Here is a 61,495-nt window from a genome sequence, read left to right on the forward strand (position 1 = left end):
AAAAGTTTTTTTTTTTTTTTTCACAAAAAAAGAAAAGTAAAAAAAAAAAAAGCTTAATTCACGGTTCAGAAGCTTTTTTCACGCTTCTTCGTTTCAGAATTTTAGTCAAGGCTTCAAGGCTACCAAAAAAAATAATTCTGGAAAGATAATTAGTGATTTAACTTTCTGGGATTTTCAATAACTGGTTCATCGGACCGGTACCGCTAATAATACCGATAGCTATAAATAAAATTTACTGCATTTTAAAGAAGGGGCGAACTGGGTCCCCCAAGAGGGCGCCAACAGGCACGTAGCTAGAACTTTGTTAGGGGGGCGGGTCCAAGGTTGCACGAACTTCAAAAGAGGAAGCATGCTAAAGCAGAATTAGTAGCTCATGTTTACGTTAAAAAATTAATCCAATTAAAACTAATTATGAAAATATGATAATTAACTAAAATTAATTAAATAATTGAAATTGATAGAGCAATTAGTTAGAATTAGTTAACAAAAATTTTATGTTAAGCGGCAAAGCAATTATTGTCAGTTTAGAAAATTAACATTAAACTAAAAGTTATCCCACACTAAGTTTCCAAACATGGATAGAAAAATTCCATCACATAAGCTTCCTCTGTTCTGATGCTTTGAAAATAAGTGATATAATTCCTATTAATAAAAAGTTCACAATAAAAGAAAATCGGAAAACGGAAACTGTTCCAGGGATTACTTGGAAAATGCAGGTGATAACTTAATAAAATATTAAAACTTTGTAATATATTTCAACAAAATATGTACAAGCCATTTTATTTGAAAAAATAAAGAAATCTATATCTATCGAGTCGTATGAATGCTATATACTATAATTCCGCCACCCTGTTCGATTTGAACAAGATTTCTAGCAAAATTCAACCACCCTCTCGACGAAAATATTAGCAAGGTTTCATTTACAAAACGTGAACTAGTTCTTTATTTATTTACGTTTATAACATTCTCTTGATAATACGAAATTGAATGAAATTTCTAATTTTATCCGTTTTCTAATTATAATTTCTAACCATCATTTAAAAGCTTGAACAAACTATTAACTCTTTGAGGGACGGAGACTTCCATTGCTGCAATCATTTTTTTTTAAAGGCGAATTGCCGGTTTTTTTTTTTTTTTTTGTCGTTATTATTTTTTTGCAACGAATTGGTAAAATAAGCAATCTTAGGATCCGTTATGGTATTTTTTCCCCCTTTCTAATGGGGCTTCGTTATTGGCTTTAGCCTTTTCGGACCTAGTGCGAACCACTGATATAGATGGCATCTAGTCTTTCATATGCTACTATTAAGGCGCGGGATGTGACTGGCACAGGAAATTTTCACGCCGAGTTTCCACCAGATCGAGACACTTGAGCTCTCTGCGATGCGAAACTGCACTAGGGGTTTAATTTTGTCAAGCCAAACGAATAACTGAGAGATCTTTTACCTGGCGAGTAATGGAAAGTATAATGAATGAAATTAAGCATCTATGTATTTTTATTTTAACAACATTTTGGAAAAAATGTAAATGATTGCTTTTTATAAATGTTTTTTCTTTTTATCAGATCATGAATGATGTGAACATTATTGCCAATTTTCCTCTGATGTTTTCAATTTGATGCTTCATTTAAAAGATCAAGAGGAGGCATTGCACCTACCCATCTTACCACCAAACTCGAGTTCTGTTTATTCTGCTGATACAAAACAACTTCTGTACAAATGAGTATTTTTTAGATTAAAAAAACAACTTTAAACAACTGCAGGGAAAATGGCAATAGGCTCTGTTACGAATTATCGTGACAATATTTGATTATAACCTGGTTACTTTACTGTCTTTATTAGTAGTAAGCAAGTGTTAGACTCGAAAATTTCATAATTTGGAGTCAAATGTCAAATTCTGATCATTAAGGTAGTCTTCGTCCCGTTTGCGATAATACAGCAGCAGCAAATTAGATACATTTTCAACAATATGTATGCATAAAGCTAGCAAATTTTTGGAAACAAAACTTATAGGTTTCTTATAGTCTCAGTTTGCAAATTTTTTGCTCCTCAGTCATCTGATGTTCCAAAGTCTAAAGACAATCTTTTGTAAAACTCTTAGAATAATTGTGGTAATCCAGTAATGATTTAAATCAATCTTCCAAAATTAATATAACAATAATTACACTTCTGATTCTTTCATTTACAAATTGGTTTAACTTCCATTCTAGGAGCAATTTTGTAATCATCCTGTATTCTCGAAAGCATATCATATTTTATAACGTAGGTATTGACTTTTTTTTTCTTTCTTTTATGGTGATGTTAGTAAAACATATTCTAGTGCAAGAAATAGTAATTAAGTTTAACTTGAAGAAATTAAGAGTAAAAATAATAATAATAATAATAATAATAATATAGAAGTGAAAAACACAAGAAAATTCACCTCGCATTCACCTTTTTTTAATTATTTGTTTGTAAAGCAGTAATCAGCAGAAACTTTTACCTGGTAATCTATAGTTAAATGCACATGTCCTTTTTTTACGTTTAATGCTACCTTCGCAATTTATTAATGATGGATGCATAGATGCTTACTAAATAATTCCTCAGTACAAAGGCGGTAAATAACAATCAGAAAATTTATTCCAATGAAGCAAATGCAAATATGATTTACTTGAAAAACGGAACAACATCGAAGAACGATTTTTTTCTTCAGTTAAAAATGACTAACAGCTCTTCTCTTTGGACCATACACTCACAATTCAGTAAGATTTAAATGTACGAATTTCAAATAATTACTTTTAAATTACATGTGTTAATATGGCCTAACTTGCAATTTCATAAACTGATCACAGTAAAATATTCGAGTAATTTTCAATTTCATTCTTCGTTTTATAAAATTTTGATACAGCGAAAAGTAATTTCGTTGCATCAACTTCAAATTTTATTTATTCACTTATTTTACCTTCAAACAAATTCTTTTTGGGCATTTAATATGTTTCATGATCATGTTTAAATATTGTGTGGAAAAACATCCGTAGAAAATCTAGTTTGTTTGTTTCTCAGAAGAAAGGAGAGAGAAGTTTCTCAATGTTATCTTGAACTAAAAATAAGACACAAATGTTAAAAAAAAAAAAAGAAAAAAGAAAAAGAAGAAAAAAAACGAACTTTTATTAGGATTACAGTTTAAAAGTTGTAAGCTTCTGAGGACATAAGTAATCTATTATTGTTAAAAATAAACTAAAAGTTTAAATAAGATTATTAATCAAAATATAAAATGAATCTGAAATGAATCATCCCAAAAATATAAAGAGCAAAAATAAATAAATTAATAATGTTCATTTTTTCTCATTCTCAAGCACACGAAATGTAAAATTGCTCGTATTGTTAAGAAAACTTTGAAAGGAAACTACAACTTACCTAGTTTGTGTAAACTTAATTTTTTTTCTGATTACAAATTTGTTCTAGATATGTTTCCTATAAGTGTGGTAGAAAAATACTGTGTGTTAAAACAGAAAATAATAGGAATTTCAATTACTGATTCACCAGGGATGCACCCCACTCTGGCTGTCCTTCGTGCAGCATGTGTCTAGGAAATCAAGTCCAAACGGGAAAATAGTCAAAAGAAGAAAGAAAACCACGCCAATGAGACTGGGGGTACGGCAAAAGTGACAGTAAATGTTTATTTTCAATTACTTTGCCGATGGCAATCTAGTGGATCAAGGGATAGGGGCCGAATTTCAACGTCACAACCCAGCTAAGTTGAAAGAAGAAACGGGAACTCGTCATTTTCGAACGGAGAACGCGACACAGCAAAAGAAAGGTGGCCAGAGAGAACTGCAGTTTCACGAGGCTCTCGTGTTCTGAATTGACTCGGATGCGGGAAAATTGCTGATCGATGGGAATATTTAAGGGAAAAATACCGGGTTTCATAAAATTTTTCTCTTTTGAAAAACTTTTGTGAGGTGCAACAACTGACAAAAAGCTGACAGTGGTCCTTCGGGAAGGGGGGATGCGGACCCCATGGACCCCCCCCCCTTGGCTACGTCCTTGGCGCCAACCTTGACTACCAAAGGGCGAAAAAAAAAAAAAAAAAAAACGGAAGTCGCACAGGTTTGAGGACGAGGCTTCACGCCCTCGAATATTCAATAAGATAAAATGAAATTTAAAAAACAGGTTCGAGGGTGCATGAAAATGAGAAAAGGAGTACAAGTTCGAGGGCAAAAAAAAAAAAAAAAAACACGAAGATGACGCACAAGTTACAGGATAAAAAAAATGAAGAGAAGAAAGAGAGGGGAAAAAAACTGACGGCGCACACGTTCTAGGGTGCAAATAAAATAAAATGCAGAAAAAAAAATAAAAAAGTTCAGTGGTGGGGAAAAAAAAAAGACGCATCGGTTTGAGGGCGTAAAAAACAAAAAAAAAAAGAAGATGCACAGGTTCAGTGTAAAAAAATGAAAGAAAAAAAAATTAAGTTTATAATTAATTTGAATTCTGAAATTTTGAATTCAAATTATGTTTTTCGCAATCACGAGTTGCGACAGGACACTACCCCACTTGCTTGTTTTTAGAAACGGTTCCTGTCCTTCCTCTTGGGCGGTTACGTGCGTACAGTTGTGTATGTGTAGGCTTGTTTGTGTGCGATGTGCGTAGACCTGTGTGTATACACGTTGGCATGTGTGTATGTGTGTAAAGGTGCGTGTGCCGTGCGTATGTGTGTGAGTGTGTATGTGTGTGAGCGTGCGTGTGTGTAGGACATGGACGCCACCGATCACCGGAAGGAGTGGCGCCTGCAGAGGGCAGTGGGGTTGAAAAAGGAACCAAACATCAAAGACGGTCAAGTAAAACCAGTAAGCAATCGTGATTGCTCAGAAAAAAAAAAAAAGAAACGCAGTCACACAAATTTGAGGGAGTAAAAATAAATAAAAAAATACATTTAAAAAATTCTAATTAAATAAAATAAAAAAAAACAATAACAACAAAACGAAGAGGCAAACAGTGGGCGTTCGAGGGCGCACAGGCGGAAGGGCGCATCGACCCTCGGGCCAGTCCGCTCCTGCTCAAAGACGTGTCCACGATAATTTTGAACAAAAATGCTTATTAAAACTTATAAAAATGTATCATACATACTCTAATTATTTTTAAAAAATGAAGGAATTAATAGAAATAATAACTTCGATGACAATTTTAATGGTGATTTTCTGATTGCTTTTTAGTTTTTTGTTTTTTTTTCTTAAAGGTTTTCTTAATTACGCATAATAATTGCAGTAATTGATCTTTACATTTAAATATCATTACTATTAAATAAATTACTTCTTTCTTAATTGCTCTTTCTTTCTTTATTTGTTTTATTAAATACAAACAAAAAAATTTTTACCGAGCCGCGAATATTTTTCCGATCCGCGGGTAAAACTGTTGACAAACGCAGATTTAAATTGTTAAATATTTAGCTATTAATTTCTCATATCTTCGATAGATGGCAGTAGCGAAGGTATTTACAAGTCATTAGAGTTCACTAGGAACTCGGAAATACGCAAATCTGATTGGCTACTTCATGATCACGTGCAAACACATTTTGCTCTATGTTAAAAGCTAGAAGTTAATAGGCATTTAGTATTTAGGGGGCGTTGCTTACGGTGGGATCCGATGCTGCTGGCTTCCGTATTGGCGACCTATTGCCTTTACGACATCCTCAACGCGCTTTTCACCAAAATTGTCTCGCCAATCTTTTCATGCCTGAATGTTGGCTTTTTGTCATACCGGTTACATCTTTCCTCTCTGGGGCACTGGGGAAAGTTAACATTCTGTGTTTAACAGTAAATGAAGATTTGCTATACACAAGCGCATCAGTCCGTCAGTTCTCAGTTGTTTTTTGTTTATATTACCCTTGTAGGAAGGGGAATATATTTGAACGCTGAAATAATGATCATAGTTTAAAATTAAATCTGGTGAAAATGTCAATTTTATTTGTGCCAAAATCAGTCAATTTTATCCTACATTTTAACGTAATCGTATTTTTGATATTTATAATTTCCATTCAATACCATGTTGTCAACTGTTTGTCTGACTCTGATGGGGACACTAAGTTACTGCCAACCATTATGATTGCTTTGTTGGCACGAAACAAAGCGCACACTTTGCCAAATTTCTTTGCTTATTTAGAAAGGCTCGATTATCCTCGTGATCGGATTTCATTATGGTTAGTTCACAAATATTTTTATGTTAATATTTAACCTCTCCCTCTCCTAACAAATTTTGTAGCATATACTGTATTTTTATTAATACTCTCATGAATTTGCCAGATCTTTTCCAAATCTGCTATCATTTAATGCAGAAATTCATTCTAGTTTAGGGCCACAGTTTGGGTGGGGACCCGGGGCCCGGAGCTTTGGAGGGTTCGCAAGTTCATGTCAACTGTTTTTCCAATAATTTGATCCATTTCCTTGCACTGTCGAGGACTATTGAAAGCGCTCAATCGTTTGTGTGAAGAACTTACTTTAAAATTAACCGAGAAGGCATTCAGTGAACCATAAACATTAAAAAATATTTCAATTCTTTTGAAAGCATGCTTATGTCATTTTGGTTATGTATCGAGGAACGTAAAATGATTATTCAAACGTGTGAAATTTCACTGGATGTGAGCTTAATTTTCCAAATGATATCCAAAAAGACCTTCAAAAGTTAAGGATGGTTGGCCTGCAATTTTCAAGAAACAAAATTAGTTTCTGAAAATGTACTTCAGAGTTTAGTTTAGTGCAATGCCTGTTAATGGCTTTTTGGCCATTCGACCTAGAGCCTCCTTATACAAGGTTTTGGCAGGTGAATAAATGAACTGAAAGATCAAACTTCCAAATTCAAAAAAAAAAAAAAAGAGAAAAACATTTTTTGATGAAGGAGCAGAAGTCCAAGAAGAAGCAATGTACGTCAAAGTACTGAACTCATACCCAGTGAACCTATTTTGAACAGAAATAATTTAAAAACGGTTTTGGACTTTATTATTAGTGATATAAACACATATTTTGAAGAAATTAAGGGAACTTGTTCCCTATTCATGTCAATACTCAAATATATGTCTTTTGATGTTGAAGAAGTGCAAAATATGTCTGATTGTCTTTTATCAAAGTATGCAACAATAATCTACTTGGATATGAGATTATTCACTTTAGAAAGATTCATTTGTCAATCTTCAATGTTTAGTTAAGTAACTGAACTTTCTCCCCTAGCACTTTTGAATGAGATATATACATAACAGGAAACTTCACACGATATTTCCTAACATGTGTAATCCTAATCTTTTTCTAACTTGTCCCTTTGCAAATTTTTCACTCTCCCCTCTTGATTGTCGCCCAAGTCGAAAGGGCATTTAGTAAATTAGGAAATCAAATGAAAACATAAAATCAGGAACTGGACAAAACAGACTAAATTCTCTGGCTATTCTTAGCATTGAGCATCAACTCACATTACGACTGGATTTTAACTCAGTCTTGCACAAGTTTGCGACAAAGAAGGTACGTAGAATGAAAATACATGCTAGTGAATGTTCGACAAAAAAGAACTAAATGCCCATTTTGTAGTCCAGATAGGTATACCTGTATTCATTGGATGTTAAAGCAATGGAAATGTACGGAAATTAATTTAAATATATATTGAAAAACCGATTTTCGGGGAGATTATATGATGTATGTATTATTCTTGATTATTAATTTATAATTACCCTAGAAACTCGATAATTCCTCCTGGCTGTTGATTATCGAAGTCAAGTGTAATATGCATGTGTGGTAATAATTTCAACACTTAATTCAATAATATTTGGACTTTTTTAAGCATGCCAGTACCACTGTTCTGCTTTAATTTTTACATACTGAACTTTTTATTTCAAAATTCAAACATTTTCCTTGGTCCTTTTGGCTTCGCCTTACTGAAAATTCATAGTACATCATGTTATCTCAGACATGACAAATTACCTAATTTTTACTACTGTTTTTGAAAATATATTTTTATACAAACTTCAAATTAAAGTTTTTAAATCTACATTAAAATTTAAAAATTCAAAAGCAACTACACAATGCAACATCACATGTGATGTTGTGTGCTAATGCAGTTTTAAACTGTTCATTTTGAAGTATGTGAGTGAGAAGAAATAAAGCGACAATATAAAAATATGCAATGGTGGGAATTGAAATTGGTATCAGGTTCCATTGCTGGTAGCAGCGGCCCTCTTCTAGTTACACCATGCATGAATCTGTAATCTGGATACTTAAATCTGAAAACACCACATCCATCAGATTTTAGACGTGGATGAACTCCTTTTGCATGTATCTCCTTCTGTTTTCAGTGGTGGATTTACCATATCAAAAGTGCAAGGGGGCTCCCACAACTACCCCCAAGATGGATTTAAAAATGCATATTTTAAAGTGTTATGTGACATACAAAAGGGAACCAAACAGAGCCGTGTCCAAGGGGAGGGTTTTAGGGGTTAAACCCCTCCCATTGAAAAAAAATAAAAAAAAATCAATGAATCATTAAACGATTTTCCAAAACGTATTTTAAGTTTTAATTAATTTTAGAGTTAAACTCTGATACAGTATTCACCCTCTTTAATATTTCCCCAACTTTAACAATTAACATTTTCCTCAATTGTAGAATTCCCAAGCACCTTCGCTTCTAAGTGCTTGAAAAAATGGAATGGTTGGAGAGTCCGGCAATGCTGTAAGCATGCAGGGGAAAATTATTTAAAAGAATATTAGACAATGACGTAGCCCCCCCCCCCCCAAAAAAAAAACTTAGGGGCAGGGAAAATGGTTACTTTGCTTTTTGTTTTTTTATAGTACGTCTTTAGTGTTGGATGAATTAGTCGTTTCACACAGTAGAAAAATGTTTCTGTGCGAAACAGCAATTTCTTTTTTTTAAAAATAACATTTTTATTTTCATTCAATTCCTGTTCAATGTTATTTGATGGAAAAACAAAAGAAAAAAAGAAGGAAAATGAGGAGGCATAAAAGAAATATGTGTGCTTTTACAAAATGTTAAACTGTACAAATAAGATTTGTACAGAAAAAAAATGCAAAACGTATAAAAAAAAGCCTAGTTATCGAACCAAAATGAACTATTCAACACGCGTAGTTAGTTTTCCTTTGACAACGGAAGTTACAAAGGGAAAAGGTTTCAACCCCTCCCTTTATGAAATCCTGGACACGGGCCTGGAACCAAAAATAAGTTGGGATGGATCTTCCAAACCTGTAAATCCGCCACTGCCTGTTTTCAAAAATATTTACAGAATGTCCTAAAATATTTTTTAAACTTATATGTATATACATTTACAGTAGGGTCTCGAAAATCCGAGTCTCGTAAGTTCAAGGTTCCGTTTAATCCGAGGTGCTTCATTTACATTTTAAGTTAATTTTTGTAGTTGCTAAAAATGATTTTCATTATAATCTGAAAATGGAACTTTCTCGCTACTGTAAACTTATTTAATTACGTACCTAAATATTAATAAAAAGGCAATGAGAGGTTGGTGTCAATGACACTCCCTAAATGGAGTGAAATATTCATTGACCGCAAAATATGGATTAAGAGATGCGTCGAAGACAATAACTTGATACGGTAAAAGTATCATTGGTTTACCACAAAGAAAGTGTAAACATGCTTTTTTGACAATAGCAGTCAAAAAAGTAGGTTCACAACCTGACGCTGTACGAATAGTAGTACGCAAGAAATTTAAGCCCTATCAACTAACCTTTTATGTGTTAGGCCGGATACATACATTATATACTCGTGTAAGAGCATAGATACAGACGTTAAGACAAAACTCGATATTGATTCCGGCATAGTCGAAATACATATTAGGTTGCACACAAATTTGCACGCAAAAAATACGGAACAATAGTGTGAAAAAGAAGTCAAAATTCTTTTATTAAAAGTGAAATTTGTGCGAAATTTTTTTCGTGAAAACAATAGTTCTTTTTCTTTATATAAGAAAGTAAAAGATCTTCCTCCTTGTGTCTTCTGAATAGTGTAAATTTTTAGTGTGAAAGGATTTTATGGATAATCCGAATTTCCAGTAATCCGAGGTGAGGTGAGCATAATGCATAAATATTTTGTATTAGTTTGGCTTAATACATTTGTATGTTCCTTTTCCCCTTATATCTAACTTGTTTTATGATTTCAAACACTTGTAATTTGAAAATTCACATTGAGAAAGTTCCAGTTTTTTAGCCAACTTCAACTGTTACAATTTTCATTAACAGCTTGAAACAGCCAAAATAAATTGTCTTTTAAAGGATAACTTATTGCTCATTCTATCTAGAGTTAATTCAATGATTTATTTTTATGGTCAATCTGTTATTTTTTTCTTCTGAGACTGGTCACCTTTTCTTTATTAAGTAGAAAAAACTTCCTAGCCTTCCCAAACACAATAGTTCTTTCAGAGAATCGAATCATTAAGAATTAAAAAAAAAAGGCTTTTGCTCTTTTCTTGTATATCATTTCCATTGTATCACTGATAAGCAAATTGATCAATTACTTATCAGTCGACAATTATTGATCAGAAGGATTTTTGATATTATAATTTCTCTATTCCTGTTCTTTTATTCATAGTAAAATTTCATTCACTGTCTGAAAGCAAATGTTCATACTGTTTATGAAGTTACCATAGGCGGCTTGGGCTTGTATCGGGGGGGGAGGGGGCGGATGCAGAAATAATTTTTGGAGGGGGCCCTAGAAATTGGAAAGCTCACATCCCTCTCAATTTCAATTTTTCATGGCTTTATTTTCAAATGTGTTTTTTTTTCTTTCTTTTTTTTTCAGGATCCCTTAACTGATATGTTCTTAAAAATATAAACACTACATGCCTTATATTTTGGTTTTGCCAAGAAACTATCACATGATTTATTTCATTTTACATTTTTTATGTTCTGAAAAAAAAATTATTTCGCAAATAGCTTCCTGGATTGAAATAACTTTTCTAGGCACATTTTCATACATTAAATTAAAAAAAATCTGATAATTATTGATTCCGTCCAAAGAAGAATTAATAGACGAATGGCGGTGTTACGTTCCTTTCAGTTCAAAACCAGTAAGTTAAATTGTTGCTCTGATCTCTGACTCTTTTGCCGCTCTAGAAGAAATCTGGCAGAAATTCATGTAAGATTTGTGTCCTTTGTGTTATTTTTAAATTATTCTAAAACATTTCTTCATGTTATATAAGTCAATTTCAAAAAATGAAATAGTTAAATTAATTTTTTCTCTTGGGGGGGCGGAGGGCTTGTACAGGGGCTTACACCTTTCAAAAATAAAGGGGCTTTGCCTTTCCTCCTTTCCAAGTTCAAAATTAATGACGGATCGGAAAATGAAAAATTTGGTTGATTCATGCATTTAAAGAAAGAAGAATTGACTTAATAAGTGTGTTTGATATTTTTCTCATGTTATTAATTTTATAAAAAATAAAATGGCACTTTGTATTTTAAGGAGGGAGTCTACTGTGGACGTCTGTCTGAATTTTTGAGGCTATGTCCTGAAATGTTTTAGAGAATGTCATTGAATCAATAATACTATTAAAATTATATTTCCCCCTTTTTTTAAAGTCTGTTTTAGAGGCACCGTCTACCTAACCTGTCCACCTCGCACCTCCTTTGACCCCCACTGTTTTGGTGCATTAGCCGCCTATGAAAGTTATTTTGTTAACTTGACCATGGTTGTCTAACCTATGTTCTGCTGGCCACAACTGGCCGGTGAACAGATTTTGTCCGGCCCGTGGGATTCTTACAAACTGAACAAAAACTTTTTTTGTTTCATAGTATTTCCTTTTAGGTATTTTTATCATTAAATATGAATACAGTACCAATCTCTACTATTCTAATCTCAACAAGTTTACATAATGTTATATTAGAACTTTATGACACAAATACATATTTATAGTTATTAAAATGATCATTTAAATTTCAAAAGAAAATAGGTAAAAATCAGTAAACATTTTCCTATTTATAGTGCATTATTTTGCTCACAACTTGATCTCAACAAGCAAAAAATATAAATTAAGTTTGCAAACAACAAGGTATAAGGTAATCTGAACTGAAGTGCAGTTAACTTCCAATTATGTGCAAGCGTCTCTGGACAAAAAATACTGTTGATAATTTACTGAAAAATTAAACAATTGCAGGTAAAGCAATAGGGAAAAGAGAAGAGTAAAGCTAAAGTGAGGACGAGCTCAATGCACTAGCGTAAGTTACTCATGAAACAACTTTATAACATGTTGACAAACTACTATAATATTTACAGAGGCAAGATGGGGCACAGTTGGCTGAAAAACTGATGCTAAAATTGTGCAGTCAAGAATTTAGAAAATCTGTTTTTGCTGTAATAAACCAAAACAAATGACTTTTTTTCCCCAAAATTCAAAAATTTTAAAGTTTGTAGCTTTTGTTTTAAATTTTCTATTGAAGAGTGAGATATAATTTAGGGAATATATCAGTTTACCCGAGTGTAAGTACTATTTTTTATTGCTTTCATGTGCTTTGGTACGCAAAATACAATTAATTTTGAATGTATGTACTGACTATACTTTCATTGTACTGCATCAGGTTTTATGTTCAATACAATCATGTTTTATCAATGCCTCCTGGGGTGGATATAAACTAATTTTTTTTGTGGGGGGGGGACATAAACGGGAAAAGCATAAAGAGTTTTGGGTACAAAAAATTTCTAGAACTGTGTGGGTGTTAATAAAAATTGCCAAATAGGCCAGGAATAAGGTGCCTTTCAAATATTTACTTAAACAAATAATTAATAAATTAAAAAAGATTAAGGCAAACTTACATTTCATTCATTAAGTGTTTGAACACAATGTGTAATAACATATTTGCAGGATATTCTACATCAATCCATTTTGTGTGCAATTATTAAATTAGGATCACATACAGTAATGATAGATGCATAATAATGTCAATGGTTTAGGAGGGTTATGACCCCCATTACCCTTCCCTTGTATCCATTCCTGAGAGCTTCTTATCATCAAGTTGAAATCTCAAATGTTGATTTTAGTTAATAATGGATTTTAAGTCCACAGATTTGAAAGAGTTAACTGTATTTTTTTTCTTCTAGGATCAGAAGTGACCACAACATAGATGATACTGTTAATGTTATTAAAACATGGTTGGACTATCACAGGAAAGAATATCATTCTGTAGATTCCATTCTTGATGATTCTCCAGAAGAATTCGCTGATGGAAAAGGAGTATTTGAGTGGTCTCCAATGCATTTTAAGCATATAATACATCTAAAAGAAAATGCTATGCAAGCTGCCCGAAACATGTGGGCTGACTATATAATGGTATGTAGTATGCATATACAGTCAGTCGCGTCCATTTATTGTGCTTTCATACGTAGAAAACAGTTGGTTAATTTAAATCAGATTGATTTAAATCATTATTAAAATCGTGATTGAAATCAAGTGATTTTTTTTTAAAATCATTGATTTAAATCAAGTAGTTTTTAAACAAAATCATTAATTAAAATCAGTTGATTTTATTTTTATAAATTAATATAACATTTGAATGTATTGCTCTAAATTTAACTACACTGCATTAAAATCTTTACAAATTCTCAAGTAATGGCAGTACCAGCACTACTTCTTAACCAAACTTTCTGAGCAAGGAGCCACTTCATGTTCCTGTGGTGACAGCTTCTTTGTTTTAGCAGATGCTGATGTACTTTTATCAGTGTCTTCTTTGGTTTGAAACATATTTTAAACTAACTAATAAGCTAAATTTTATTATTGCAAACCGTTATATGAACATTTAGGTAAATTTATGCCAATGTTTAAATTTAGCAACTAAATTAAAAATTCTTTATTTTTAAAAATTAGTTCTAAGGTAGGTGACGAGACATTTGTGAACAACATGTAGGGGCACATATAAACAGTTCCCATATTCTCTCCACAATTTAAATATTAGTGTAAGTTTATTATAAGTGTTCAAAGGGATGTAAAGATTTAAAATTATTATTTTGCTGCAATCAGTTTGTAAATTTATTGTTAATTATTATTACATAGTTATTCATTATTTATTTTGTTGTTTTTTGAAATTCTTTAATTACTAAATACAGTCGAACCCGCTTAATGGAATAACCATTTTGCCAAGAAAAAGTATTCTAATAAGCGGGATATTCCATTAATCGGGATTAAAATAACACATTACATTGGTTTGGTGCATTAAAGATGTATTATATTAAGCAGGATATTCTTTTAACCAATATTCTAATAAGTGCGCTCGACTGTAGTTGACGAAAAATTTAGTGGCATACAATATTTGCAAGGAAAACTATTTATACAGTCGGATCCCGCTACAACACGATCCGACTTAGGCAAAATGGCTATAACGCGAGTTTTTCGTAAGTTATTAATTTTTTATTGCAGACACAAATTGCTCGTCTGTAACATGAAACTTTTTTCGGAAAGGAGCGGTGGAGGGTTGACACTAAATATTAGGTTTGTGAATGAACTTTCATCCCTTTAGCATCACTGGAAGCGCAAGTTCACTCAATGCATTAGTCTAAACAACGCTTTGCTTTAGCTTAAAGTTTAAACAAATAACTGCTCTGAGTCTTAACTTTTTTTTCATTTTACATATGAACGTTGATAAAATAGAATAGTTCCCAAATGCACCTTTTCATCTAAAGTTGGCGAAAATGGAAAGAAAAAGAGAAAGTTTCTGACCATCAAGGAAAAGGTTGAGATTCTCAATACGCTTGAAAAATTAAAATATATTTCAAAAGTAGCACAACAATTCAGTATGAGTGAATCTTCGATACATATAGTTAAAAGAAGAAAAGGAAATCCGTAGACTTTCAAAACTTAGTTTTAATACTGAAGCTCGCAGAGTTGTGCATAAGCAAAATACAAACATCATGAAAATGGAAGCGCCTCTTTCATTGTGAAAAGAGGTTAGAAAGAGGGGTGTTCCCACACTGCATAAGCCATGAATCATCTTCATCATTTTAAAAATTATAATTAAGTTTGCGATATCTACTGTTCAGTGCAGGCTTGGAGTTGATTACGAGAAAATGTAATCGATTACGATTATGATTACCAGCTCGAAAAATAGGAGATTACAATTATGATTACGATTATAATCCTCTGCCAAAACGTAATTACGATTGCAGCAACGATTAGATTATGTCAAAAATGTAATCGATTACAATTACGATGTGCCGATTACGATTTTGATTACGATTACAGACTCGTGAGAGGAAAATACATGCACACATATACTATATTATTCTTATTATTATTTTGCGGCAACAATGTCATAGTTAAAAAATTATGATTTTTGATTGTGCTTTTAAATGCTACATAACTATTTTGACCATATATCCTGCACAGGTAATTAGGTGTCCCATATCCAAATGACTTGCCACATTATAATGCATTTTGTACATGATTTAAATTTTCATTATTATTTTTCATACAACCAATAGTTTCTAAAATTTATGTATTATATTTCTGCATTCTATTCTCTACAATTTGCTATAATATTATTTAATTCAACTTATTTTTTGAAAAAAAAAAACCCTATGTATTTAATTTTGCAAAACATGCATAGTATTAAAATATATCCAAATAGTATAAATAAATGATAGGAAAATAAATGTTCAAAATAAATACTGCAATCAAGACAATTTTTTATTGCATTTTAATAATACCAATGCTTTAAATGTATCATGTTTCATCCTCATTCTCTGTGAGGTATAAAACTTTCAAGCAATACTGAATAACCGCTCAACAGGTGCAGATGATGCACAAATTGACAAGTACTTGGGAGCAATTTTGCTCAGTAATGGGTATACATGAATAGAATATTGGATCCCCAGTACTCTAGGGGATCAATATTATGCCCACTTGGTACGCTAGTTTCATACGCATTTATTTCGCTTCCGATTTTCTCCTGTATTAAGGAATTATTATTTTTGTAAGTGCTGGCTGGTTTTTCTAAAAATGCGAACAATTTCCCTTTTTTTTTTTGCAGGATGTTTTGGTGACACATCTTTTGTGTCCTTATCTTCTGATTCAGTGCAAATGTTATGACAGTCTTTGTTAGACATTATTTCTTCCTCGATAATTTCTTTTATTTTATTTTTTGTGCTTGAATCGTACCAGTTGTATTTGAGCCTTGGGTCTAAAAATGAAGCCACTTGAAATGCTTCCAATTCTTCATAGTGACTCATTCTAGAAGTTAGTGCTGACAACAGTTTTTTTGCTGTCGTATTAGAGTATTGCAAATTTTTGGTCAGGAGGTCCTCAAGATAGTGCTTGAACACTCTTAAAGCAATATAATTGGAAAGCACTTTAAAAAGTAAAAATGAGTATAATAAGTTTTGCTATGATTTCCAGGCATTATTTTTTCCCCCACATGCATAAGCATTTTATAATGATATTTTTTTATCTCAGTTTCAAAAACAAATGTTTTTACAAAGGTTAAAACAAATGTTTTTAAAATCTTTAAATGCAAACTTTTTTCTCTTATATACCTATTAAAAAGTATCAGCATTGAAATATAAAGCATAAATTTAAGATTAAATTAGATGTGAAAATATTTTGAAAAATCACTTACCAGAGTGATGTCATTACAAAAATCAAAGAACCGCTAAGATAGTGCGTGTGAATGAGCACTGAAATGCAAATCCAAATTCGCTCTTCTTTTGACAAAATTAATCCTCTTCCGCCAGTGAAAGTAAAAAAAAAAACCCACCAAAGGCATAAAACTGTTTTTTTAGAACTTTGTCGAAACGAAAACATGTGTTCGTACAGCACTGTTGATATTGTTCTCTTTCTGAGGCGGTAGCTCCGCTTGTTTGTCTGTCATTCACAGATGAAAAGGAAAATTGATGACCAATCCAACTTGGGGACGCGTTCTGTCAATGACACCTACAGGGTACAAAACCCACTAAGATGCGGCATGTTTATGACCCTTGGCCAACGAGCCCTTTTAGCAGCAGGGCCTAAAGGCTCTGCTGTCTAGTCCTTTGTACGTTTCTATTGAAGTCTTATCTTTTCCTCAGTCCAGATCCCATCGTCTGCATAGCATTGTAGAAACGCAACTTGAAAGTTTTCACTTTCAGGAAGTTGGGATTACACGATTATGGAACAAAATTACGATTATCTAAACTTAGATTACAATTACGATTATGCAAGAAACACTTGATTAAAATTACGATTACAAGATTACGAGTGTCCCATTGACAGATTATGATTATGATTACAATTACACAAAAATGTAATCGATTACGCAGATTACGATTACGTAATCGGCGATTACTCCAATATTATAATGCAGTATTGTACTTAATGTAAGTACCGTACTGTGTTAATTCGTGTCTCTCGTTGATCATTGATTTTGTGCTTCATAATAGTAATTTATGGAAACGCTTTTTCTAAAATGCAGTAAAACGTCAGTTCTTTATGAAAGAAATGTTAATATATAGTTAAGAAATGGTTTGAAACAATTTGAGGGGTGTTAACACATGTTTGAAATAATCGGGTATGCTAATAAAATATTTCTAAACATAAGTTGTTTCACAATGCGAAATTTCAACTTGCACAAAGGGTCTCGGAATGCATCCCTCGCCTAAGTCGGGAACTGACTGTAATTAAAAAATTTTTTCCTTTAACTAAAAACTGAAGTTTAGAATAATTTTAAAATTCATCACCATATTCTGTATGAAACTTAAACGCACTATAAAACAAGAATAAACTTTACACAGTAAAATATTCTTTGTATTGTTTAGTCTTATAAGATTTTTTTTTGTTGATCCAGTGATTAGAACATGAAACTTTAAGATTTGACAGTGTGTGTGTTATTGCACAATTCAAACTGACACAGTATAGGTTACAAACCTTTGAATATAATTGATATATGGGTCATTCTCCAGAAAGTGTAACTTTTGAACAAAAATATTTTTCAATTTCAAAATCTTTTGTTCTCTCTCTTTTTTTTTAAATTCTTACATGAAAGTGTTACCTACTAGAAGTGACCATAAACAATGACACAGCTGAATTCCAATTATTTTACTCTTAAATAAAAAAAATGCCTTGTTCATGGAGGTAAAAAAAAAAGAAGAAAAAACGTTTAGTGTTTTAAAATCGAGGCCAATTTAATATCAAAGTAATAATTTTGTTAATTGCGCAAACAATGAGCTATTTTAATGATTAGTGTGAATCTAATATTAAACTCTCTTAATTAAAGTATGGCTTAATCTTTAGTTATCCTTTTAGTTCAAATGTGTGTTAAACAAAAGTTTAATATTAACATGCAGTGAAGCACCATTTATACGTTTCTCTTTTATACATTTTTATCAATTATATGTTTTTTAAATTGGTCCCTGCAGAGTATAATACACATTAACCTATACCTACTATACGTTTTTTTCATTTGTACGCTTTTTTCATACAGTCCTTTCAAAAATGTATAAACGGTGCTTCACTGTATTACCAAATTAGTAAATTTCAGAATAAAGTGATAATTTATAATTTTGGTAGAATGCCTAAAAGTAATGTATTTCCCCTCCATCATTTATTTTAACATCAAAAATAATGACATTAATAAGATGTCACAGAGGTGAGGAATTTTTCATTAATTTAGGCCTAATGGATACATTTTTCAGGGAAATAATTTTTTTCTTCGTTGCTACAATCTGCACATGTTAAGCATATAAAAAACATGTACACTTCTTTTTTTACATTAATTTACATCCCTGAAATTCAAGTTCACGTAGGTGAGAATTCACAATAACCACACTTAGTTTTTAAAATAAAATCTATCTTCTTGTTTTTCGACAAAAATTTCACAACTTCTTTATGACTGAAAATGAACAAGGGGGCTTCCCTTGTATCATGGGGAAAAAATTGATGTCATTTCTGCCATCTGTTGATGAGAATTGGCATTTTTAGGTTTAGGTAACGGAAGTGAGAATTTTTAGTGTGAAATAATTTCTTAACCTTCTGAAACGAACTAAAACACAATATTAAAAAAATTAATATGCTTAAACAATTAGTATTTGAGACACTTGTGAAAGGAATAATAAATAAGTGTAGTTGAACTTGGTTAATACGAAATGCCAAAAATTCGAGAACTTGTTTGTATTAACTGTTATTCGTACCAACCATGTATAAGTAAAATGGGAGGAAAATAAAAAATTCATATGTAAACTTAAAACAGAATTGCTTTGAAACTCATTGACAATATCTATCTTTTCACGAATTGATAGTGCTTTTCTTTTTAAGCTCGCCATCTTTAACTTTTAATGGGCTACCAAATAAAGCAACATTTAGTTTATAGGAAATGTTGGACTGCCAAGCAGGATATATACTGCAGAATTTTTTCTTGCAGTAACCGGAAAAAGCTAAGCTTATTTACATCATGAAATAACTTGCTTTATCGATATTCTAGGAGAGACTAAATAGAAGGGTCGGAAATAGTCGGACAGTAATTTTTATTGTGTAAAATTTTTTTAGCGATAACTGAAGAACCAATTCAAAGAAAAGTGATAATGGGGGGACAGGTGGTAATACCAAAATGAAAAGATAGTTTTTTCCCCAAGCAGACTGATCTGTCCAAATGTAAACAGGTGTAATGAGCTTTAGCTCTATCAGAATAGCTGAGGCCTTATCTACCCACAATAGCTCAATGCAGTCGAGAATATTTTCCACCCCCTTGAGAGCAAACTACTTAGGGCGTGTGTTCAAGATTCAGAGGCAGGTGATGTAAAGGACTATTGGGGGATAATGCCTGTGTTGACAGCTGTTTCACTTTCCCTTAAAATGTTCAGTACCACCTGTAAACTTAGATCATTGAGCCTTTTAAAGGTAGAAGAGCTGTCACTACTTGATGACTAAAAGAAAAGGGTTGGAAGTTACTCACAAAATTAAGGAATACATGGAGAGCTTTATATAGTGATACAAAATTGCTGAAAAAGAAAACTGAAGCACTCAATAGCGATTTTTTTTCCAGGAAGAAGTCAGACGTTTTGTTTATCTTAACCGAAACTTTAATTTTGATCTGTGTAATATCCATAACATGTTTAATGTTATTAAATAGTAAACCAAACTTAATTAACGAAGTGTTCACTTTAACCTTGATTTGTATTAACTGTGGTCGTATTAACAGAGTTCAACTGTATATACTTTTAATTAAACAAGTTATTAAGCAACATAAAGTCACACCAGGTGTGTAACAAGGCACAGAGGTGAGAATTCACATGCTGTGAACCAAAAATATATTAGAATAAAAATTACAATTAAAAAAATGTTGGCAGGTTTAAATAGATATATTTGTGCTGAAAATAAAAAGCATTGTTAAATGAATTTTTCTCTTGAAGTTTTTACTGTAAAAGGCGTGTGACAGAAAAGTTACACTTTTTGAAGAATGACCCATATACATATAATGCTTCATTATAACGAGTTTTCATTGAAATATGATGCTTGCCCTTTTTTTCAATCATGTTCACATGTTCCCCCCCCCCCCCCCATAGGGGAACATGTGAACAATTGAAGAAATTTTTTAAAAACTCCATACGTAAAGGAATAATATTTTTAAAAAATCTGAAAAAATTCCGTGGCACAAAGTAAAGGCTGTTCAATCATGGGGAGCCTTTTTCTGTGAGAAATTGATATTTTCTGAGAAATTAAGAAATGAAAAATATTGTTCACGTATGTGTGGGCTCCCTTTTCCCCTATGATTCTGGCTTCAGGAGTGTAAAAATCAACTTGTTGTAAACTTGTACGTAATTGTTTTTGTGCATGATAAATGGTAATGTCTTTTATTTGAATGGTACTACGTTTCATTTTTACATTGAAAGTTCAACCTTATATTTAAAGTGAAAGATAAGAGCTAGGTATATTTGCTAATGCTTTTTCATGTAAATGATCCTACATGATTTTTATTCACAAGGTTTTGTAAACACCTAGAATGATGCTGTGCTCAAATGTTTGCTTTTATCTGTCTGATTACATTTGAAAAAGATAATTCTAATGCAGTTATTTTTTCTTGGTCATTTGGAAGAGTAGTCATTGTAGTTTCTAAAATTGCAGGTAGAGTGAAACTTCTCTAGAGTGACCACTCTCCGTTCCTAAAAAGTGGTATTAATGGAGGTTGGTCGCTTTCATAGGTTGTTTATGAAAATGCAAAAATTAACCAACATAAATAGCACCAACAGAAATATTCGTTTAAGTTCTGCTTACAGTATAGCATTAAAATTATGTTAAGAATATATATAAATAGAGAAACTAAAAGTTTTCTTTTCTAAAACGTATTTCTTACATTATTTTTCCATTTAGGAATTGATTCGATTTGAAATGTGAGAAAAGATTTGTCTGCTTCAAATTTTTTGTTTCTTCTGAACCAACTTTTGTTTCTTGTTCAGCTTCTGGCCCCAAAAAGTGTAATGTCATTATTATTAGTGCAATCTGAGTGCAACATTAGACTGTCTACTATTTATAACCTATTCAAATGAAATAAAAGATTTTAATCACTAAAATGACCTACGAATGAACTTGTTCTATTCACAAGCAACAACCAAATTTCAAGTACGACTGTGAAAATTTTCACAGTCGTTTCATTTCACCCCACTTTCATTTTTTGGTGTTGAGTTTTGAAATTGCTGGTCGTTATCAGAGGTTTCAATGGTCTCTCCCAGAGGATTTTTAACATTGAGCAGATAGGGAGGAAAATGCCTTAGAGTATTGGTCATTAATAAAGGTGGTCGTTTATAGAAGTTTCTCTGTATTTATTTTCAAGTTTATGTTGATCAAAATAAATAAGGTTTTTATATTTTATTTTCTTTTAGGTTTTAGATGTAGATGTTTTTCTGGTCAACAATCAAACTTTGAAGCAACTTGTTTCAGAAGAAAAGTGAGTTTCTAGTTTTCTTTATATAATTTTTGATTAGCAATTATAGTTTTACATCACTTTCTTCATGCCCATTATTTTAAATTTTCATGTGGGAAGGGGAGTGGATTACTTAATACATATTTCATCATAAAGCTACTGAAGCATTGACCAGTAGACCATGGCCACACTACAAAAACAGTGTTTCTATGCGAAACAGCAATTTCTTTTTTTTTTAAATAAAATTTTTATTTTCATTCAATTCCTGTTCAATGTTATTTGATGGAAAAACAAAAGAAAAAAAAAGAAGGAAAATGAGGTGGCATAAAAGAAATATGTGTGCTTTTACAAAATGTTAAACTGTACAAATAAGATTTGTACAGAAAAAAAAAAGCAAAACATATAAAAAAAAGCCTAGTTATCGAACCAAAATGAACTATTCAACATGCGTAGTTAGTTTTCCTTTGACAACGAAAGTTACAAGGGGAAAAGGTTTCAACCCCTCCCTTTATGAAATCCTGGACACGGGCCTGGAACCAAAAATAAGTTGGGATGGATCTCCCAAACCTGTAAATCCGTCACTGCCTGTTTTCAAAAATATTTACAGAATGTCCTAAAATATTTTTTAAACTTATATGTATATACATTTACAGTAGGGTCTCGAAAATCCGAGTCTCGTAAGTTCAAGGTTCCGTTTAATCCGAGGTGCTTCATTTACATTTTAAGTTAATTTTTGTAGTTGCTAAGAATGATTTTCATTATAATCTGAAAATGGAACTTTCTCGCTACTGTAAACTTATTTAATTACGTACGTAAATATTAATAAAAAGGCAATGAGAGGTTGAGGTCAATGACAATCCCTAAATGGAGTGAAATATTCATTGACCGCAAAATATGGATTAAGAGATGCGTCAAAGACAATAACTTGATACGGTAAAAGTATCATTGGTTTACCACAAAGAAAGTGTAAACATGCTTTTTTGACAATAGCAGTCAAAAAAGTAGGTTCACAACCTGACGCTGTACGAATAGTAGTACGTAAGAAATTTAAGCCCAATCAACTAACCTTTTATGTGTTAGGCCGGATACATACATTACATACTCGCGTAAGAGCATAGATACAGACGTTAAGACAAAACTCGATATTGATTCCGGCATAGTCGAAATACATATTAGGTTGCACACAAATTTGCACGCAAAAAATATGGACCAATATGGTGAAAAAGAAGTCAAAATTCTTTTATTAAAAGTGAAATTTGTGCGAAATTTTTTTCGTGAAAACAATAGTTCTTTTTCTTTATATAAGAAAGTAAAAGATCTTCCTCCTTGTGCCTTCTGAATAGTGTAAATTTTTAGTGTGAAAGGATTTTCTGGATAATCCGAATTTCCAGTAATCCGAGGTGAGGTGAGCATAATGCATAAATATTTTGTATTAGTTTGGCTTAATACATTTGTATGTTCCTTTTCCCCTTATATCTAACTTGTTTTATGATTTCAAACACTTGTAATTTGAAAATTCACATTGAGAAAGTTCCAGTTTTTTAGCCAACTTCAACTGTGACAATTTTCATTAACAGCTTGAAACAGCCAAAATAAATTGTCTTTTAAAGGATAACTTATTGCTCATTCTATCTAGAGTTAATTCAATGATTTATTTTTATGGTCAGTCTGTTATTTTTTTCTTCTGAGACTGGTCACCTTTTCTTTATTAAGTAGAAAAAACTTCCTAGCCTTCCCAAACACAATAGTTCTTTCAGAGAATCGAATCATTAAGAATTTAAAAAAAAAAGGCTTTTGCTCTTTTCTTGTATATCATTTCCATTGTATCACTGATAAGCAAATTGATCAATTACTTATCAGTCGACAATTATTGATCAGAAGGATTTTTGATATTATAATTTCTCTATTCCTGTTCTTTTATTCATAGTAAAATTTCGTTCATTGTCTGAAAGCAAATGTTCATACTGTATATGAAGTTACCATAGGCGGCTTGGGCTTGTATTGGGGGGAGGGGGGCGGATACAGAAATAATTTTTGGAGGGGGCCCTAGAAATTGAAAAGCTCACCTCCCTCTCAATTTCAATTTTTCATGGCTTTATTTTCAAATGTGTTTTTTTTCTTTCTTTTTTTTCAGGATCCCTTAAAGGTGTTAAAAACTTGTAAAAAAATTTCTAGGGCCAGTGAGGTTTTTTTTTTTTTTCATTTTGCAAGATACATAAATAAATAAAACTTTACTTGTTAGTAAAGAACTGACACAGAAAATATTTAAATGGAAAAATAGGTTATTACTGTATTTTCAGAAGGATACACCACACCCGTCACAAGCGCTGCATTGTAATATTTATTACAGAAAGAAAAGAATCTGGTGGGGGAGAGTGGTCATACATCAAATAAAAAGCTATATATTTGAAATAAATAAAAGAATGAGAGTAAATTTTTCATTTTGGATTGTAACAATTAGGAATTAAGTTTTAAAACTGCAAATTTTAATGCTGACAATACTTTATTTTGTAAAACAAGTCATTTTGTTTACTTATGAAACATTTTAGAATCTAAACACCTCTTTTAACTTTTTTTTTGGAACATTTTGTTTATTAAATTTTTAGCAGATTGGTTGTTCAGCAAGGACAGATCAAGAAATTTTTCAAGAGAGGGGTGATTGATTTTTATTACTTACTTTTTACTACGTATACTGATTTTAAAATATTGATCACAAAGGTTTTGGACTTTAATTCAGAAACAGTTCTGAGATAGGGTCATAAACCAGAACTTCCTTTCTTCTTTCAACGATGAAACTCGTCTAAATTTGCGTTTTTGAACTTCATTTTCTAAAAATTACCAGTGTAGAGTCCCTCAAGGTAGGGGTGATTGCCCCTCCCTTTATCCATCCCTGTTGTTCAGACAGCTTCCAGGATGTCTCAGGAACAGGTCTGCAGGGTCGCCGAGACAGGGGGGGGGGGCAGCAGGGGCAAAATCCTTAGGACCCGGCCCGAGAGGGAACCTGGTCACCTTCTCAAAAAGGATTTTTTTCCAGAGTATATGCTGCTAACTGAACTTCTTTTCGGTGTTGGGAAAGCAAAAACATCTCTCAGTCAACATTTGAGCCCAACATGCAACATCTGCATGTTCACAGCATCGAGTGCTTATGTGTCTATTTTGCAGAGACATTTCTATTGGGTAGGAAAATGACCAGTAGCAGGAACACCGTGACAAACAGCGCCCACTTCTTTCGTCGCACGCTTTCCTCCTTTTACGGACCTCGACCACGGTTGAGTGACATCACGCTAGGGGTTTCCAACCTGTAAGTCATGTCATTATACCTACATTTAAATATATATCACTGCATAGTTTAAAAATTAAAATACATAGGATAATCCAGTCATATTAGACATTAAAATCGCAAAGTGAGATGTAGTTCTGATTTTTTAATATGATGTTTGGGTCAGTTTGGTAGTGTAAATCTAAGTTCGCAGTTTTCAAAAACCTGTGCTCGCTGCTTTAATTCGCAAAAAACTGTGAAATTTTTTTAGTTTTTCCTTTATAACTCCTAAACTATCCAACTTTTGATGTTAAATGTGGATATCCATTTTAAAGCGCATTAAATTTTGAACAATTTAAGCTCAAGTGGCGTTCTGTGCGACCAATAGTTTAGGAGATATCATACTTCAAAAATTGGCCATTTTCGGCGAAAAAACAAAATACTTCAATCACATTCCATGCCAAATATGGACATGAATTCCAACTCTAATTGAAAAAAACTGGGCATACTGTTACAGTACATTTAATTGGTTTTCATTTAAGCCAAAAACAAAGTCTGTAGATTCAATAGTTCTTTCACAATTGCAAAACAGATAAATAATCGGAAAATTCGATTTTTGATGAAAGGAGACAAAACACTTCTCAAGAATATATGGAAGATCCTAGTCTAAAGAAAGGGGCATAGAATGATATAATACAACTTCAATTTGTGTTTATATAAGTTATGTGTGCTGACAAAACATGCCGGTTATAGAAAACTTAAATATAGGTTAATGATTAACAGCCCTATGCAAGTAATGCAAACATTCCTTCCCTACGTATCTATGCCTTTAACATTGATGAATTTTTGGCCGTATTTCATTTTTTGACTGGAAAGTTATCTACCAAGTTTGATTTTGAATAAATAATATTTTTGAACGAAAGTCTTTCAGTGCAAAACACAAGAGAGATATGTACAAGAGAAAAAAAAAACAGAATGATTTCAAAAGGTTGAAACTGTATTTACATGTTCGTTTTATCTTAAAAATTAATTACACTTAATGTCTTGGTTTTTATGGTGTATTTGATGAATACGATCATACTCCCGAACTGAAAAAATAAGGTAGGTTGATTTTATTTTCATTTTATTGTATTTCTTTTTTTAATTTTTGTCAATTAGAATGGCAAAGTTGTTGTGGTCAGTCTTTTTAAATGGCAGAATGCACAAAGCTGAGCAGCTAAGATCAGTTCTGCAACAACAGCATACTCCCATATATTTCTTCTTGCAGTAAAATGAGAGAAATCTGAAAAGGATGGGTGAGGCTGGATCGTTTAATGTAATAATTTGTGATAAACCAATCTCAAAATTTATGTTGGTCTTCGACCAACTCCGCTCTGAGGCATCCTTCTCCTCTGCCTACCATTTGTTTACTTGTCGGTACTTGCAATACGAATGGAATGAAGCTACTCTTTTGGTTGAAGACTAGCAAAGAAGGTTCACAGTTGCATTACATGCTTCTTTGAGGAACAGGTGGAACTGAATACTGTCACAGAATATTGGGCGGATGCCTCATTTCCATACAGAGCAACTAGCTTCATCTCTACAACTTTGACTGAAGCTTCAGGACTCACTTCAGGAAGGAAAGCTATGATGGCCTGGTCAACCTTATATCAGTTCATTTGAAAAACACTGCACAGTTTTGTTTTTCTTACCCAGACATGGGAAGATTTGGTATCACATTCACTAACTGCGCGAAGAAAAAGTACAAATCTAAGAGGTATTCCATTTTTCCTCTGTTAAAAAACAAAATTTTAATAAAGCTGAATACAAATTAACTGGAATTTGGCACTTTTCTGCAAAGAAATATTTTGAATGTTTGAGACAAAAACGGCAAAAAAAAAGCAGATCCACATCCTCTTCATCATTGATCACGATCTGTTGAGATGTCCTTTTTTTTGATGGCGGTTCGGTTAATGTTTGAATCAGTTTCTCTAGTGGTTTTTTTTCTCCAATGTCCTCAAGTCCCAACCTAGAGAGCAACTCGTCATTGAGGTGTCGTTTATTACATGATTTGGAAAAGCGTTTCTTAAGGAGCACTCTGATGTTGAGAAGTCAAATAAATCATATTGCGCTAGCGCGCAGTCGTTCTGATGTATCCGAAGACAGTAAAAGCATCTCAGAGTCATTCCAGTTCTCCAATAAAGTTAAGCATGAACATAATTCATTAAATTCACCAAAAAAACACACAGCTGAACTGTTTAATATGTTACACTAGGGATTAGTTCTTTTAGGATCTCCTTTAGTTTCATTAAAACCTGTTCAAGTGTGCTCACAAACTAGGCAAAAATTTATTGATTTGTAAAACCATGAAGTTTCTTTTAGTGTAGGGAAAACCGGGGCAAGATGACGAATGCCTTATTTTTTCCGTTTTCCCCTAGTTAACAGCATCTATTGCATACTACTGGTTCTTCTATCTGCTGTTGGTTCAGCAATAGTATAGAGACGCTGAAATTGCCATATTTGTGTTAGTTCTGAAGTTCTGATTGTTTACCATTGCCACGGCCTAACTTTTATGCATTTGTAAATAAGCTCTGCTACAAATATAGTTAAGTTATATCGTGTCTCTTTAGTATTTATGAGTAACTTAGTTTAAATACTACCTATTACCATGAATAAATGTCAATTAATCGCCTTCTCTTATGGTAATGGAAAATAATCCGTTCAAACAGGCAGTTTGTGGCAAGATGACAGACCGAAACGCAGGGCGAGATGACGAGCTTGTCATCTCGTCCCGTGTTTCGAAATTTATTAAACTAGCTATGTTGTCCATTTCATTAAATCCTGTAAACGCTTATTTGTTTGTTCACCACGACCTTGTGCTTATAAATGCCCTCTGGGGTTAAAGGATGCATTGAATCAAAGGAGGTGTTGTTCGAAAGCCAGTGACCAGAGGCTATTTATAAACTAATTGACCAAATGATTAGTTGATTGAATTAAATCAAGCAAAGAATCTCCTGCTCTGTTGGTAATTGACAATCATAAATCTCACATAACTTTGCAGGCTGTCTTATATTGCAGTGAAAAAACATTATCATGGTTGGGTTGCCACCCCACACATAGCATCGCCTCTAGCTCCTGATGCGTCATTTTTCTGCCCATTAAAAACCTACTATAGCCAAGTATGTGACAACTTAATGGTCATTCATCTGAGAAAAACTATCACAGACAAAAATATTAGTAAGCTTTTGAGCACCACTTACTTCAAAGCAGCTGCAGTTGGAAATGCCGATAAAGGGTTTAAAGAATGAGAGATAGACTAATAATTCCCTTGTTTTTAGCGGACTAGGATGTTGTTGCCGATTAAACTGAGAATAATAATGCTAATCTTCAGACCTTGGAGTAGGAAACCAACATATAAACTCTCCAGACGAAGCAGAAGTTATAGCAAATGCTGATTCCGATGCACCGAAGAAGCCTGTTAGTGTTTCTGATTTAAATGCATAGCCTAATGCAACACAATGTGAGAAAACAAAAAGGAAAAGCAGAAAACTGAGCTCAAACATTCTTACAAGCACACCCATCAAAGAAATGTCAGAACAAGGAGCAAAGCGGAAGGAAAAAAGGATTATGTAAAAAAACAGGGAAAATAAGCTCGTGAAGGTAAAAAGAGGGAGCAAAAAAGAACTCAAACTAAGTTCCTTTGGGTCCAAGTCTATTCAATTCATGCCATGCAATTCAGTTGCATCAACTTCAAAGATGGTGTTATAAGATGCTCCGCTTGTAAAGAGGAATATTGTGACCCTCCAACAGAAGAATGGACCCAGTGCTGTAAAAGTCAAGAGCATGAGGCATGTTCCAGTTATGAAAATGGCATTTTTATTTGTGTCTATTGTTAGCTGCACAACTTAACACTTCAACATTAGGCTTAATTTGAAACTTTGTAAAATGTGAAAACACAGTTATCATTTTAAAAACTAGGAAACACATTCAAAAAATAAAAAGTGTTCAACCTTTTTCAACGCTGTCATCTTGCCCCTAGGTCAAAGTCATCTTGCTCCAGTACTGGGGCAAGATGACGATTTGTTAAGGTCATGAAAAAATAAAAATATCCTTCTTTATTTTTATTTGAAAAATTAAATGGTAATATATTTAGTACCACAAAGGACTACTCTAAAAGTTCATGTGAAATTAATTTTACTATCCTTAAAAATAAATTAATAAACAACAAAAATTGTTAACATAGTCATCATGCCCCAGTCTTCCCTACATAAAAATCCTTTGAATTCATTCCATTTTTCACATCTCGTGTAAATAAAGGCGAGCATTTTTTGTGTAGCAATCAAGACCTGCTAAGTGAAAAATTTAAAGCATTTTGGTTAATGTTTCTAGATGCATCCCTATTTTCCATACTTTCTGCTTAAATGATTTTTCAATAAGTGTAAACATTCCATAATATTGCGCTTAAAATGTACAGGGGGTACATTTTACATTCTAGGTTTCCAGCTGAAGCTTTTCATTTGATATGATGAACCTGGACAGTTTCATTTGCTTTTGCAAAAAGAATGAGTGAACTTTCATTTTTATTCTTTGTTTCTCTGCTCGTCCGTCTTTGGATAATTGAAACACATTACAAATTTGTCTGATACTAAAATTATACTCTATTCAAAATAAAACTTGGTAGGTAACTTTCCAGTCAAAAAATGAAATCCGGCCGCAAATGCATCAATGTTAAAGGCATAGATACGTAGGGGAAGGAATGTTTGCTTTATCTGCATAGGACTGTCAACTACTGGCCTATTTCATATTTTTATAACTGCTCTGTTATGCCAGCACACAAAACTTATATAAACACAGATTAGAGTCTTATTACATCATTCTTTGCCTCTTTTTTTTAGTACGTCCATATTGTCTTGAAAAGTGTTTTGTCAAATTTCATCAAAAATCGAATTTTCCAATTATTTGTCTGTTTTGCAATTGTTAAAGTACTACTGAATCTACAGACTTCGTTTTTAGCTTAAAGTGAAAGCCAATTAAATGTATTGTAACAGTATGTCCAGTTTTTTTCAATTAGAGTGGGAATTCATGTTCATATTTGGCGTGAAATGTGATCGAAGCGTAATTTTTTTATTTTACGCCAGAAAGGGCCAATTTTTGAAGTACGATATCTCCTAAACTATTGGTCGCACAGAACGCCACTTGAGCTTAAATTGTTCAAAATTTAATGCGCTTTAAAATGGGTATCCACATTTAAAATCAAAAGTTGGATAATTTAGGAGTTATAAAGGAAAAACGAAAAGAAGAGTCCAAAAATTTCGCAGTTTTTCGCGAATTACGCAGCGAGCACAAGTTTTTGAAAACTGCTAACTTAGATTTACACTACTCTAACTAACCCAAATAACATATTAAAAAATCAGAACTACATTGTGTTTTGCGATTTTACCCTTTTTTTGTATGGTATGACTGGACTAGGAGGAGGAGCATCAGTTTAGAGTATAGTATCAATACTTGAGTGCAGTGGCGAATCCAGGAGAAAGGGCAGCACCCTCCCCCCCCCTTGTACCACAGTACCTGATGCCACATCTTCCTCTAAGATTATATTTCATTTTGATTTAGGGACTTACATACCTCAAATTTCAACGAAAGAATCCCGGATTTACATCCCTCTATCATCATCTAAAATCGTCTTAAATTTCGTTTTTGGAACTTTAATTTTGAATTACTTCTGTTAGTGATTCTCTAAACCCCGCCCTTATCCTGAAAGATGTCCTGCAATTGTGTTTTTAGGACCTAATTTTGGGAATGTTCCGGGAAGAGTCTTGAAGCCTATCCTGTATCTTAACTTCAAGAGTATCTAACCCAAGAAATGGGTTTTTAGGATTTTAAGATCAAAAAACAATTTCAGAGTTGTGCCTACTGTCTTCTTCACATAATTAAAGATCGTATGAAATTTCGTTTTTAGTACTTAAATTTCAAAGAAAATTCCTGGTGAAGGTTCTCTGAATATTTTTCCTTGTTATCAAAGATAATCTACTATTCTCTTTTTGAGACTTAAATTTCCAAAAAAATCCTTGAGAGTTTCCGCAACTCTCATCCACATCATAAAAACTCGTCTAGAACTTTTTTTTTTTGGATTTTCAATTCCGAAAAAGTTCCGGCGGAGAGGCTCTGAATCCAAACTTTTCCCCTAACATTTACAAAGGGGGCTTATAATTGCGTTTTTAGAACCCCAAATTAAAAATTTTTCCTGGGAAAGGTTGCCCGAACCTCTTCTGTTTCTAAAACTTCAACAAAGACAATCTACGTGAGGTCGTTTTTAAGTTCCCGGAATAGAGGACAAGGATAGTAAATTCAAATGTGATTATATTCTTCTTTTTCAATCTATTCACTTGCAACTCAAAAACACTTCTCAGATCTATCAATAAATTTGTTTATACCTGCATAAAAAAATATTGACTATTTCACAGAAAAATACGCTGAAAAAATGCTTATTTCACTTCCTCATCAGGGCCGATCCTAGCAGGTGTTCAGAGTGTGCGCCGCACAAGGGCGGCCAAAGAAAGGGGCGGCCGCAGGCCGCATCACATAGTTCTTATAATCAAGCAAAATTCCTCAAGAATTTCTCACAAGATAACTTATAATCAGGAGAATAAATATGCAGATTTTTAAATGTTCAATTGTCAAAGTATGTCGATTTCTACATTCTTATGTGTCTTTCTTCGTAGCATACAAAGTTAAAAAAAAATAGAATGTTAGGGAACATTGTGTTGGTTTATTGTCCATTAATATCTACTCTTAACACACATGCTTCATTTGGTTGCTAAGTCTGTGACAGAGCTGGTAATTAGGCATGGATACAGGGGAGGGGAAAGTCCCCCTTCTAATGCATGAAATGGTGCCGTCTAAAAGGAGCACCGTTGGCGGCCACTAATGTCTACCCCCCCCCCCCCCCCCCACGCTATAGACCTAAACAATGAGGACACATTTTATTTATTAAAAAAAAGCTATACTGATTAGATACTCTTGCAAGCATTTCAAACAACAAAATGTAACAAACTCTGTGTTTAACAATCGTGGATGCTTGGAGAGAAAGCGGAAAATTACGACTCCCTTGAGAGTAACATATATGAATGACGAACTAAAATGTTGTACTTTTCCCCCCTTTACGACAATTTTTCTAAATTAAAATCTTGAATGAACTGCCCAGTTTCAGATCAGGTAGGAGGACAGGGCCCTTGACCCGGGAAGCAAATTTAAATGTGACTCCAAAACGAAGATCCAAAAGGATGCCATGACCTCCTTGACGAAACTAAAGAAGGCTTAAAATTGCGTTTCTAGGACTTTACTTTCGGAAAATTTCGCTGGTTGAACCTATGATCTTAAGGACCCAATTAAGTCTGTGATTCACCTCTTCTACCTTAACTCAACCAAACATAGCCTAAAAATGTTGGTTCCAAAATTTAAAACGTGTTTTCAGACGACAGCCCTTCCTATCATCAAACATTACATAAAATTGCTTTGACATTTTTCGAAATTTTTGCAGTGGAGGACCCCGAAATCCATTCGCAAACATTACTACCAAAGACAGTCCCAATTAGCGTCTTTAAAGAAGCCCCTAATTCTACCCCCTCTCACTTAACGTATTGAAAAACAAACTAAAATTGCGTTTTTGAAACATCAGTTTCAAGAACTTTTGGGGAAAGACCCCGGATCCCCCTTTTCTTCAACGCAATCACTATATCTGAAAATTTAGTTTTTAGACGGTTCCGTGGAGTCATAGCTTCCTGCCTAAACTAGCCTGAAATTCACTTTAGTTTCAAAAACACAGTTTGTAAGGGCACACTGAACCTCCTCCGCTCTTAGTCCCATCGTTATCAAACAATGCTTAAATTACGATTTTGGGACTTATATTTCTAAAGAATTCCGGAGGAGAACTGCCAGGCTTATGTAACTTTTTACGGCGCTAGGGCATATCCATCAATCCTCGACGTGAGGTGGACAAAAGTCTATAGTTATATTTTTCAGATATTAATGTTGAAAAATATCCGAAAGATCCGTAGAAGCTTCCCAGTTTTGTTAACGTCACCAAAGATAATGTAAAATTGCGATTTTAGAAATATCCGCTTAAGAGCTCCAAAATCCTTCCTTCCCAAAAATAGCCTATAATGGATTTCAGTTCCGAAAAATATTTTGGTTCGGAATATTTTCACGTTTCCCCTATTGTTTTCAAATCTAGCCAAAAACGGGTTTTTGGAAAAATAGTGCCGATAAATTACTGGAGGATGGCCGCCAGATCCCCTACCGTCCCCAAAGACGGCTTAAATTTGCGTTTTAAAATTATATTTCGAAATCTTTCGATGTGAGACGATTGAATCTCCCTCCCTCTTGCAACGTCAACAAAGGTAACCCAAAATTGCGGGATTAAAATTTCAGTTTCGGAGTGTTTTCGGGAAGAACGCCGATACTTCCTAAGCTACGGTCTTAAAAAATAGCTCCAAATTGATTTCAATTTTGAAATTATTTTAGGAAAGAACTGCGACATTACTTTCACCTAAAGTCTCGAAAAAAGTTCCTAAAATTGCGATATTTGGCGTCAATTTCGAAAGTTTCTCCATGCTCCTTGAATATACTTGACTCTTTTGTCCTTGCAACCAAACACAACTAAAGATTAACTAAAAATATTTTTCATACGCCAATTTCGATAATTTTCTTGGAACAATCCTCCTCCCCTGAACCCCTAACACCTCCCCCTACGCTTCCCCTTCCTCCGTCCCTTCTCTGATGTCACCGAAGAAAGACTATAAAATGCGTTTTTATGACTAGTAAATATTGGTATCTATTACTTTCTTCAAAGATATGAATTGTACCTAAAGAAGTTCTTACTATAAAAAATTTCTTTCTTTTTATAAGATAATTCTTCTGTCCCCCTTCCTTTTTAATTTCAAACGTGGCACAAAAATTTACATAAAGATTTATATAGACGTTAAAGATTAGTCAAAATATGCAAATTACTCGTGAGGGGCGGCACATTAGGTCTTTGCACACGGGCGGCCGACACCCTAGGATCGGCCCTGTTCCTCATCCCCTGTAAATTTCTTCTCACAAGTTTTTTTTTTTTCATTTTGAGGAAGAGGTAGTATTCACTTGGGACCAGAACTGGACTATTGGATGGATGATTCTTAATATCAAAGCCTACTTTGTGCAGGGCAGCCAATGCAAGATGACTCTTGTGAACTGAAGCGTTGTCATGCAGGAGCATCACAACTTTGGTCAATTTTTCCTCTTCTTTTTCTTCAACTGCTTCTTAAAACTGTTCTAATATTGAAGCATAATATTCTCCCGTTATACAGACACCTTTATCTTTATAATCGATCAATAATACTCCTTCTGAATTCCAAAAGATCGCCACCATGTAGTTTCCAGCTGATTGTGTCACCTTTAACTTCTTGGGCGGTGCTGTCCCTTTTTTTATGCCACTGTATGGAGTCTTTCTTAGACTCAGGTTTATAAGGAAAAACCCAAGTTTCATCCCCGTTAACAATGTGAGCCAATACACAATCTATATCCTCTCTACAGAGGTCTTCATGTTTTCAGTTTTCTTCCCGATTGAGTTTCTTGATTGGTCATTGTTCAAAGTCTAATGATGCAGTTAAGATAAAATTTGGTTATTTATGCTAATGAAGAGTCACAGAACGCCTGACGGCTAAAAATATCCCAACCACTTATTCCCATCCTCGCCATTCCGAAAAATTAAAAACACACCCTCGTACAACTGAGCATTTTTAGGATATTTCATTTCCATTTCTGAAAAATTAGGGAGCATTCCCGTTCCTTGTCTCTCTCTTCCCCCCCCCCCTCTCTTTAAAAATCATCTAAAACTTTATTTTTAGAACTTAAATTTCAAGAAATTTCAAAGGCAGAGTCTACGAGCTTTAACACTACATAAAAGTCCCTGAACCTCTCCTCCTTCTTACATTACCAGTGTTTGTGTAAACTGCAATTTTCGAACTATAGTTACGAACATTTTTTGGGGGAAAAGGACCTTCGCGAATGTTACACTTATAACTGTAGGTCCATATGCTTATTTCTCTTTCCCCACTTAACGCAATTCTCTAAATTTGATTGTGCGATGCTAGAAATGACAATCCCTCCCCCCCCCCCCTTTCAAGCAAAAATCTCGACTCTCTCTCTTGTTATATATAAGTTTGAAAAAATATTTAGTGGATTCAAGAATTTTGAAAGTGTCAAAATGTTTGTTCAACATTATAATGATTAGCTTTTTTTCTTTATATTTAACCAGTTTTTTTAATATTTTTTACGAAGAAAAACTACCAAATACGATTCTGTTTTTCTGTTGTCCACCAACTCATGGTATGATGTTTAGGATTACTATGAGGCAGATGTAGCTCTACAGAAGGCGCAATTAAGATTACTGAAATGTAAATAAGGGTGAGGGTAGTCAACAGGATTTTTTTTGGGGGGTTGGAGGGGGCCTGTAAGTCAGTATTTTTACCCCGGGGCCCAGTTGAGCTCTCGGCGGCCCTGCACGTCTGCGTCAACTGCTAAGCTAGATTAATTTTATATAATATTTAAGAACAACTTACATAAGATGGGATAAAGTGTTCATAAGTTAGGCTTAACATGTATTGTGTCCAGAGGAAATAAAAAGAAAGAAAATGTTGTTTACTGTTGTTAAACAAGCTGACAAAATTGAGAAATAACAAATAAATCTGGGACAAATGAAGCTTCAATATAACCTACTTATGTTTATGATATCCCAAATATGCAAGCCTCAGTAATCGATGTTGACCTCAAATGATTGTGCAGAAAAATTACTTCATCTGTATCTCAAATTTTCTGGCTATGAACGCTTATTTTAATTAATGTGCTTTGTGCTACATAATTTTATTAATTCATAAAATTTAGCATAATAGTTTTGAAAAGTAATTACAAATGTACTAACTTTGTAAAATGACATAATTTTTCAAGCATTTCTTTTTGTAAAATTTTTTTAGAACAATAATTTCGCCTATGTTGGAAACTTTGAGTGCCTACTCTAATTTCTGGTGTGGGATGACGGAACAGGTAATATTGATTTAAAATACTTTTTCAAAAGAAAATTTGTTTTAAATAATTGAGTCTGTATTTTAGCAGTTAAATTTTAAGTGAAATTAGTGTCTTATTTATAATTAAAAGGTTATTTTTAAAAATCCATTTGTATTAAAAATAAGATAAATATAGTATATAATCGAATTATGAGTTATATTTTAATTTATTTCTGTCGGAATATTGGAAAATAATAACTCCAATGTTTAGGGTTCTTAGTATATTCATTTTTATTTTCCTCTTTGAAAAAAACTCCTTCTGTTATTTTATTATTTTTTTAAAACTCTGATATCATTTTTTTCTTTTTTTTTTCCACAAAATATTTAACTGATTGTTGTTTAACCATTTAACTGTGACACATATTTCAGAAAAATGGACCAAACATGGGGATTTTTTTTTTGGCTGATTAATTTTTTTTCCTAATATTATTATAAAAGTTATAAAATGGTATTTCATTACAAAAATACAATTTTAAATGCTCTAACTATTATATTTACAATACATACACATAAAAAAGTAACAGATTCCTTATGTTTCTTATTAAATTAGAGCTAATTAAGCAAAATATTTAAGTTAAAATAGAATATAACTAGTAAAATATAATGTAAAAACACAGCAATATGATTTTCAATACATAAGGTTTACAGGTGTTTTACTGTATTTATAAGTTTTACATAACATAGAAAGTAATGTATTTCATGCACATCTTATTCAATTAGAGCAAATGAAACAAAGTTTTTAAGCTCAATATAATATAACAAGTATAATATAATGTAAAAACACAATAAGATAATCTTCAATATATAAAGTTTACAAATCTTCTACAGTATGGTATGTCCCAAAACACAGTACTATGCACAAGCCCATATTGCTCACTTAAGTCGTAGTGGGTGAAAAACTAGGACCATTCTTTACATCTGTTAGGAAAAGAATGAATTAAATATCCTAAAGTCAAAACAAACTCAGCACAGGCTTCACAAAATAGAAGCGTTAATTTTTCATTTGCCCGAATTAGGTTCGGATGGCACAGACAAGGGGTTAAAAACTATGTTTCCTTTTATAAGATGGAGATAAACAACTGGACTCGAATGCAAGCTTACTTGACAATGGAGAAATAAGCTGAAGCCAAGCAAAGGAAATAGTTCCTAAGACCTTGTCCGATATTCGGGTAAAATTTCGCTCTTCACTTTAGAAATTAGATTATTTAGTTGAACTCAGGCATACGTAACCTTTTTCTGTCATAATTTCCGTCAACCGTCAAATATTTTCAATTTACCAGCAAAGCAGCGTGGAACATTTTATGCATTGAATCAAATGTGCCAACCAATAGCAGCTCATAGACAGGTGCTGATCTCGTCTTGTTCACAAAGTAGGTTGGGTATGTAGCTAGTAAGTGTGATGTTTTATCTATTAACTTGTTTCTTCTTCTGCGCGTAGTGAGGTCATTGTCAACTTAAGTAGCAAGCAACTATAACATATGGAGGAGAAAAAATTTCAAGATTGTTGTTTATTTGTTATGACTCATCTATTTGATTTCATGTTTTCCATGACCATCTTTTGAGCACAAATAAGTATTAATGTTAAAACTTTTACTTGTGAATAATGAAATGCAATTGATAATTTATTTTGTGTTTTAAACTGTATTACCAGCTATATCTTGACTTCTATATGAAAATGCTTAAAAATATAGGAATAAATGAATGTAGTTGTAATATATTAATGTAGTGTGTCATTTGCAATGTATTTTTAATGAGTGATTTTCTTGTATTTTAGGGTTATTACAAACGGACTGATGATTATTTGCCAATATTAGAAAGGGAAAAAATAGGGATCTTTGATGTTCCAATGGTGCACTCAGCAGTATTAATTGATCTAAGACGCAAGGAGTCCCTGAATTTAACCTTTGATTTTAATAAGTTAGTGGGATATTCAGGTCCAATTGATGATATTATTTTATTTTCGTATTCAGCCAGGACATCTGGTATGTAACATTATTTCTTTATTTATTGTTTCAACATAATAAAATTGTTTTCTTGTTTCTTAGCAAGATGTAATTTTCAATTTTAAAGCAGAATTGCAAAAAAAAAAAACCAGTCATTTTTATTTTTAAATTTCAAATGGCAAGAGAAAAAGACAAACATCTCATTACAAAAGAAAAAATGAGAAGAAAAGTCAATGTCTCTATAACAGGCTCCAGGCACTCTGAACTTCGGACCCACCACTCAGTGCCAAGCACTTCTTGTGATGTTGTCTGTCATTTATTTTGTTTTTCTGACAGAGTTGGCAAAATGTGCTGTCTTAATGGTGATAATGGCCAATGTGATTTAAGTGACACTCCAGACAGTTGTGTCCAACTGCACGTCTGAACTTCACAATAGCCTTTTCATGAAGTTTTCCATTTAATTTTTTGTTCAAGGATGTCTTTCCAACTCGTTGAGGGACAACAGAGACTAAGTTCTGTTTTCCATTTCAATCTGAAGTGATATTTTATGTTACGTTTTGTAGAGTGATAAAAGTTGTCCGTGTTTATCTGCCGTGTTATCGCCTTTATTTGCCAAAATATCTGCTTGCTCATTAACGAATTTTCTGCAGTGTCCAGGGATTCACTGGAAGACGATATGCCATTCTTGTGTTCTCAGTTATTTCAGAAGAATTTGGCATTCTGAAATATCTCTTGAAATAGGAACGTCATTTGATCCAATAACCTGGATAGCAGCTTTAACAATATGGCTAATTTATTGTTAGGATATAAGTTGGAAAATAAGTATTAGTCAGTTGGGAAGCAAGTATAAAAATTTTATTTAAAAAAGAAATCTTCGTAATGCATATAATTTCTCTTTTTGTTAAAAATTAAATATATTTTTTTTCCAAAAAATAGAAGATTCGTTCACAGAAACGTAGACTTCTTTCTGTGAACTTCAGTTCACAGAAACTTTTTTATTGTGCATGTGAAAATTTATTATAACTTAAATTTCGCCAACAATTCATTTTTTTAACTTACTTTTTTGTTCAAAAAAATCAAGAACAACTAATTTTAAACACTCCCTGATGTTGCATTGTCTGACAATGACAGTGCAACATCAGTTGCTATGAGTTTCCTTCAGTACTTAATTTATCATACTAAATTCCTCATGCAAATATACAGTTTACCTTGTTTTCTGCTGTTGTTGTATCAATTGTTTCATTGTGTTACACAATTTTGTTGTATGAAAACAAAGCCTTAAAAATTTTCAAATTGCTCAAAATTGTATGTACTAAACTGAGTCATCATTAATATTAATTGATCGAATAATTTTTTAAGCATCATTGCTTTTTTGTTTACTCCATCATTTTTCGAGACTGCTGAATGTATTTTTGATTTCTTCAGCTGGCATGTTTTTTTGCTCTTGGTCAATACAATTATGCTCAGGGCTTAGTTGGCATAGGAGCTCACAGGAGCTGAGCTCCCCCCACCCCATATTTCTTTTCAATTTTATGCCTCCAATCTACATTTTCTTAGATACTTTTAAAAACTTTAATAATAGCTGTTAAGATACCAAAAATTCCTTTAGGACAGTCTGGAATGAAATAATATGGTAATATATGGTGGTAATAATGGTACATTTCTTCTTTTTTCATGGCCTTGGAAAATTGAAACAATGTGCAACCACCTAGAAAGTTCTTGATTTTCTCATCCACATGAGTCAAGAACTGAAATATCTGCTTTGATAAAATATGCTAATTAACTTTTATCCCAAGCCAAACCAAGAAACTTTTCACTTTTTGTAAATTTTAACAGCTTTCGAAAAATTGCTGTAGAAAATCAAGAGAAATTGCTCAGTTTTGAAAATAATAATAATCATCATAAAAAGTGTAGCTAAAAATACTAAAAAAAAAAAGAAAAAAAAAGATTTATTATTGATATCTGAAAATTTTTTAAGATTAAGAAGTTCAATTTTAAACTAGTATTAACTTTAATATGTTTTCAATTCAATGTGCTGATTTACAAATATTAAATGTAATTTAAGTTTTACTTGTTTGTAGCTTACTTTTCTCCCACAAATCTGTTTTACTTCTAAAACTAAAAAATGGATTATATATAACTAAGGTTTCAGACATGTTTTTCAAATTCACAATCGCAAGATTTTTTTACTGTATTGAATATCAAATTAATTCATTACAGCTATAGTACTGTACATTAAATAGTTTTAAATACTTTTTTTTTTTTTTATTTGTGATGTAACTTATTTTTAATTCGGTTTGATTGATTTCATTGAAATGACATTCTTGAGTTTTGCTACGAAGAGTCTTAGAAAGTGCTTGATTTTTACTCTGCAAATGATGTAAGCACCTTGATATCCTCAAATGAACACAGTATCCCAATTTAGAAGCAAATCTTTTGAACTCAAACTGCAATTAATTTAGACTAAGAACAGAACATCATAAATCTTTTGCTTATATTGTAACATTTGAACATAAATCAGTTAAAAGAAGCATTACGTAAAACCTTCATTGTCTCCTAACTTGCTCTTTTTTGAGATATGCTGCTATTGTTGTTGGTGTGTGATATTCTTAAATGCCTTTTGCATTTATTATTTTTTTTCTTTCCTGCAGGTGTAAAAATGTTCATATCCAACAAAGAGCCATATGGATATATGCTTGCACCCTTAGAAAAAGAAAACACCCTTGAAGATGATAGAGAACAACTTATCAACTTAAAAGTGGAAATCATGCTGGATTATCCTGTCATTCAGGTTCCAAAAGAATTGGCACATTTTAATCCAGCTAAAATGTCAGATACATTAGGATTTGATAAAGTAAGCATCATTAATTGTTGGTATAATATTAGAAGTAGGCTCTGAGTTTATTTATATTTATGGTTAGAAAATTACAATAATTTTTAAAACTCACACACAGGTATATCTGATAAGTTTAGCACGAAGGCCGAATAAAAGGCAAAGAATGCTAAACACACTCTCTGTATTGGGAATTTCAGCTCAGTTATTTGATGCTTTTGATGGCCAGTAAGTTTCCATACTGCTTTCAAGCAATATTTTGTCCTATTCGCTAATTTGTTTTGCATGTAAAGATGTGAATTTTGAAATACTTGTAGCAAAAGATACTTCAGATAGCCTTAGAATTTGTTGCATTTAAATTATTTTAATGATTCTATTGCAAGGCATTCCCTTGCTTTATTAGTAGCAATATTATGATTCTTTTATTCTAATTTCTCTAAAAAAAGTCTCTTTTTTAATCCAATTTGTTTTATATTGTTTTTACGTATGCATTTTTTCAAACATTAAGCTGTAAATTTGTTACAGAATTTCATTGAAAGTTATTGATTTTGCATAATATTACAGAGCACTGAATGAGACATTCATAAAGCAAATGGGAATAAAAATGCTTCCAGAGTATGCAGATCCATATCATAAACGACCTTTGACCAAAGGAGAAATTGGATGCTTTTTGTCCCATTACAACATTTGGCGAGATGTAAGATATCTCTATTTTTAAAATTTGCAATTATATTTTAAGTGTATTTTAATATATTATGTCATGTTATATGTTGTTATTGTAAACTATTATTGAAAAACTGTTAGGCTCCATTTGTTATACTAGGGTGAGTTGTAAATTTTGCAATATTTGACTTTTGTAATTTTTTGCTATGCTCTCTTAGCATGTGCAAGTGCATGTGCTTGAAGTACAGAAGATAACCAATAAAGAGCTGGTTAGGCTCTTTTATCACACAATGCCATTGAGCTCTGATATGAGGTCTGTGAAGTGGAAGCATTAAAAATGAGCAGCCAAACCATCCTAATTAGATAACTTTTTGTTTAACTTGGTTAATCTTTTAAAATTCTGAGATGTTATTATATTTATACACTCAAACCTGTTTTTGTATGGTCTTTTTTTGTGCAATTTTTTTTTTCTGTGGTATATGAACATTATTTATAAAATGTGGGAAATTATTTATAAAACGAGTGCAAGGTATTATCTTCAAGTGACGACAGGGGCATCCCGATGAGAAGTCACTGTGACCTCAGAAAAATTTCCTTATTTGGGAAATTTTTCAGGAGTCGACAAAATTATAATCACTTGGTTTGTTTTGATTTCTTTTAAATGTAACTGTTTGCGTTATTTTCTATGTGAGACTTTTTTTATGCGGTCCCTATCCACCACATAAAAAAATCTTTTTTAACTGTGTTGCGAAAACAACTTTTTATAGCTTCTCGTGAAGTTTCGAACAATTTTTTTAATGCGATTTTTTTTTTATGTCGTCCCTATCCACCGCATAAAAACAGGTTTGGGTGTATTTTAAATTAGTGTATTTTGAACTACCTGCTCTATATGGTTGTTGGAGCAGGAAAGAAAAAAAAAACGTATTCTTCCGCAGTTCACACTCACAGCATTCATTGAAAACAATCCTCTTCATTGGTTAACATGCTCACAATCATACAAATGGATTAACTCATTTACCAAACATGGAAGTAGATGACTGAGTGAGGTTATCTAGTTCTATGACATATAGCCTTTGGAGCATCACAGACTTGTGGAGGGAGGAAATCATTTCCAGTTTGTCTGTGCCACTTCCAGTTGGAAAGATATGAGATTCATTGTCACTCCCTTTTTTAAACTTGCGCCCACTCTTTGAGTTTGAAATTCCTATCAATAATCTTATAGCTAACTTGTTTTGTAATAACATTCTTCTGCTCATCCTTGAGGATATCAGATCAGTAGATTATCTTGCTCTGTGGGAGATGCATCTTTTGTGAAGTCTGGTTTTAAAATGCATATTACCTTCAATTCTGCAGACGAATGCACAATGGAGAAAGAAAGTTGAAAAAGTATTCTTCAAGAAGTGATTTCATTATAATGAAAAAGGGATTTTTTTTTCTTATTTTTTGGTAGTAGTGTAATTGGGTTCAAGCAAAACTCGTTTGCATTGGGCTCAGATAATAGACAGTCTACTGTATATACATATGTGTGTGTATGAATACTAATGTATGTACAATTACTCACCTGAAAATTTTAGTTAGTGCATTTATTTAATTTTTTCAGTTGTTTTCCTAAGAGTTATTAAAAATATGGTTTATTTTGTAAAAATCTTTGTGACAGACACACACAATCCTTGATATTTATTTTAATGTAAATGAATATGTGTCATCAATTGATTTGTGCAAAATATATTTTATACCATTTTCATAATTTATTTTCAGATTATTGAAAATCATCATCGAACAGCTTTGGTGTTTGAAGATGATATACGATTTGAACCGTATTTTAAACAGAAAGTGCACAAAATTTTGAAGGAAATTCAAAAAATTGGCCTAGTATGGGATTTAATGTAAGTATTCTTAAATTATTTTCATTTTAGTTGGCATTTACATGGCAAAATGTTATATTCTATGGCAAGAGGACAGCAATAACTGACAAAAACACTTAACTTTGGGAAATTACTTTTGAAAATCAAAGAATCATTCAGCATAATGTGAAAGTTTGAAAATGATCTTTTATAAGTTCCAACAAATGTACTTTTATATGCTTAATTATTCGAAAAGTGGTCTAACTTTTGTTTCTCTCTTTCATTTGAGTGTTTTTCTCTTTGTTTTCATGTCATTATACTTAAAATAAAGAAAACATTTTTTTTTCTCTTGGTAAAAGTTAAGTGGGATCAATAGTTTTGAAAATTTAAAGCATCTAATTTAATTCTAGAATTAGCCAAGATACAATGAAAAAAAATCATTCAGAAAACATTGCAACATTTAAAAAACTAGAGATTCTGAGGCTGCGATTCAAGCAATTAGTTCGTCAGGAAATCCCTTTTCAGTTGAAATACTTCAGTATTGTAAACTCATCGCTCTCCTGGAACAGAAAACTTAAGAGTAGTTCTCCAGTGTAACCAAGCCATTGTGGTTATTCATCGCAATGAGCAGACCAATTACCTGGCTTGTAAGTACCCAGTTATTCCAATCAAATTGCTCTGGCCTGTCATATGAGTAATGATGTTTCAAAGTTTGTTATATCTATTTAAACAAATTTGGAAAAGACTAGCTTTGTTTTGGCGGGGGTTTTCTTTTTTGGCAGATTTTACTACCTGTCTACAAATTGGCATGCGTGGCAACTATTGAAGCAATGACTTTGGTCTGGTTCATCTCTTTTGTGTTTTGTTCACTCCTTTGTATAATTTCATGTTTATGTTCATTTGGTTTTTGTCTGTATTTGTTTATTTGCCTCGCCATTGAAATAAATAAATAAAAAATCACAATTATTTGGACTAGTCTTTGAGCTGAAATGACATGAAAACTGGATTTCATTAGTAAATGGTACTAATAGAAAATTACTAAATGTGATTCAAGTGTAAGTTGTTTTTAATTATGTAATGGAAATAAAAAATAAAAAAATATAAATATGCTTTTATTGCTTTCAATTTAAATTTCTCTTGAAAATTTTGTATCCTGCTTTCCATTAAAAGAAAAAGAAAGAAGAAAGCATAACACAGAGCTTAATGCCTCATAATATCGCCGATAGCATGAAAAATACTTGAAAGTTGTGTTAGAAAATTAGGAATTAATTTTTTTCAATTTGGTGATTTTTTCATACTTTTTGAGATGTATCAATTTAAACTACTCCAAGTATAATTATGAAATTATTTCTCACTGTGTAGGAATTTTTGTCCTGAGCCTGGTCTTTGATTTAGGAGTGTTATTAAAATATAGCTGTAGAGTAAAATGCATGAAATTTAATCTCTCAGGTCATGAAATTTTCTTCATGTTTTGGAAGGTGATATTTTAACAGTTCTACTATTGATGAAGTTGTTAAATTTTTACCTATTAGTTGTACCTAAAGGAAGCAACCAGATATTGTATTTTTGATTGGAATACTATTTATGAAACTGAAATTGGTACCATATTGTGGGAGAAATATCGCGGATTGATATTTCAATTATCAGACTATTTTCTCCCGAATCTTGAAAAAAGTCTCAGAGCCCAGGAGCAGGTTCTTATGCATCTCATTCTGAAAGCCAAGTTTTAAAGATTCCTCCAAAAAAGAGCACATTGGAACCAAATTCAAATGGGAAGGAGAATTGCTGCAGAGTGATAAATTATTCCATACTTAGATTTAAAGTATATTAAATTTGCAGGTCCTTAAAATGAAATAAAAGTAACCTTTACGCTACATAATAACAAAATAAGGTGTTTGTTTGTGGTGATTATTTCAATAATACTGTACATCTTTAAAATATTGCATTTAGTATACAGATTCAGTGTTTGCTGAATATATCTCACAGAGTTAGACCCCCTCCCCCCCCAAAAGAACATTTTTTTTTTTTTTGTTTAAACCAGGTTTATTTGGTTTTAAACACTATTTGTAAAAAGAACAATTTTATTTTTCGAGATTCATGACTATTTAATGATTTAATTGTTAATGAATGTTTAATATTCACATTTATAATTGATTACTTGAAGACTTATTAAATAATTAAAAGTAATATCTTGTAATTTCATTTCCTCATAAGTAGCGCTATCTATAGGAGAGATATTATTTGAAAATCTTTAACTTCTAAAAAATGCCATAAATTTAATAAATAGACCTTGGCACAGATGAATAATCAAAGAAATAATTTAGGTTCGGTTGGGGTAAGTGGGACTCCTTTTGAGAGCAGTTTGCTTTTGAAAGTTTGTACAAAAGTTTTGAAACAAAAAATTGAAACTTATTGCCTTATTTTATCTTGGACATTATTAATGAACTAAAGTTCATCATTATTTTCTAAAAATATGCTTAAATATTCTTAATGATTATATTAAAATAAAATCAGATGGGTGTTCCACTTACCCCATAATAAGGGATAAGTGGGTCACCTCCTTTTATTTAAATTTGAATTAAGTATATCCTAAAAAGGGTATGGTGGTTTTACTTGGTACAGTATGTAAATTTTTAGTTTGAATTATTTTTTTGTAAGCGCATCTATTTACGAGATATTTACTGTCTTGTAAATCTGTATGACAAAATTTTGTATAACAAAAAACAAAACAATTTCATATGTGAAATTTATTGAAAGCCTATAGATACATATTTTACTTTTAACAAATAAAGGTGTGTTGAATAAATGTCATGCAGTTAATTCAAGTCAATTTCGGTAAATTAGCCAAAGCTATCAGCTAAAAAAGAAATTGGAAACATTAAATGGTTGCATCTGTTTAAAGTGTGAGAAGTAAGAACTATTATCATAATGGACTTCATTCTCAATAATAATTCCCCATCATCCTCTGCACCAGCCAATAAAAACTTACCATTTCAAAGCATAATCACTAGCTTTAGCAGTTTTTGTTACTGAATACTAGGTCATCGTAGTTTTCCTGTATTTCACTAATACAAATATTTAATCAGAATTGCTTTTGATTTTGAAATACTCATTATCAAAGGACCCAGTTACCCCATAGCAAGGGGACCTACTTACCCCATAGCAAGGGGACCTACTTACCCCTACTAGCAAAAACTTATGGGGATAGTGGGACCCCTCCTCTTAACACTTATTAATATTTTATACAAAAATTCTTGTTGTAGTATGAGGGGGGGGGGGGAGTGACCCACTTCCCCCAACCAACCCTACTGTGAAAGTTAAGACATAGTTATAAATAACCAAGAATAAAATCTTGTAAATAAGTTTCCTCATAATTATAGCTTTCTAGATAAATTTATTAATAAAAGAAAAATTAAAATCAAGTATTCTAAGCATAGAAAGTATTTTGCAGAACCTACAAATGAATCACAAGTCTGATGTGCAATGTACATTACACAATTTTAAAAATCAAAAGATTAACAAACATTTTGTTCAAAGATAAAAAGGAAAGTTACAGGTCATGTAATAATTTACATAAATGAATCATTGAAAAGACATACAAATAGGACACATATACACATAGGCTTTAAAAAAATCATTGTTTTTCATTGCAGACATTATTTCTCCTGGTTTAATGCATTTAGGAATACAATTTCTTAAAAAAAAATAAAAAAAAAAAAAAAAAAAAAACATTTCAGCTAAAACCCTCAAATAAAAAGACTAGTTCTGAAGTTTTTTTCCAATCCTGATTTCTTCCGTATTTTTTACAATACAAATCCAAATAACGGAACTGTACTTTTAACACATTTCAATAATGAAGACATTTTACTATTGAAAATTAATGTTAACTTATTCTTCTACTATTCATACATCATCCTTTTATTATATTGGGATTAAAAATGTTTTTAAGAAGTGGGGGAAAACTCGACATTAAATTTTGTTATAAGAGCACAGAGTTGCAGAAATACTTTCTGCTTTCAAAATTTTATAAATATTTCTTTTTTCTTGCTCAAACTGCATCATCTATTGTGAATGTCAAAAAGTGTGCAAAGATTTTTTTTTTCCTTTTTCATTTAAATACATAGTTAAGATTTATATACACTACAGATTGCTTAAATAATTCTCAATTTATCTTTAGAACTTTTAAGCAATTAAGCAAATTAGCTAGTAAAATGAAATTTTGGCTAGGCTATTTTAAAATGTAAAAGAAAAATGAAAGAAAAATAAATGAATAGATAAAGAGACAATAAACTACTAGGATTTGTTCCCTATCTAATTTTAGAAAAACATAGTTGGTCAGCCATATATTAATTTCCTAATAAGAAAAGTTGCATTGATTTAAGAAAAAAAAAAAAAAAAAAAAAAAAAAAACTAGGTAGCAAATTTGCATTACATTAAAAAAAAAGTTTGCAAATTTATTATTATGTAATTTATCTCTAAAGCTTTGCTGGTTACTTTGCATTAATTGGATTTTACATCTGCCAATCACATGTAAAATTCAAGTAAACATTTGGGGAAAATTGATTCAGTTTTTCAAAAAAAATAAATAAATAAATAAATAAATAAATAAATAATAAAAATAAAAAACATTTGGTTTCAACTGTGGTTTAAACCAAACAACCCTGGTATTTCAAGCTCTAACTTTCAATAAATTTATTTAAAAAAAAACTTTTTTTATGCTATTTTGAGTATTTTTTACCCTGTGACCTAAGTTTGTCATAGCAATATGGTTTAACCCAATTGAGGGGGGGAGGGGGTAGAAAATCCAATTTTAAACATGCTAGGGACAAAGAAAGGAGTTGGAGCAATTGATTCCTAGACAAAGTTGATGACAAATTAAAAAATATCTCACCTAGTTGTCAGCAAGTCCTTACATGATCGCTAAAATCGAAGGTGGTCCTATTTAATAATATGCAGAGAGACTGTAATTTCCTAATAAGCCTACTATCTGCAAGAGCATATGGTGATTACCTAGCCTTCAAAATTGGCTTGTAGAAAGTAAATGAAACCAACAAACTGCAGCCCGTCAAGTCATTTCATGAAGTTAGTCTAGAACCTGAGTATCCGTGGTAGAAACTTATTATTACTTTTTTTTGTGTGTGGGACACCTAAAATAGCACTTTTTTCTTTTTCCTGAGCAATTCGAATTTGATTTGGCCCTACGAAAAAGTTTGTTAGATCGATTCAGAAACTTTGTTCAAGAAATGCTCATTAATTTTGGTGTAGCAGTGTGTGAGAAATATAATGAAATCCCGTTACAACTAATACTGATGCAACGAAATATTGGTCACAATGAAGAAAACGTGCGGTCCCGTTTTAGAACCCATTAAGATAATGTATAAAAAATTTGTTTTAACAAAGAGATTTTTTTCAAAAATTCATTACAACAAAATGTTTTTCTCACTTTCAGTTGGAATATTTTTTCTTAATGCTGATTTAGAAAACTAAAAAACTACTTTCACAAGTCTTAATGTAAAAACTCCATTTTTACTTTTGAAACAGAGCCATTCAAGCTGGAAATCTGTTCATGCTGAAACCTAAGTTGATGTGTGACAACGCAAGTCAGTGTGTAGCCAAACACAGTCAATTTTTGCACACTAAATATAAAGCACCTAACAAATTCGAAAGGGGATCAGCACGTTTTCAACTTTTCATGTGGTGCAAGTGCTGTTAACAAATTAGAATCTTCTATAATGTCCTCTGGGACCAAATCTCTCATACATAATAACACTTTTTCTGAAAATTAGCCAATGAATAAAAGTTCAGTGCTCAATATTTTTCTCTTTGTTTTTTCAGAATAATGTGTTTACATTTTATTTAGATCGTAAGTAACGGTAAATGTTGTAGATCAAATTTTATTAGAGAGTGCAAATTGGCAAAATTGATACTTTTATAAAAATAAAGAAAGTTTTAAGATGATATTCCATTAAAATGATTTTTTTTTTTTTTTTGTTTCAATCCCTTGGAGTTCGTTGTAACAGGATTTTATTATATTTATTTTGTGTATGTGTATTCCAAAAGAAAAAGAGGTCGAATGCCACTGATTGAAATATAATAATTTGCACAACTACTAAACTGGCATTGAAATGTTTTAAACAAACCTATTTCAATCTTTTAATACACATGTTAATTTTTAATTAAGTCAAAATGTGTGTTTCTCCTCCTTACAATTATTTCATTACTTAAAATATAGGTAGTGGCATCTTCTGACTAATGATAATTATAATTAATAGTTCACCCTATGACCAATTAGGGAAATTTCTTTTCTTAAATACCCAGGTAGTTATAGTTAATTAAATTAATTTTAATCAACCAATGTGCTATTTGAAATACATAACAAAAAATTAGATTTGTATATCACTCTAATTAGAGAGAATTATTGTGAGTATCTCATTAATAGCCTATATTGTAAGCAATGTCATTTTCAATTTCTTTCTGGCTGTATAGGAAGTGTTAGTCATAAGTACAAAACCTTATTTCATACAATAATTAGTTTATATCAATGTCTGAAAATAATTTTCAATTCTGTAATTAGCAAACAATGCATCATATCAATTTTATTAGCTGGCAATTTTCAAAGTGTTTCTTTTTTTGCAGTGTTTGTATGCTCTATAAGTACTAGCCAAAAAAAAAATTTTTTTTTTGTCAGTGTTGCAGGCAGGCCCGGATTTGGAAGTGTGGAGGCTCCTAATCAAGGTCTAAAAAGATCATCATATTTTCGAAAATATCCGATACTTTGATAAATATCTGAATATTTTGATATATATGTGTATATCCGATATTTTTGTGTTTTTTGACCCGTGAAAGTTAGGATATCTTGTAAAAATTTTATTGTGGGGGCCCCTTTGTTGTGGAGGCCCAGGGGCAGTAGCCCAGCCTGCCCTCCCCTAAATCAGGCCCTGCTTGCAGGGATATCATCAAGTACAGTATTCTACTTCATACCTTCAAAAAGCACACCCTGAAAGCATTTAAACTAGTCTCATGTTATTTGCCTGTCTATTATCTTATGTAAGAAAAAATTGTAAATGTATAAAGGAGTTTTTCTCCTTAGTAATGATGTCTTCATTTCTGCGTATTTAGACACATGATATGTCATTTCAAATTGCAGTGTAGAAACGTTTGCAAAAACACCAAACTAAGTGTAGCATTTGAAGCTTTTAGGAAACTATTACACCCAAATTTTAATAACCATTATTGATCAATCAGAAGTTCAATGGATTACTTTATTACTTTTTTTTATTGAATTCTATTGAGAATAAAATAGTTCAATTCAGTGGTATAAAGATGCATTCAACGAATTTAATATTTAGTACTTCATGAGAGAAATCTTGCTTTGAAACATGTTTTTATCTTGTGTGATTTAAAAATACATAACATTTTGAAAACTTTAGCTATCTTGGAAGAAAACGTCTGTCTGAGGACCCTGAACCGTATGTTAAAGGAACAAACAATCTTCTTGTTCATGTGGAATACTCATACTGGACTTTGAGCTATTTAATAACATTGGAAGGAGCCAGAAAGTTAGTTTCTGCTAATCCTTTGCCGAAATTAGTTCCTGTTGATGAATTTTTACCCATTATGTTTGATCGCCATCCTGAGTAAGTGTTGCTTAAAGTATTCTCTGCTTTATTAGCTGCAAGCATTAGTTATTTCCAGCGACTCTTTTATGCTACTTAATAATTGAATTGTCTTGAATAGAGATTTTATACATACCTACTCAGTTTTTTTTTTTTCATATTAAAGCAAGTACTTAACTTAGAAGATTTAGAGAAAATGAATTTTCAAATCTTTTTTAATGTAATGGAGTTTAACTTTTTCAGTACATGTGCTTGAATTGAATGCACATATGTGAGGGGAAAAAAAACCTACCTATGTTAGTTCAAATTCTGAAGAATGAATCTTATCCTTTGGCAGAGGAAGTTTCAGCTGTAAAAGTTAAGTTTTCCGCTGATAACTGAAAAAAGTGAAGTTATAGAGAGAGAAAGGAACATAAATACTGATTTACAAGTATTTATATCTTTTCTGTATGTAAAATAGGGATATTTTAATACTGTAATAAATTGATCAAAAATATTTTCATTGCTAATTTTTGCATGGAACTGAACTAGTTTCTTTAAAAATAACAATACAGTAAAGTCCCAAAAACTCAGCCTAATTATGTCAAGAAATTGAAAATTAAATTATAATCTAAAAAGTCCAAATGCATTAAGTGTTTCCATTTTTTATATGAAAATGTTAGCCTCTTACATCTTTGCTCAAAATTCCTACGTTTTTTTTTCTTTTTACTATTAGTTGATGAATGTAGTAAACCTAAAAAATATTAAAATTAAAATGATTATTTTATTTTAATATATGTTTTTTAATTTTTGTATGTAGGGAAACATGGAAAGGTTATTTCCCTAAAAGGAATCTACAAGCATTCTCTGCTCATCCACTTTTAGTCTATCCAACTCATTATACTGGTGAAGAAAATTATGTGAGTGATACAGAAGACTCTGATATTGCACATTCAGTTGTAAAAGATGAATTATAATTCCCTCATTAAGGAATATTTTATATATTTATATATGGTGCTGTTCAACAGCTGCAATGCAGCTTTTTAATTTGCCAAATTTTTATGCTTCTAGTCGAACATGTTAAACTTTACACTTTGCTTATTTTTTTATACTCATTTACTTATTTACCTACTCTGTCTGTTGTATATGTGTTATGTGAAAAATAGAAACAAGATATTTGGGGGGAAAATATCAGCAAAAAGAATCATCAAATGTTGTTTAAAACAGATAATACTGCAAAAAAAAAAAAATCTCAAAATGCTTCTGACACCATTCTTGCTTATTCTAATGTAAAATGACCCCCTTAATCCAATTATGACTACCCTCTCACCCCATCTCCCTCCTCCTTTTTAGAGCTAGCTCCCCCGCCCCTCTTAAAAAAAAAAAATCTGACAGTTTTGTAGCTGTTATTTTTATTTGGAGGGGAAGGGAGCATAATAATAACAGTTAACAAGCTTCTGAGTGGTTAGAAAGCTGCAAATTTTAAAAACATGAACATTTGTTGCAAGATGAGTAGCTTGTAAAGGTATTCCCAAAAATATTTGAAAAATCATCAAAAAAAATTTTTTTTTGGGGGGGGGGGGATTTTTTATTTTTTTGTTTTGTTTTCTTCATAATTTTTTGGTATAAAACCAGAGTCAGCTTCACTCCTATGACCCTATATCCAAATATTTTTCATGATGTAACTATTGAAAAAAGAATATCTTGGACACATCATATGTTGCATAATACAAGTTGAATTGCAGATCTTTAGTGAAGAACCTTCCCATATCATTTATATTTATTCATGTTACATTCACAGAAATAATGAGATAAAAATTTAGTATGTTTATAGTATAACAATGTATATTTATATTTCTGGGGATGCACTACTGCCACTGTTTATCACTACATCAAGAACTGATGAACAATTTCACTCTGAGTGGAAGTGTCACTAGAAGTTCAGAAGCAGGCAAGACATCTATACATGTTTGCATATACTGGAGGATTGTCAAATGACTATAATTCTTTTTGCAATGTTGCATTAAAGAGACTCAATATTCAACAAACAGATGTAAGCTCTAGCTTTGGATGTCTTTGGCCAAGTAAATATACAATGTCTCTTATATATTATACTGAAAACATTCTGTTATGTCTGCGAGCATGAGATTACTGAAAAAAAAAGAAGAAAGTCATGAGATAGATGACTGCTAATATTTAAAAGAATGTGCATACAAAATCACTTAAGACTTCAGTTTTAATTCTGCTTGACATGTATGTAAAATGTCGAGCAGATTTATAGCTGAAAATGTGGACTGAAAACTGAAATGTTATGAGAACCAAATCCATAACATAATTAAAACCAAAGATATGCTCTCTGGTGAAAAACAAGAAATTGTGTTTTGTTATTTCTCTATCTTTTCCTAATTCTTCAAAAAATAATTAATAGTTTTTATTTGGCATATTAGAGCATGTGGATGTTTAAGAAAAGGGAAAGTTTTTAATGTTGAAAACAATTTTCTGGCATAGTTTGGTGGACAAATGGGATTTTTAAATTATGGTATCAGGTTGAATCAAGGAATTGAATTTGGCTCATTGTGGTGAAATTGTTTTACCTCTGAGTAATTTTGTAATCCCCTAAAACTATACTAATGTTCTTAACTTCAATAAAAATTTAACATTATAACCAGATTAAAATTTCATCTTTAATAGAAAGGCATTAAAATTACATTGGTTCATTTCTTGTAAAGAACAATATTTTACATACTTTTTTTAGGAATTTAGTTTTCACAAAATGAAAACTTAAAAATTTTAGATTATAATAAACTGAGATTAAAAAGTAATGCTGTACACTTTGAAGACAGTTCAGACAGTTGAACGCTATGAAAGCAAAAATTTCAGATGCTGTTAAGGATGCTAAAAGATTGCACATTTTGACACGTAGGTGCTATTTCTGAGCCACATATCGCAGGGCTGCCAACTGCTCTGCATCTTGCAGAGTTGCTCTGCAAAAATGCAGAAATTCCGCAAAGAAGTTCCATCATGCCATCCTTCTAGTTGCTCTGCTCTTAATTTGCTAATCTTCTCACTGAAAAAGAAACAAGCTCTTGTCTGCACAATGACCAGTAAAGCTATTCATCACAAAATTGTAATCTTCAATTAGTCCATTCTTCTAATATTCAAGGTCAGATTTTAATTTGGCTGTTTTAGAATAAAATGAACAGAGAAGTTATATGAGACAATCTAGCAAATTCTCTAGTTGTTTCGTAAGTTCATTATTTGAGCAAGAGAAATATTCATTATCAGAAGAAGCGTTAGGAGAAAATTTTTTGCCGTCTCGCTGGCCATTAGAGTAAATCAAGAAGGTCTTTGCACAAATTTTCAATTGTCTGCCATCCTTTGCTACATTCTTCTTCCATAGCTTCAAATCTCATGCTATATTTTAAATTCTGTGGATTTATTTTGTTATTGGAACATGAGAATGTTTTATTGATATATCTTCCCACTGAATAAGAGTTAAACTCTCATCTGCATACTGGCTAGTAAAGTTATGTATCACAAAAGTTTATTCTCCAATTTCTCCATTTTTCCAATATTAAAGGTCAGATTTTAATTTGGCTCTTTTAGAATAAAATTAACAGAGAAAATTATATGATATGAGACAAAAACCTTGCTTTGTTTTAGCACTTGCATTAAGTCTGTTATGCCATTCTCAGAGTTGTTCTCCTGTCCCCTATTGGAGATCAGGTTTTAATTTGAATCAAATTAACTGAGCTTACTTAAAGTTATGTCGTATAGGACAAAGACCTTGATTTGTTTTGGTATTACTTTTAAACCTAATTTTGAGACATGATTAGCAATTTTCCCTTTACTACCAAAAAAAAAAAAAAAACACACACACACACACACACAAGAAAAAAATTAGAATGCAAGCAAAAAAGGGGAAAAAAAGTGGAATAAGACGAAAAATAAGAAAATCTCATGCATGTGAACGCATTTGCTATTCAAGAATGTGTTCAAAAGATAATGAAAGAGATTAATTCTATTTAGTTTAAACCCTTTAGTGTCTGTTGCTACATTCAGGATTTTAAATGATTTGTCATTAATTGCAGTTTACTGAAACTCCTTTCTGTGAATACTTAAGTTACTAGTTAACAAAGAACTATTCGATATGATTCACATAATTTTCATAACCATTAAGTATTGCAGTGTTTTGTTCTTAGTCTAGATGCTGATGCTAAATTTCCCCTAGAGTAGTTCGCCTTGAACCAGTAAAGATCACTCACCTTCATATCTCAGGTTTCATACGTCACATTTAAACCTTTCATAAACGTTTTAGAGTGGTTTTTATAATGTTGATAACATTTTAAAACATTGACGAAACGAACTGTGCCTAGGTGTAAACTTCTTGCTAATACCAATGGTCACATTTCTTTAAAGATTTTTTTCTTGTGTACTGCCCATGTTATCATACTTTTCTCTCTCAGTCTTCTCTAAAATCATGGTCATAGCTATGCAGTTCTTTGGGGATTTTTTTATGTACTCCAAGCAAGGAATCTAGTAGTGTTTATCCCTTGTTGATGGGACACCTTGTATATCATCGTTTTCATCTTCAGATTACACTGCAAGATAAAGGTCTCTCATAAACACTTCTAATCTTTCTATATTCTGTAATTCTTGTGTATTCTGATCTTAATAATTTATTCTCTAATGGCACTGTGCTCTCTTTCTCAATTTGCTCTTATGTCTCAGTATCCAAATTGGAACTTAGGTAGTGCATCTATCATCATTTGTTATGGCAAAAGTGGCCAGTCCAATATTTTAACTCACCCTAATCAACAGGGAACTTGATGGTATTGAGTAAAAAACCTTGTTTTGTTAACTCCTTTGTCTCGTGATTTAGCAAAACTGTATAAAATGATTACGTGTCACCAATAGCATTCTACCCTGTTGAATGTGCTCGGACAGAAACTGGACTACTGCATATGTTATGTGACCATTTATGCATGTAACTGCTATAAGGGCTGTGAATAAACTTGAATTGTTTCTGTATTTAGTGCAAGGTTCGTTTTTTAAAAATTTGTCTTAGTTTTTTTTTCTAGTGTTTTGTAACTCCAGAGGGATTTATAAATCTTTTATATGTATCCAAATATTATCTTTTGTTACACAGTTAATTTTTTCTGAAAAATCTGCAAAAGGAAAATAGCAATTCGTACTTTTTTGGTGAAACATTTATATGATACTTATTATTTAGAAGTATTGTAAATAAAGTAGTTTTTAGGCTGATATGTACATGTATGCTTATGTATATTTAGGTTTCACTTAAATTGTGGCATTAGGCTATCTTTTTTATGCTTTATTTGAAAACTATAATGGAAGTTCAAAAATCTAGTTGTTACAGTTTTGTTTAATGCATGCATAAAATTGATCCCCACTTTAGATTTGCAGCAGTGTTCAGTGTGTTCAAAATTGATGTTTAGGTCCGGATAAAGCTTATTCTAATGGAAGTATGTCATAAAAACTCAGTAGATATTGGATGGGGAACATCTGCAATAATTTTACTATCTTTTGAAGGTATGTATGAAAAAAAAAAAAAACACATACAAATTGGAAACAAAGCAATGTATTTAACCCCTGCTTTTGCTTAATAAGCACATGTTTAAATCTTGTTACCATAGAATTAATTTAAAAATGATCATATCTTTTACAAAACTTGCTTTGACATAGGTCCTTTTCGTAAGCTTTTGAAGCCCAATATTCTCGCAATGCAGTTCATAACTACTGTCGATTTTATAAAATGGCTTTATCAGTATAGCTCAATCTTTCTTTCCAAAAGACATGGTACTGAATGCATTTCAAGTAATTTACTCCTGTGCTCTAAATTTTCATACTCTCTTCTCTAACACACTCTTAAAACACCAAACCCAGTGACACAACAGCCCATCTCAGTCTTCCTGACCAAGGGCTCTGGGTGCTAGGCAGATGTTCGAGTTAGGTGGTCAGCCAAATGTGGAACCCCCTGGATTTAGTTCCCAAGCATGCTTGGTACTCATTTTATTGACCCATTGAAGGGATGAATGGCCGAGTCAACCCATGCATGACCTGGGAATAGAACCTGGACCTGCCGCCTGGGAGCGCGAAGCGCTACCACTGAGCCACTAGGTTTCATAACATTTACTTATTTGTATGATATAATAGATACCAATCGGTTGAATGCACATTAAGCAAATGCTTTGATTGAATAGTGTTTTTTTTTTCTTTGTTTTTCTATCACTTTCTGACAAGGTGGTAAAACTTTGAACTGCTATTTTATTGCAGATTTCTTGTCCCTATAACATATGTATCAAGTTAAAATTATTTACATCTATTGGAACAAGTTCTATGCAGGTCTTAACAGGGGTACTCAAATTATGACAACCCTGTGTAATAATTTTTAATTGACATTTCCATGTAAATGCAATACCTTTAGAAAGATCAATAACACTTTCAAGCATTTAAACAATAGCTGAATTGATAATAGTGCATAAAAAATGTATGTAAAAGCTAAAAAAGGATTGCTCATTATTGCAAATGGATTACGTACAAATGCAAACAAATTAACTGAAATGGATCAAGCAAGTTACACCAAAAATGCGTAGGGAAGGGGAGAGGTTTTTTGAACAAGACTGGTCTGGTCAATCAATTGCTCACTTAAGTAGGGTAGATCTAAAAAAGCAGTAAGTAGTGTACGTTTAAAAAGCAGATTTTAACTAGACAGGTTTTGGTGACCATGGAAGGTCATTAGAAGTGAGGGGGGTAAGAAAGTAATAGGAATGCCTAGAAATAGAATTTTGGCGCTTGTTAATTTAATATGTTTGAATTTATCTACATTTAGTTAATTATCGGCGGTAAGTAGTAGTAAATATTTATTTATTTTTTTTAAAGAAAAAAATGTGTGAAAGGTGGCAGATAAGCCGCCTGACGATAACCTGGAGTTTACTGTAAATGTGCAAATCATCAATGTTATGTTTAGTATGCGAAGTTCATAGAAGCTCACTGAGCGTCTATGAATTTTCTGCTGAATTCTTGACACTGAAATTAGATCATTGTTTAAAACTTCCATCAGAAACTAGAGAAACAGAAAACAGGATGCCTTTAAATTTCCAATCTAATTGACTTTTTTCATACATGTTTCTGTTGACATTGTTTTACAGATAATTCTTTTATATAACTTATGACAATATCTTTGCATAAAATGCTATCAGAGATTCATAACTTTTTAGCAATTTCATTTTATTTGTTTTAAATCATATTTTTAAGGGCAGCTTTTTATTGAACCCCTGTTATATGTCTGTTTTTTTAATGTTCATTTTAAAAGAAAAATATTTGCAGAATGGGCAATAACACATTACTCTAGCCATTTAAATCTTTTTTTAACACTCTGATAGTCCTGTTTTATTTTCTAATCACCAGTAAGTATGATGTATGCATAACCATTAATGAAAGATATTCTGAAATATTATTGCACAAGACCCTCAGAGAGTTAATAAAAGATATGTGATATTCCAAGTGCCAAACAAAAGAAATATTATGAAAATTAGAAAGTATAAAATGTATCTTTTTTTCCTTTGATTTCTATAAATCCTGTTTTATAATGCTGAAATAAAGTTTTTAAGCAAAATAGTTTCATATTTCTTGATGAAATGTATTATTTTAAGGGTCCATTCATTTCTTGTAGCTAACTGCAAGATTCATCCAAAGTGATCTTTATGAAGACTTTTACCACATTTATACACTAGATATTAATGGGGCTTAGTAGAAAATATCTTAATTTGAAATTATTTATGTTAAAGATTGCCTTTACTAGTTTCAATGCAATATTTGAATTGATTATTGCAGAAAGGGATCACGTATTTTTTTCAAAATTGAGTTAGCTGTGGTTTTCCCATATTTGTATGTAGAGACATCAACTAGTGTAGCAGAGAAGTCAATCCTTGCACGACAAAGCACTTTATTTAAAGGTCACATTTTTCTTTTAGTGCAGAAAGGGCATAAGACCCAGACTTATGCCCTTTTTGCACGCTAAGGAAGAAATAGTAAGATGCAATGGCAAGATCATAGAAGAAAGAGATTTTTTGGCGTAAAGAAGTAAAAACAAATAACTCGTTTGTTCCAGCATCATTTAGGTAATGGTATATTCGTCAGTTAGGGGGGATTCGAAATCACAGAATCGGAATGAAATTTCGCTAATTTCTCATGGGTTTAACATCACTCTAGGAACTGCGATAAAACTGTATGCTTTCAGTGAGATATACACTGGTCAAAATAAGAACAACACTGTAGGAGACTTTTTCTAGAAATAACACTGAAGAAATTTAACAACATTGCTGTTGACTTTCCTCTGAGAGGACGTTTGTTTCTCCTTTGCGACCGGGATTTTGGGACAGTATAACTTATGTTATACAAATATGACAGATTATTACCATGTGAATCCAATCTCTTGTAAGTGAAATTCTGAAATTATATCAAGATTCAACGTCACATCTGTTGAAAACAATGAAATCTGTAACTGCTAAAACAGGTGCTTTTCATTTTTTTAACAGGACTTATCTCCCAAATTGAGATTTTAGAAATAGATTCTACAGGGCGACAAATGTTTTCAATTATCAACATCCATAATGTTTAAATATTTGATAGAACATCAAAGGAACAGTTCAGGCTAGTTATTTTATAGATGGCTTTCAAGAGAATATTGCAAAGTAACGCTTGTTGGTTGAACTACCTTTGCCAATAATGAGTATAAAGGGAAAATTTTCATGTTGTTGGAAGAAATAACAAATATTGAGATGATTATTTAGTGCAATTTTGAACATAGTCATACTAATATGTACATCGAACTTGGTACACAAAACTAGACAAGAGAATGATAGAAAAAAATATTTTCATAGAGGATGTATTTGGTGAATATGAATATAGTTTAATACACACATGTAAAACTTTTGCTTTTTATCTCAGTTTGTTAGTTTTTATACATTTTTAATTTTTTTTATGGCAGAATCTTTTTTTATTATTTCACTAAAACAAGACAAGAGAAAGAGGAAAATACACAATGTATTTTCTTAAGATAATGAATTTATGAATAAGGACTTCACTAATTATTTTTGTCACTTTGTTATATTATTTTTTACTACCATAAATCAGTTTAAAACAAGTCTGTTTCACTTTATTTACATTTTCATCACTCTAAACTAGACTTTCAGGATATTTATTGCAGAAAGGGCATTAGTAAAAAATTATTAAAAAAATTGTAATTAATTTCAGTGACGAAATGAAACATAATTTAAGGTGAGATAATGTCCTACTTGTGGCTAGATTAGTCACAAAAATTTTCGTAGAATTTAGTTCATTTCTGAATGAAATAATCACTTTTTATTGATTCCTGGAAAGTTACATTAGTTGGACTTATGCCCTTTCTGAAATAATCTATTCATTTATTACAGTGAGCTTTAAAGGTGATACAGTAAACTTCTGATCATCTGGAGATAGTCGAATTCAGCTGATACGGTGCAAAATAGGTAAAAAACGATATTAGTATTTGAGAAATTCAACAGATAACTGACTTGACATTTTAAAGCAAAACAGTGGGTGTTTTGCAATATTTAATGCAAAAATTGCATCGTACAAAAGATCTTTTTTCCTTGATTATTGTATTTTCTAAGCTAAATTAATGATGTACAGTAAAACCCCTCTAATGCGAACACTAACGGGACAAAATTTTTTGTCCGTGATAGAGAGGTGTCCGCAGGACAAGGGTTTAATAATATTTGCATTGGAATCGAGGAATTAAAAAATGTCCATATAAGAGGGGTCTCCACACTTGAGGGGTGTCCGTTAGGAGGGGTTTTACTGTAATTGAATTCTTGAAACACATTTTGAATGATTTGAAAAATAAATTATCAAAAGCGTGATAACTGACTGACAGGCTACTGTTTAAAATATCAGTCAGTTACTGTGTTTTTAACAAATGTTTAAAAATCAACCAAAATATATATTTCAAAGATTCAATTAAACTTTTAAATTGAGCTTAAAAATACAATCCAGGTGGAAAGAATTTCAACTACGAATATTTTGCAATGAACATTACAAAATACTTGCTGATTTTCTCTAAAAATGTCAGTCATTTACCCATGGAATTGCCCACATACAGTAGCTAAAAAAATCAACTACACTTACATTTAAACTGTAGCTAAGAATGATAACAGTATATGTAAAAGTTTAAAAGAATCGCTCACTACTGCAAACAGATAAAAGTAAGTAGACATCCACAGACTGCACTTTCATTCTTGTTACAGACTCATCAGTCAGGAAAAGGTTAATAAGTGGGCTGGAGGCAGATGTCATCTCATTGAGGCTGACAGTGCCAACAAACTGGTAGTCAAAACAAATTTAGTAATTCTATAAAAGAAACTCCT

General features: G+C 32.0%; 1 protein-coding gene across 1 annotated transcript; it reads left to right on the top strand.

The window, feature by feature from the left end:
• Positions 1-5,926: 5,926 nt before the first annotated feature.
• Positions 5,927-58,690, top strand: LOC129219052 (glycosyltransferase 25 family member-like). The gene is made up of 11 exons (XM_054853372.1): positions 5,927-6,171; positions 13,071-13,299; positions 21,807-21,871; positions 36,098-36,167; positions 37,962-38,169; positions 40,782-40,984; positions 41,085-41,191; positions 41,528-41,660; positions 43,385-43,512; positions 50,901-51,107; positions 51,886-58,690. The coding sequence occupies exons 1-11, from the start codon at positions 5,927-5,929 to the stop codon at positions 52,040-52,042; spliced, it is 1,752 nt and encodes a 583-aa protein (XP_054709347.1). The 3' UTR covers positions 52,043-58,690.
• Positions 58,691-61,495: the final 2,805 nt, after the last annotated feature.

The sequence above is a fragment of the Uloborus diversus genome, chromosome 3, assembly GCF_026930045.1.
Source record: "Uloborus diversus isolate 005 chromosome 3, Udiv.v.3.1, whole genome shotgun sequence".
NCBI lineage: Eukaryota > Metazoa > Arthropoda > Arachnida > Araneae > Uloboridae > Uloborus > Uloborus diversus.

Excerpts from the sequence above, each read along its gene's own strand:
- LOC129219052 (XM_054853372.1), top strand. The coding sequence starts at position 5,927 with ATGTCAATTTTATTTGTGCCAAAATCAGTCAATTTTATCCTACATTTT. Across the intron at positions 21,872-36,097 it reads CAACTTGTTTCAGAAGAAAA|AACAATAATTTCGCCTATGT; the intron begins GTGAGTTTCTAG and ends AAATTTTTTTAG. Across the intron at positions 36,168-37,961 it reads GGTGTGGGATGACGGAACAG|GGTTATTACAAACGGACTGA; the intron begins GTAATATTGATT and ends CTTGTATTTTAG.